This window comes from Sorex araneus, chromosome 2, assembly GCF_027595985.1.
Source record: "Sorex araneus isolate mSorAra2 chromosome 2, mSorAra2.pri, whole genome shotgun sequence".
NCBI lineage: Eukaryota > Metazoa > Chordata > Mammalia > Eulipotyphla > Soricidae > Sorex > Sorex araneus.
This window is the reverse complement of record NC_073303.1, coordinates 265,696,201-265,764,929: the sequence shown is the minus strand read 5'-3', so window position 1 is coordinate 265,764,929 and position 68,729 is coordinate 265,696,201. Positions and strand designations below refer to the sequence as shown.

The 68,729-nt window shown below is 60.8% G+C and overlaps 2 protein-coding genes across 2 annotated transcripts; one reads left to right on the top strand and one right to left on the bottom strand.

Annotated features, from left to right (window-relative positions):
• The first annotated feature begins 16,549 nt into the window (after positions 1 to 16,549).
• CCNL1 (cyclin L1) lies at positions 16,550 to 26,840 on the top strand. The gene is made up of 11 exons (XM_055128430.1): positions 16,550 to 16,846; positions 16,914 to 16,988; positions 17,055 to 17,164; positions 22,293 to 22,413; positions 23,284 to 23,348; positions 24,997 to 25,096; positions 25,177 to 25,281; positions 25,377 to 25,518; positions 25,600 to 25,711; positions 25,790 to 25,882; positions 26,121 to 26,840. Exons 1-11 carry the CDS (start codon positions 16,595 to 16,597, stop codon positions 26,455 to 26,457), a joined length of 1,512 nt encoding a protein of 503 aa, XP_054984405.1. The 5' UTR covers positions 16,550 to 16,594; the 3' UTR covers positions 26,458 to 26,840.
• A 4,313-nt stretch (positions 26,841 to 31,153) lies between these two features.
• On the bottom strand, positions 31,154 to 66,426 carry LEKR1 (leucine, glutamate and lysine rich 1). The gene is made up of 13 exons (XM_055124780.1): positions 66,385 to 66,426; positions 65,102 to 65,169; positions 59,824 to 60,038; positions 50,917 to 51,036; positions 50,083 to 50,258; positions 49,841 to 49,966; positions 44,778 to 44,859; positions 42,117 to 42,194; positions 41,750 to 41,953; positions 41,035 to 41,128; positions 32,486 to 32,650; positions 31,920 to 32,219; positions 31,154 to 31,513 (listed from the first exon to the last, which is right to left on the bottom strand). The coding sequence occupies exons 2-13, from the start codon at positions 65,147 to 65,149 to the stop codon at positions 31,154 to 31,156; spliced, it is 1,968 nt and encodes a 655-aa protein (XP_054980755.1). The 5' UTR covers positions 65,150 to 65,169; positions 66,385 to 66,426.
• Positions 66,427 to 68,729: the final 2,303 nt, after the last annotated feature.

Genomic DNA, 68,729 nt, shown 5'->3' with positions numbered 1-68,729 from the left:
AGGCCCACCCGCCTGCGGCTTCCCCCGTGACTCCTCTGCCCGCGAGGCCCCTCACCTTAAACTCGTCCTGTTCTGGTGTCAACGCCAAGCCCTGTGGCCCGAAGGGCCCACGGGAGCCGAGTGCGAGTGTTCCTCTGGGATGGCATTCACGTGGTGCCAGGGAGTTGGGGGCCGGGCGAGCCTCACTGCGGCACGTGTGAGTGTGTGTGGTGTGTGTGTGTGTGTGTGTGTGTGTGTGTGTGTGTGGTGTGTGTGTGTGTGTGTGTGTGTGTGTGTGTGTGTGTGTGTGTATGGCGCCGGGGAGTTGGGGGCCTCCCCTGCAGCCCGGGCTGGGCGAGCCTCACTGCGGCACGTGTGTGTGTGTGTGTGTGTGTGTGTGTGTGTGTGTGTGGTGTGTGTGTGTGTGTGTGTGTGTGTGTGTGTGTGTGTGTGTGTGTATGGCGCCGGGGAGTTGGGGGCCTCCCCTGCAGCCCGGGCTGGGCGAGCCTCACTGCGGCACGTGTGTGTGTGTGTGTGTGTGTGTGTGTGTGTGTGTGTGTGTGTGTGTGTGTGTGTGTGTGTGTGTGTGTGTGTGTGAGCACCCAGAAGGGACACCGGGCGTGCGCATACAGGACCCGTCACAGCACCAGCAGGAGGCCCGGCGACCACTTGCTGCAGCTGCTAATTAAAGGGAGGCCCGGACCCAGCAGGTGGCAAACGCCTCGGCCAGATCGCGGGCTGGAGGTGTCGATTGGCAGGCGAGAGGCCCCCTCGGCTGGCTGGTCCCTGCAGGGGCTCCTCCCGCGGGGCGCCCGGGGGCCGGCCTGGCAGAGCTGTCCAGACACGCCTGGGCCGTGGGAGCAGGAGCTTGTCCTGGCCAGCTAGACCCCCTCCCCCCAGACCTGCACCTCCCGCTCGCCTCCCTTCATCCCCCCGCCCCCGGGAGCCGGCCAGTGCTCGTGTCCAGGGCCCGGCTCCAGCTGCGCTCAGCCATGCTCTGGCCGCGGGCCTGCCCCGCAGCATCCCCCGGGGCACCGCAGAGGAGGAAAGAAACTAAGATGACCGTCAAGTGACCGTGGGTGACCGTCCAGAGACCGGGCGAAGCCGGCGTGGGCAGGCCGTGAGTGTGGGCCGTGCCCTGCGACACGCAGCTCGGGGTCCCTCTGCCCGTCTTGAGGCAGACACGGGGCACTCGGCCTGGGCAGCTCGGGGTCCCTCTGCCCGTCTCGAGGCAGACAGGGCAGGGGCACAGCCAGCCAGGCCAGGATGCTGCCAGCAGCAGGTCTGGGCAGGGAGACGCCCGGGCGCCCGGCTGCCCGGGTGGGGTCAGGGTCCTCAGCAGGACAGTCTCCCCAGAGCAGTAGCGCCGCCCTCCCTGTGCCCCTTACGCGCCCTGTAGAGGCGGCGCCTCACGTGGACGCTCCTCCCTGGGTGGGCCCTGCATGACCAAGTGTCCTCCCCCGAGCACTGCTCTGGTCACACGTGCCGGCCCGACTTCAGCTCCCTCACTGCGGGCAGACGGGCCACCACAGCCAGCCCCCTCCCTGTGCAGCCAGACCCCGTGCTCCTTCCACAGTGCTCCCCCAGGAGGGGAGAGTCCAGGAGGAGCAGGTCAGGTGAAGTTTATCGAGAGATGGAAAACCCGCTGCTTGGCGCTGGCCGGGAACCAACCCCTGCTCCAGAGAGGGAAGAGCATGAGTCCCGCTGCCCCTCGTCACCCCCGCGCCCCTGCAGCCCCCCGGGAGTCTGTAGGGGAGCTTGACGTGCTATCACTGACGGATCCCACAGGCTCCCTGGGGTCTGGACGCAGACGCTGCTCCTTCTGGGCCCAGGGGCGCTGGCCCGGCCACTGGCTGACCCCCGCTCACAGTCGGTTACCCAGGGCCAGGCCATGAGGAGAGGGTGGGAGGGAGGGAGGGAGGCAGGGGCGGACAGACGGACGGACGGACAGAGGCTGCGCGGCTGAGATTCCTAAGGAGAGCCCCTCCTCCGCCCCGTCCCCCACAGGAAGGGAGCCCCTCTTTGATAATGGCGCCCAGGTGCCCTGGGGACTCTCCGCCAGGGGCTCAGGGAGGGGCAGAGGGCTGCCCCCGCCTAGTCCTGGGTCTCTCCCATGCCCACGGCTGTCCCAGCTGGGGGAGGACCACTTGGTGCTGAGGGTCACGCACAGGCCGGACGCCTGCTTGGACACGCCCTAACCGCTCTCTGCCCTGGCCCTGCCTGGCCAGTCTGAAGTGGACCGAGGCTAAGAGCCCCTGTGTGCCACCACCAGTGTCACAGGACTGCCTAGAGGCAGGACGGCAGGGAGGGGCTGACCTTGCACACCCGGGCCTGGGTTCAATCCCCGGCACCTCATGGGGGCCCTCAGTCCCACGAGAAGTGATGCCCGAGCACCACCAGGAGTGGCCCCAAAATGTCGATAAGTGAAACCATGGGAGTGAAGTGCCGTCTGCTTGGCAGATGCACAGGGACATGTCACGTCTGTGATGGTTAAATCCGATTTGTTCATCTTTCCCAGTGATAAGAACAATTTTTTTTTGGCTTTTTGGGTCACACCCAGCGATGCTCAGGGGCTACTCCTGGCTCTGCACTGAGGAATTACTCCTGGCAGTACTCGGGAGACCATATGGGATGCTGGGGATTGAACCCGGGCCTCTGCAAGGAAACTGCCCTACCCGCTGTGCTATCGCTCCAGCCCCAATAGGAACATTTTGTCTGCAGTAAAACTGTGCAGAGCACTGGAGCACTGTCGTCCCGCTGCCCATCGACTTGCTTGCGCGGGCACCAGTAACGTCTCCGTTACCTTAATTCCTTGTCGTTATCTCCAACACTTGTATTTTAAAAATCAAGTTGCGCGTGAGAGTGCAGAGGTAAGTTGTCACCGTACTGAAGCGACGGCGTGCGGAGGCGGGGACACACAGCTCCTCGGGGACACATAGCTCCGCGGGGAGGGACTGTGCTGCGGGCACGGCCCCGTGGGGGCTTGGGATCATCCCTTTGTCTGATGCTCTTGAGTCCCCCCGTTGGCTGGGTCCCCACTCGAAGGGGGCGAAGGGAGCAGAGGGGTGTCGGGGGGAGGCGGCAGGTGCGCCGCCAGCAAGGCAACTCCAGAGGCGAGCGTGGGCCGGCCCTGGGGCCCGGCCAGGCCCTGGGTGACGGAGAGCCTGGGGCGGGCAGGCCGTACCCCCCAGAGTCCCCGGGGGGCCGCCAGGCCGACCTGCTCCCACGGGCCCTCTTAGCCCAGGACTGGCCCTTGCTCAGACGAGACACCAAGGAAAATGCCTTTTCCACGCCCCCACGTGCCCGTACCGCGCCCGGCTCATCCTGCGGGGTCAGGACGGTAGCACTGGGAATGTCAGCAGACCGAGGGTGGGGAGGCGGTCAGCCTGTGCTGTGGTCAGTCCGCGGGCACTAACAGTCAGACGGCCAGTTCTCTGACTGCCCCAGGCCTCGAGCCCTGGAGCCCTGCTCCGCCGGGACCCTCACGGACTCCCCCCTCCTCCCTCCTGCTTTGCAGAAAGACGATCCCAGGATGCCCCGACCAGGCCGAGCACAATCCAGAGTGCCCAGGTGGTGGCCAGGGGGCACAGGGGCCGCGGCCTGCCCCGCCTTCCAGCTCCTCACCGGCAGCAGGAGCTACGCCTTCAAGGCCAAGGACGAGCGGCCCCGGGCCGGTGGCTGCAGTGCCTCAGTGTGGCCGTGGCCTCGGCCCAGGCCTGCGAGCGGGAGGGCAGGGAGATCAGCACCCACCTGTAGCCCCCCTCGGCAGGCTGAGCCCTCCACAGAATCAGTTCCCATCCATGCACCACCTGATGGCAGTTGCATGAACTCAGAACACGTGTGTGATTTACCACGGGAACGGAGCTCCAGACGGAAAGGGTGGGCGGGATCCGGAAAGTTCTATATATTGCCATTGAATGATCCACCGTCCCGAGGGAGGACCTGGTGCCTCACTGAAGACTTGGCCCGTCCACGGGACTAAGGGGACTGTCACTTAGTGGCCACCATCCAATGGGCCAGCTAGCCGGCCCCACAGCACAGCGGGGGCGCGTGCCTGGGTTTGACCCCCAGCATCCCTCCCGGGCCCCTAAGTCCACCAGGAGTGGCCCCTGAACAGACCCCTTCTTGACCCTCTAATTCACCTCCCCAGTGGCCCGGGGGTCCTGGAGCTCAGACGCAGCGAGCCCCCTCCCACCAGCCGCCTGTCCACCTGGGCGCTGAGGGTTGGGGGGGGGGGGACGAGGCACCCGCAGGCATGGCCATCACCACACTGGCCCCGCGGGAATGGCCAGGGCCAGAGGGGCCAGCGGATGGCCGGCCCTGCCAGCTCACGGTCACCCCTCGCACGCCCAGAGAAGTGGGCCCTTCAGTGTCCGGGGAGATGCCCCGCCCTGGAAAGAGCCGGGCGGGAGGCCCGGGCCAGCCCAAGGCTGTGGCACTGCCAGCTCCAAAGGCCAGCAGTGGCCCCCAGGCCCCTGGGACGGCGGAGGACACTCCTGAGAAGGCAGAACACGGCCCCATGCACACGGCTCGCCCGAGCCTCTGCTGAGAGAAGCCTGTCCCTCTCCCACAGGCACTTCCCCCGCCTCCATCTCCCCCCGAGCTTTCTAAAGAAGCTCCAATAAAAGCTGCTTCGCTACACTATTTAAGAAAAAAAACTCAAGAAAATATTCAAGGTGAGTTTTGCCCCTAAGAGCTGAGGGCGAGTCGGCCCCTGCTGGCGAGGGGAAGCCGCCCGCGCCCGGGACGGATTCCAGCCTTCCCCGCGCCCCGGCTCCCACAGGTTCTTAGCGTAGATCTATTTTCCTGCGATTTAGGTCCCAAGCGAAACGCTGTACTTGATACCTTGGAACACCTTCGACCTTGTCCAGAATATCTCAGGGTGGCCCAAGAAAACCTTCACAACGGCAGCGACTGCCTGGGCCTGCGCTGATGCCCTCTCCGCCCCATCGGGGTCCCAGACACTGTTTCCTGGGCAAGATCGGCCCCCTGAGGAGCCCATTCAACCCATTTTAAAAACACCATTTTCAGGTCTTGAAGTGGACCGGCTAAACCTGGCCTGGAACCGAAGGGCAAACAAATGTGTAAGCCTGCAGCCCGACTTTTCTCCACGGGGGGGAAAAGGATTTCTTTAAAATAGTTTCCCCAAGAAAATCACAATTTTACTGTTTCCTTGTCCTGTCTCTTAATTGTGTGGAATTCTCCCATTTCCTCCCGGGCCGTTCAGTCTGCCCCATGCCCCGACGGCCCGCATGGGGGTGAGGGAGTGGGGGGTCGTGGGGTGCTCCTGTGGTCACACCCATTAGGTGCAGGCTACACCCACAGGCGTTTCCGGGTCTGCGTAAACGCGGGAAGCATTTTTTAAAATTTGTTTATTTTTAAGTAGTGAATCACCGTGAGGGTACAGTTACAGATTTACTCATTTTTGTGCTCATGTTTCCCTCATACAAAGTTCGAGAACCCATCCCTTCACCAGTGCCCATTCTCCACCACCAGTAAACCCGACATCCCTCCTACCCTGTCCAATCCCATCTCCCCCCACCCCACCCTGCCACTATGGCAGTGTATTCCCTTTTGTTCTCTCTCTCTAATTAGGGGTTGTGGTTTGCAATAAAGGTGTTGAGTGGCCATTGTGTTCAGTCTCTAGTCTACATTCAGACGCATCACCCTTCCCCCTGCGTGGCCTCCAACCACATTATACTTGGTGATATGGGAAGCATTTTGGCCAGACTCCTCAGCATCTGCCCTGGACACAGACTGTCCTGGCCATGGCGGCCGGGAGCCGGGTCAGGGGGTGCTGGCGGGGCCTGTGAGTGATGGTCCTGCGAGGGACTGGACAGGGCTGAGAGGGAAGGCATCGGAGAGCGCGGCCGTCACGGGGTGAAGGCACCGGGGGTGCTGACTGGCCAGAGTCCCGAGTGCAGCCCGGGTGCCTGAGGGGAGCTTCCTGAGGCTCCCGGAGCACCGAGGGCCCTGCTCCTGCCAGGGCTGCAGAGACAGACTCGGGCGCCCTGGGGCGGGGCCTCGGTGGCGCCAGTTCCGCTGCCGGCCGGTCCCCGGGGGGTGCTGGGTCTCCACGTCTCCAGCAAGGCTCAGTGTCCCCTTCATCCCCTTGGTGACACCCGCCCGAGTCAGACACCCTGGACAGGGCCGGGGAGGGCGAGAGGCACCTCCTTCCTGCCGGGCCTGCCTCCGCGGAAAAGCCTAGAAAATGATGCTAGAGTGGCCACGTGGCCATGCCTGCCGGGCAGCACGCACGGTGGCCAGGGCGGGGTGGTCGCAGGCAGCCGTTGGGGAGAGCAGCTGCGGCAGCGTGTCCGTGAGGCCTGGAGGACAGACAGACGCCGCTGGACCCTGAGAAGGAAGGCGCGACCTGAGGAAGGGGCGCAGATGTGGCCATGCCCCCCCCCCCGCTCCTGCTCCTCTCCCAGGGGGGTGGGGACTGTCCGGCTCTGTTCTGGGGGCCACCCCCGTGTGCCCCGGGACTACGTGGCCCAGGGAGTGAGCTGGTGTCCCTGGGTGACGTCTCCAGCCCCCCCAAGCCTGTGCAGCCCCCTTGGCAGGCAGAAATGGTGCCCGCAGCCCCAGGGGTGGGGCGGGACCCCAGAGACCCCCCACCTCAGGGTCATCCCCACACCAGAGAGCAGCGGGGGAGGGGCAGGCAGGGCCACCCTTGCCCCAGCGACCCGTCCTCAGTGTTCCGACCCACGGCTCCCCGTCCGCTGAGTGGAGCTGACACCCTGGCAGGCTGGGCTGGGGCCCCTGGAGGGGCCGGGGACCCCCCTTGTGGCCAGCACTGTGCTGCAGCTTGGCACACACCCGCCTGCCCCACGGCTACCCAGGCCAGACAGGCGGGGACAGGCCCAGTGGCCGGGCACAGTGGCCCCCGCAGGGTCACCCAAGCTGAACCCTGGCCTCACCGTCACACTGGCGCGTGTGCCAGGCACATTTGCAGCCGCCTCCCTGGCCTGGTCTTGGTCTCCCCCAAGCACCTCGTCATCGACCTGCCCCACCCCCCCCCAGCACCCCCGCAGAAACAGCCCTTGCCAAGGGCTCAGATGCGCTTTGTGACCTTAGACTCGCGTCATCTGAGCCAGCTTTGGCTCCATGACCCGTTCAATATGCTGCCCGGTGTCTCCGTGCGCATGACTAGGGGGTCACCGGGAAGAGGAATCGCGCGTGGACTCGTGGCTGCTCAGGCCCAGAGGACAGCTAGGTGCTGCCTCTCCTGGGGAAGCGTGGCAGGACGACGGTCGCTGAGAGGAGAGGACCAGGACTGTCACCTCATGGGCAGCGGGGGGAGCTCTTAGAGGCCCACAGTGGACTTAGAAATAAAACCAGGAGGCCAGAGAGATAGTCGGGGGTGCTGACCCTGCACAGGTCCCCTGGCCAGCGGAGGGGCACCTCGGCGAGGCCCCAGAGGCACAGAGAAATAGACGCACCTGCTCTGTGAAGGTGGGAGCCAGGCCATGCGGAGGGACGGGAGCGGGCAGAGGTGCCCAGCGGGGGACGGGCTGGCTCGGCGGAGGGAGGTGCTGGGCCCTGGGGCCACTGCTCTCCGCGCCAGAAGATGGGGGCTGCTTCCCATGTGCCTGTGAGAACAGACGCCCCCCCCCAGTCCACCCCAGGACAGAGACCCCCCGGCCCCGTTCTCCTGCCCAAGTGGCCCAGCAGGGCTGTGGTGGCTGAGCCCCCCCTCAGTCTTCCCGGAGCCCGAGCTGAGCACTGCTCCGTGATTCTCTGGAGTCCTTCCTGCCCAGCAGCTCAGAGACCCCCTGCAGGCACACCCTGGCCCAGCCTGGAGCCGTGAGGGCAGCTGTGCCACTGGAGGGACGTCGCAACAGTGCCCAGGCCCTCGGGGTGAGAATGGAAGGTGCCAGACCCACTGCCCCCGCCATGAGGGCACGCCCCAAGTCCAGAGGCACCCCAGGGCCTGACGTCGGCCTTCCAGCCCCGAGAGCGACTCCCTCCCTGCTTCTGCTCCCACTCCTGCCCCACTCACTTGGCGACCTGCATATATATATTTCTCCCCCCTTTGTTGGAGGTGGGGAATGCTCAGGGCTTACTCCTGCCTCTGGTGCTCAGGGATCACTCCTGGTGGAACCCTCAGCAGTGCCAGGGAGCCAGGGACTGAGCCGGGGTCAGCGGCGTGCAGGCCAGTGGACTGTACAACTGCCTCTGTCTGTCCAGCCCCGGCCGTTGTTGTCTTTCAACTACGAGACAGTAAGTCATTAGCACTCGGTGCTCTGGACCGAGAGCCGCCGGACCAGCCTCTCTGCAGCCGCCTGGGCTGGCGCTAAGGACCAGACCCAGGTTAAGCACACATCAGCGCTTAGAACATTGTCTTTCCCTCAAGGGGAGATATTTCGATTTTATTTCTCCCAGAGAGAAAAAGCAGCTCTTAGGAAAGGAGAAATACACAGAGGCCCCCAACCCTTTAGAGGGAGCCCCCGAAACAGCCTCAGGCCCTAAGGAGCACTTAATTAGGAGCCGGGTCTGCCTGCACCACCCTTTGAATGGAGAGCTGCTTCTGCTCACTTGGGAACCTTAGGGAGAGCCGCGTCCTTCCCGCCGCATGGCCGCTTCCCTGGCCAGCTGCCCAGTGGATGTGAGGGTCAGCGCGGGCTCCAGAGCCCCTGCCCTGGACAGCTTGGCCAGGAGCACCTGGCAGGAGGGGAGTTGTCACGTTTCTGGTGTCCAGTGAGGAAGGGAAGAGGAAGCCGTGTGCGTTGCAACATGAAGACTCTGCAGGTAGCCAGAGAGACGGGACATACATAGCCTAGCTCCCGAACACTCAAACACACCCGGACACAGGAGGTTCCCGCCACAGGACCCGGGCCGGACCCCGCTGCCACACGAAGGGCGGCCACTAGGGGGCGCGGCACACGGGCGGGAGAGTCAGCGATGGGGGAGGGGCCCTCGAGGGGGAAACCGAGGTCACCAGGGGACGCTTTGATCACGAGGTATCCGTTGCCTAAGACAATGCCGAATTCGGCCTCCCGTCTCCTCTCTCTCCCACGTGTCCCTGCAAGGCCACAGAGGGGCTGAGAGACAGTCCAGTGTGGCGGGGCCCTCGGCTGACCGGGCCCAGCAGCGCCCGTGTCGGGAGCAAGCCCTGAGCACCGCTGGGTGTGGCCCCAAACCACGGGAGCCCGAGCGGAACCTGAGAAGCAGAACAAAGAAACGGGAACTGAGCCGAGAACCGGCCGAGCTGTCCGCTGGGGCTGAGTGAGGTGGCCGGAGCCCCAGTCCACTGCAGACAGAGGACAGGCCCTCCTGCCCTGCCCACACACAGCTGGCCCGGGTCCCCTGAGCACCGCAGACCCCACACAAGATCCTCCTCAGCCCGCCTGGCTCGCAGATCTGAGCCAGTCCCTGGCCGGCGGCCCGCTGAGGCCTGGGACTGTCCCGGAGCGAGCAGGAGGGAAGCCCTAGACGGGCGGGGGCCCGGGATGAGCCCCCAGACCCACTGCCAGCCCGCAGGAGGCCTCGGAGCGTCCACTGCCCTTTTGTTTGCCCTGTGAGGTGGGGGGGAGAGATGGTCACCCAGCCCGCCTCTGCCAGCTGGGACCAGCAGGAAGGCTAGAGCTGACAAAGTCTGCGATGGGCCTTTGCACGGCATGGACCTGAGCCCCCAGCCCCACGTGGCCACCAAGCCACACCGGACATCCGCTTGGCCTTGTGGGCGTGGGAGTGGATCCCCACCTCGCCATCTCCCGGGAGCCGGGCTCAGGCTAGAATGAGGAATTGCTCTTTGCAGGATAAGAAAGTTGGTCCCGGGGCCCTTGTCTTTCTCACAGAAAGGAACTTCAGGAGACCAGCAGTGAAGTAAAACATTTTATTTGGAGATTTTATGGGGAAGGAGAGAGAGACAGAGACAGAGACACAGAGAGAGACACAGAGAGAGAGCCTGGTACACACCTCAAGAGAGGAGATGTGGGCAACACATGTGCTCGACCACGTGGCACAACATGCCTTCCTGTGTGCAAGGTGGCTTTGAGAGGGTTCTGCCCAAGCCACCCCCTCCCCCCCACCACCAAGATAAGAGTTAGTTGCTAGGGTGGTTGCTAAGTGGGTAGAGTTAAAAGTGCTCTTCTTTGAAGCTTTTTTTTTTTTTTGGCTTTTTGGGTCACACCCGGTGATGCTCAGGGGTTACTTCTCGCTCTGCACTCCTGGCAGTGCTCAGGGGACCATATGGGATGCCAGGGATCGAACCCAGGTCGGCCGCGTGCAAGGGAAGCGCCCTACCCTTTGTGCTGTGGCTCCGCCCTGAAACTCCTTTTCTTGGCCTTGGTTCCTGCTGATTCTCCCCGGGGAGGGTCCAGGCTTCTCCAGCCCATGCTGGCTCCAGGCAAAGGTCTTGGTTGCTGGGGCCAGAGCGATAGCACAGCGTGGAGGTCATTTGCCTTGCACGCGGCCGACCCGGGTTCTATCCCCAGCATCCCATATGGTCCCCCAAGCACTGCCAGGAGCAATTCCTGAGTGCAAAGCCAGGAGTAACCCTGAGCATCGCTGGGTGTGACCCAAAAAGAAAAAAAAAAAAAAAGGTCTTGGTTGCTGTAGCCACAGTTGGGTCCTACAGCCTTAGGCCGTGTGGCGTCACTGCTCCCAGAATGCCATTGCATGGCCCTTCCCTAATGCCCTGGCCCCTGGCTGGGGTCCTCGCCAGCAGCTCTGCCTGTGCTCGGGACCACTCCAAGCCCTGCCCGGGGTGTGGGCGTGGAGGCTGGGGAGATTCTGCTCCAGCCATTCAGCTGCCCCCAAGCCGACCTCCGTCTTGGTGGAGGCTGGGGGGAGCTCCGTCTATACCCGCAACTACTCAGAGCTACTCCTGGCCCTGTGCTCAGCGGTGATCCCGGTCATTCTCTGGGGAACCCTCAGCTGTGCCGAACCCAGACCTGGGCTGAGGCTATGTGCAAGCAGGGCTCTGCACTTGCTCTCCCAGCTCTGCACTGAGGGATCACACCTGGCACTGTGATACTCAGGGACATGTGAGATGCTGGGGACGAACCTGGGTCCACCCGTGCGAGGCAAGCACCCTCCCCGCTCTCTCTCCAGCCCCTGCCCTCACAAGTGGAAGGGTAAACTGTGTCCGCTGTGCTATATACCATGCTGTATAGCACAGCGGGGAGGGCCTTTGCCTTGCACGCGGCCAACACGGGTTCGATTCCTCCATCCCTCTCAGAGAGCCCGGCAAGCTACCAAGAATATCCCGCCCGCACGCACGGCAGAGCCTGGCAAGCTCCCCATGGCGTATTCAATATGCCAGAAACAGTTAACTACAAGTCTCACAATGGAGACGTTACTGCTGCCTGCTCGAGCAAATCAATGAACAAAGGGATGATCGTATAGTGCAAATTGTGTCCACCCAGCACCCACTGCCAGACACATGCTGCCCTTCAGACATGTCACTCCTAAAATTCCACCCTCGTGTGATTTTCAGGTGTCTTGGGAAAGGAGGGAGGAGTTAGGGGCTGGGATTTGGGGTCCTGGGCTCCCTGCAGCGTGGAGGGCAGTGAGGGGAGGTTGAAGGTGTCTGTCCACTTGGACATCAAGCTGCCTGCAGAGTCTCCACCCAGAATGATGCCGGTGGGCCCCACGGGTGACTTACGTGAAGTGGGGAGGAGAAAGACGGTCACTTTCTCCCCAACCGCCTCTACCACCCGGGACCCAGAGTTAGTGGGTTCTTATCTCGCTCACGGAAAAGAATTTCAGGAGTAGACAAGCAGTGAAGTAAACAGATTTTATTTAGAGGTTTCTGAGGGAAAGAGGAAGGGATAAGTGGGAGAGAGGAGTAAGAATAATGTGCTCAAGAGAGAACTCGGCTTCTCCAAGGGTGGAGGAAGCCCCTACACATAACCAAGCTTTAGACACAAAAGTATGAAAGCATGAAAGTACACATTTTAAGAGGGGAGATGCGGGTGACACATGTGCTCGGCCAGGTGGGCACAAGCAGCACATGCGTGCGCTTCCTTTGTTCAAGGTGTCTTTTGTAGGGTTTCTTCAACCTGCCTCCACGTGAGGCTTCTTTCCAGGTAAAAGTCCGTTGCTAAGGAGGTTACCAGGGAGGTTGGGAGTGATGATGGTCTTCTTTAGGCAGATTAAGGGAGAGGTTGAGGGAATTCTGAGGGAATTCAAGGAACTTCATGGGGAGGGGTCCAACCTCCTCAGGGTCGGCTGAAGGTCTTATCAGGTCTGTTTTCTGTATCCACAGGGTGGGTTACTCTCAGGATTCTCCTTCCCCGAGACTTTGATAATCTAAGTTTCATCGCCAAGGGCCTCTCCCTATCTACCTGCCTACATCAAGAGGACTGCCCAGGGCTCAGACCTACTGTAATTCTTTTTCAGGTTTATTTTGGTCATCTGGGGCCACACCCAGCAGTGCTCAGGGCTTACTCCTGGCTCTGCGTTCAGGGATCACTTCTGGCAGGGCTTGGGGGACAATACAGGGTGCTGGGGATTGAACCCAGGTCGAGGGCAAGTGCCCTCCCTGCTGTACTATCGCTCCGGCCCCTGCTGTGTGGTTCTTGGTTAATTCTGTGAGAAGCAGGTGAGACACTGATGCAGGCAGGTAGACAGGGGAAGGCCCTCGGCAATGAAACTCAGGACCAAAACTTCTGCGAGGAAAATTCTAAGGCTGATCCACTCTGTAGATACAGGAAACAGACCTGATACGACCCTCAGCAGCCGACCCTGAGGAGATTGCACCCCTCCCCATGAAGGTCCTCAAACTCTCAGACCTCTCCCTCAACCCGATTAACTTCAGTGATTCAGGCAAGAGACTCCGGAACATCCCGGATCAAGACTACCGAGAAGAGCCTATACATGCCCCCTTGAGAAAAGGAAGGGTGCGCATATGCTGCCTGAGCCCCAGGCTGCTTGCACCCTCGTGGCCAAGCACATGCCGTCTGCATCTCCCCTCGAGATGGGGACTTTTATGCTCTCTTGTCTAATGCTGGGGTGTGTCTAGGGGCTCTCTGCCCTCGGAGAAGCCCGTGTTCTCTTGAGCGCGTTACTCTCTCCCCCTCAAACACCCTCCAAATAAAATCTATCTACTTCACTGCCTGTCCACTCCTGAAATTCCTTTCTGCGAGGCGAGACCCCAGCAACCCTGGGTCCCAAATGGCAGAGACGGATCGGGAGAAAGTGACTGTCTTTCTCCTCCCCGCTTCACAAAAGTCACCCGTGGGGCCCACCGACACCAAAAGACAGGAGCTAAGGAGTGCAGCTGGCCCAGGACCCCTCGAAAGTACCACACAGGGCTCCGGAGCCCGCCAACAGTCAGCCCTGAGAAAAGTCTGAGCAGAGAGCCGGGAGCGGCCGCGAGCAGAGCCATGAGTCAGTCCTGAGCACTGACCCAGGAGTGGAGTGACCCTGAGCACAGAGCCAGGAGTGATCCCCGAGCACTGACCCAGGAGTGGAGTGACCCTGACCACAGAGCCAGGAGTGATCCCCCAGCACAGAGCCAGGCGTCAGCCCTGAGCACTGAGCCAGGAGTCAGGCCCGAGCACCGGGAGAGCTGCACATTGATCGCACCGGGCAGACGGGGCAAGGCCCCGAGCGCCGCCAGGCCGTGCACCCACGCGGCGGAACCGGTCGGGGCGCGGCGCGCCTGTGACGTCACAGCGGCGCCGGAGCGAGGGTCGGGGCCGCGTCACGGCGCGGGGGTCGGCGTCGGGGCGGCCGCGGAGTTAGATCCGGCCGCGGAGGGAGCCGCTTCCGGCGGACAGGGCGGCTCCCGACGGCCCCCGCGGCCGGCGCGCGGCGCTTCCTGGAACTGACGCGAGACTCCGCCCGCGCTCTCGCGAGGCCGCGCCCGCGGCAGGCAGGGCGGGGCGGGGCTGCCCGGGCCCGCGTGCTTGGGGCCGGGGCGCGGGGTCAGCCGCTGGCGCGCGGAGGGCGGAGCAGGCCCCCGCGGTGACCGCGACCCCGGGTCCGGGCCGTCCCCCTGCCCGCAGACGCGCACCCCCAGCAGCGGAGGGGGTCTGCGGGCACGGCCGGACGCCCCCCGCAGGCGCCACGGTGTGGCACAGACCCACCCCTTTGAGCCTTCCCGGGTTGCCCCAGGGGCCTTTGAGCTTGGCACGCCAGTTCAGCCAAAGGACAGCCGCGTTCCCCTGGGTGTGGAGTTGGGGCGCCTCATGGGGGCGCGCCCCTGGGGCCGGAATTCGCTAGAATCTAGCCGGGGCACGACTGGACAGATGCAAGTTCATGCAAAGGTCTCTGGAAGCAGTTGACTAAGGGCCAGGGAGAGTAGTGGGCAGGGTGCTTGCCTTGCGCACAGCCGAGCTAGCTGGCCCCTGAGCACAGCCGGATGTGGCCCCCGAGCAGAGTCAAGACGAAGAGCACAGGGCACTGTTCCAAGTTCAAGACAAGGACGGGAAAGCGGGGAGCATGGTCCCTTCCCGCTGTGGCTGACGTGTCCCAGAATTCTGTGAGGGCTTTCGGGGGACATTCTCCGGGGCTGGACAGAGCAAGGCCCAGGGGCAGCCCTCAGCACTGTGGTTCCCAGGGCACCCCTCACCCCCCAAAAAAAAGTTTGTTTTAACTGCCAGGCCTGACGGATCCCAATCCAGTGCAGGGAGACATCAGGCTTGCGGGGTCAGGCAGTCCAATGAGGGGCCAGCCCGAAGGCCAGGCCCCACCCAGAGCACAAGGGATTGGCAGGGCAGGAGCAGAACTCGGCCACTTGGCGCCAGGCCTCCCTGATGGCACGAGAGCGTCACCCTGGCTGTGCTCTCTGCCCCATGATCCCGTCCCTGGCACAGACCTGTACCCAGAGACGCACTCTCCGCTTCAGCATCACAGTCTAGCCTCCGTGGCCCCGAGTCTACCCCTGACTAATGACCACTGCCGGGAAGGGGGTGGAACAGCACGGGACAGTTAGCCCCGTCCAAGCGGCCATGGGAGCAGAGCGGCGAGCTGGCCCCTAGGACTGCCCTGTGCCTGGCTCCCCACCTGCAACGGGTGGCACTGAGCCTGCCTGGGCAGAGGGCCAGCCCTCCCGCCTTCCCTGCCCCGCGCCCAATGAGCTCATCTCGGGAGCCTGCCATGCAGCTGACCCTCGGCGGCCTCCCAGCTGCAGGGGTCAGTCTGCAGTTTCCCGGGCTGGGAGCAGGAAAGTGGAAGAGCAACTGTCTTCAGACTAACTCAGAAACCGGGCCTTTTCCAAGCCCGCGGCCAGAGCTGCTGACCCCGAGCTGTCCATTCTGGAGGAGCTGGGGATTAAAAAAGAAATGAGAATAGCATCACGATTTGATGAGCTAATACAAAGAAAATGTTGCTCCCTGCCCCGCTGCCTTTACGGGGACATTCTGGCCCGGTGACTGAAGGGCACGCAGAAAGGAACAGCGGGTTCCAGGGCTGGGGAGGGAGGGGACCCCTCACCGCGGGGCGCCAGCCCCGGTGAACAGGCCTGTGAGAGCTAAGAAAAAGCCCCGGGTTAGGGGCCAACAGCCTGGCGGACTGACCGTCCCCACTGTCCTCAGCTCAAGATTGACGAGAACCAGGAAAGAGAACCAGTCTCTAGTTGGGCTAGACCTTTGCATCTGAGGGCCGGCCAAAGAGAAACGGGGTCAGTCCAGCATACACGTGGGTCCGGCTGGCGACTTTGGGCGTCTGCCCTGGGCAGCTCCCCCTCGGGCCCCCACGATCACAGCTTCCCCTCGTGGCGGGCCGGGCAGACCCCCGAGGAGCACGCACCCCGGCTGGACCCGTCGGCCGCTAGGCTGGTGCTCGGGGCCGCAGCCGCTGTGCGAGTCCGTTAGCACTTGGCTCGGCCTGGTTCCCGGGTTTAAGCCCCTTAAAGGGGATGTTGCTGGGGTCGCTCTTGACCCGGGCAGGGCCCGGCGTATGCAGTGCTGGGGACCGCGTGCGCTCTGGACCGCCCGAACCGCGACGGCCGGCACCGGGTCAGGCCGCTCGTCAGCCCGTCTCCGGGGGGAGCAGCACCGGGAACCCGGTTCCCAACCCCTCCGTCCATCCGCACCATCTGCTGTGCCCACTGCCCCCACGGTGCCCAGGCGGCGCCCGCTGGACACGTGCCGGGGGGCCCGGACGGGGCGCGAGGCCACTCCTGCCAGGGCCGGGCGAGCTCGGTGCCGGTAAAGTCCAGGACGGCCCCGGCCTCTGAGTCACGGCCCCGGCCTCTGAGTCACGGCCCCGGCCGGAAAAAGGCCCGCCGGGTGCATTGGGGACCTCGCGGGCCAGGCCGGGCCAGGCGCGGGGGCGCGGCCTCGGCGGGCGCCGGTGCGCGTGCGCGGGGCTGGGGCGGAGCCTCGGCGGGCGTCGGTGCGCGTGCGCGTGGGACAGAGGCGGGGCGCGGCGCAGGGGGCGGGGCCGCGGCGGGCCTGCGGGGCGCGTGCGTGGGAGCAGGGGCGCGGGGCGGGGCGGGGGGCGGGGCCGCGGCGGGCGCCGGCGCGCCTGCGCGGGGGCGGGGCGGGGCCGCAGCGGGCGCCCGTGCGCGTGCGCGGGGCGGGGCCGAGGGACTCGTTGTCGCGCGCGCTGACGTCACGCGGAGGCGCACGCGGCGCGGCCCGGAAGCGCGGCGCGGCTGAGGGTCGGCCGGCGGGTCAGCGGCGGGCGGCGTCGGGCGTGCGTGCGGCGGCCGGGCACCATGGCGTCCGCGCCGCACCCCAGCGCCGCCGCCCCGGGCCCGGCCTGCGCCGCGGCGGCGGGCGGGATCCTCATCGGCGACCGGCTCTACTCGGAGGTGTCGCTGACCATCGACCACTCGCTGATCCCCGAGGAGCGCCTGTCGCCCACGCCGTCCATGCAGGACGGGCTGGACCTGCCCCGCGAGACGGACCTGCGCATCCTGGGCTGCGAGCTGGTGCAGGCGGCGGGCATCCTGCTGCGGCTGCCGCAGGTGCGCCGGGGCCCGGGCGGGGGGGTGGGCGCCCAAGATGGCGCCGCTGACCGCGCTCCGTCCGCAGGTGGCCATGGCCACGGGCCAGGTGCTCTTCCACCGCTTCTTCTACTCCAAGTCCTTCGTCAAGCACAGCTTCGAGGTGAGCGGGGGCGCGGCCCGGGGGGGGCCCGCGCGCCCGCCCCGGCTGACCGCTGCCCCCTCGCAGATCGTGGCCATGGCCTGCATCAACCTGGCGTCCAAGATCGAGGAGGCACCGCGCCGCGTCCGCGACGTGATCAACGTCTTCCACCACCTGCGCCAGCTGCGGGCCAAGAGGTGAGCCCGCGCCCTCCGCGGCGCCCCTAGCGAGGGGCGCGTGGACCGCCCTGGCGGGGCAGAGGAGCAGGCCCGGCCCTAGGATTAAGCAAGAAAGGGAATTCCTTTGGCTGAGGAGTGTCTGTAAGTTACCCCCGCCCGGCCGCCGCCGGCGGGCGCCCCGCGCCCAGGGAGGCCCGGCCAGGGGCCACGGCCACGTAGTGCGGGACCTGGAGGAGCCCCGGGGTGGTGCCGGGGGAGCCGCAGGTCAGGGGCAGGCTCAGGGCGCGGGTCGGAAAAGCCAGAGCCCCAGAGGTGAGGACCAGGAGGAGTCAGGGGCCCCTCCGGGCAGGTGGCCGGGGGCAGCACGCTACAGAGTGGGGTGTCCGGGCTCGAGCGGAAGCAGACTAGGAAAACAGTTTCAGCCTGCCCTGGCGGCCAGGGGAAGTTGGGTCCGGGTCAGTGCCGAGTCAGCAGCGGCACTGAGTGTAGGTTGGGGCTGCAGGCGGGAGCGGGTAGCGCAGGACAGTAGCAGCAGGCCAGGCTACTTCGAGTCTGCAGCCGGGCTGCCCGGCTCGCTTTCACAGCATTTCCTCAGTTTTCTTACATACCCTCCTTCCCTCTCCGTGTTTGCCTCGTTTACTCTGAACCATACTCAGGGTTAGATGAATTTGTTTCACTGTGAAGTGTCTTTAGCTCTTGAAGAACCCCTTGGAAAGGAAAGATTTCAAAGTTTGTAATTTAGTCTAAGCCAAAAATAGTTCTCAGGTTGTTCAAATCAAAGTGATGCTAAGGCTCTTTATCTTGAGCGAAATGGTTCTGTGCTGCATAAAAGAAGCCTTTTTTTTTTTTTCCAATTTTGGTAGTATACTTTCTACTACAGAGCCAGCTATTAAGCACTCACTTAAAAGGATTAGCTACTTTGAAATCTTTCACATGAGCCAAGAGTATTTTCTTCTTTGGTGTATAGTAGATCTTACTCAAAAAAAAAACCTTTGAAATTTAAAATCTCACCTGCCGTGTCTGGTGTAAAACTGTGTTTCTTGGGTATTTCAGAGGAAGAGCTTGCCCATCCTGATTATAGCATGATTTTTAAAGGAGTTGTTAATTGCATGGACACTTTTTTTTTAAGCAGATGTAAAAGTGTTTCTATGCATATTACAAGTTTACTCAGACGTGTAACTTGTATATGTTATTAACTTCAACTCTTTTTTCCCTTGCAACCGACTATACAGCGACCAGCTACATTTACCAAAGCCTGGGTGATGTGGAGTGGTACATAGCGATGAAGCTGTCGTCATGGCAACAGTGAGTGAAGTATCGAAATCCCCAAGGAGAAGCCAGTGCTCTGAGAATAGGTCACTGGAATCGGGGACTAACAGGTCGGCCACATGGTGAACCATTTAGAAAAAACTCCTGTTTCTTGTTAAAAGCTTTTGTCTTTGCTGTCCAAGTTATTACAACTGTGGTTTAAGGTTTCTATTGTACGTTAATGTTACAGATACAGCTTGCTTGTGTTAACCGCCAGGGCAGTTTTATCTGTGTATGTTGATGCTGGGTGAGACCAGTTGAGGCTGGCGTTCAGGTTTGTTGTTGCCTTGAGGGTGTCTCTTGAGACTCCCCAGAGGCTCTTTAGCAGGTCAGCATGGGCTCCTGCCTCTCTCCCGTGGGTTTCCGTGTCAGCCGGCCCGGGCCTGGGTCCTCCTGTGTTCCCAGCTTGTGTCTGAGATGCCGGTGGCGCATCCTTGGCAGAGAAGGGTTTTGTTCGAAGGAGCCCCCAGGCCTGTAAGGTGAACGCAGCAGGGTTAGGCCTTCCCCCGTGACCGTGGGGGCAGCACAGTCCAGTCCCCGGGACTCTTCAGCCACACCTAAGTGCGGCCTGCAGACCCCCAGGCTGTTTTATCTGGTGCTCATTCTTGGTTTGGGAGCCACACCCCGCGGTGCCCAGGGGCCCATAGGGAGTAGGCCAGGTGGAGGCACACACTCACCCCCTGTGCTCTGACCGCACCTTTTCATACAGTGTGGGCGTGGGAAAAGCGGGGGCTGCGTGAGTGAGGCCGGTGGGGTTGGGCCTCCATGTCAGGAGGCCCCTCGCCCCCGATTAGGTGCTTTTGTATTGATTGGGGGTGGGGGCACACCACAGTGCTCAGGGCCAGGATTTACCCTGGGCTCAGGGATCAGGTAATCAGGATCGGCTGAAGGCGAGACAAGAACACTTGATGGGCTCTGAAAGCATTTTTTGGAGATGTGCGTTTGAAGTTGGTCGTCCCGGCCCAAGAGACTAGGTAGTGAGTCTCAGTCCCCGTGTTCCGGGTGCCTGGTGAAGACTGAAGTAGGTTTTTGTTTGAGGGCCCTGCCCAGGGGTGCCAGAACAGAACCAGGGTGGGCCCTTTGCTGTGCTGTAGCCAGGCCCTGAAATTAGCACTTTTGAAATGTTAAGTTGATGAGCTTAAAAATATAGGAGGGTAGAGTTTGGTCTTGTGTTAATGGAGGTTTTTTGTTTTTTTTTCCGATAAACAGTTGGGTTTGGGTGGGGGGTGCTGCGCACCCCATGGTGTGGAGGGTTGGTTCCTGGCTCTGCCCTCAGGGCTTGGGGCCCAGGGCAGTCCTGGGAGGCCCCTGGGTAGCCTCTTGTAAGACAAAGCCCTTGCCTGCAGACTGTATCCAGACCGTTGTTTGGCCTCGCTGAGGCTGGAAGGATATTGTAGCAACTCTCGGTCTATGAAAGTTACTAAGTGATACTTTGTGACTGGCAAGTCCAGAAAGTATTTAGTGCCTTATGGAAATAGCTCTAATGATACAAAGTAATCTCTGACTATGGCAACAAAGTATTTAGTGTCTTACCAAATAGCTTAATGATATAAAGTAATCTCTATGACTGGGTGTCCATTTGTTTGTGAACTAAACCAATTCTAAACAAAGTGAAAGTTTCTGGTTTTCCACCTGCAAAATTACTTTTTTGCTTTTTGGGTCACACCCGGGGATGCTCAGGGCTGACTCCTGGCTCTGCACTCAGGATTACTCCTGGCGGTGCTGGGGAACATATGGGATGCTGGGAATCGAACCCGGGTCGGCCGTGTGCAAGGCAAACGCCCTACCCACTGTACTATTGCTCCAGCCCCTGCAAAGTTACTTTTCACTTTCCTTTGGAAACTGGAGTTCCTAGCCCTAGGAAAGTTGAGTGCCCTCGGATTCCCTAACTGCGGTTTCCTTCATCTGGATGTTTCTGGACTCCAAAGTTGAAGTAAAGCTTGTGGCAGAATGAACGAGCAGTTAAGCCTGATTTGGCTGCCAGGCCGTGGCCAGAGTTAAAGCTCTCTGGCAGCGTGACTTGTGCTTGGAGGTTGCTTAAGCTGTGTGCATGGCTTTGCCAAGGGAAGTGGAGGGAAATGGGACAGAGCTGCCTTCCCTCCCAAGGGGTCACCCACCTGCCTGAGGCTTGCCCTCTCCCCTCGGCCCTGTGCCCTGTCACTTGGGTGTCTTGAAGACTTGGCACTGGTTTTTCAGATTTCCCGTTAACAGTGGTAAAGGCTGAAAACCATCCCTGGAGTCTGTTCTTGTGCATTCATTCATTGCACGCATTTGACGAGCTTAATTAACATTCTGTGTTAAAGAGCAGTTGACTGTCATGTGTCGTGATGCACACCGTAATGTCATGGTCAGTTGATGCCCTCGCTTGTCAGTGACCTCTGTCCTCACACCTGTCTCCCAGAGGAGGTGACAGGCAGCTTTGCCAAGTGAGGGGGGGGGGGGACGGTGTTGGTAAAAGCCATCTGCGTTGAGAGAGTTTGAAAGATGTTTCATTTTCTGTCACAGTTTTATTGAAAGACATCTCAGAGAGATGTGAGGGGAGAGAATGATAACATTCGTAGAGATCACAGGGCAGGGAAGGGAGCACTGGAGACTGAGCACAGCGGGGAGGGCATTTGCCTTGCATGCGGCCAGCCCAGTTTCCAGCCCCAGCATCCCATAGCATCCCCGGCTGTGGCCCAAAACCCAGCAAGAGAGAGAGCACTGGGCAGGAGCCATACGTCGTACAGCAGCGGGGGTTGCCTTGCACTCGGCCCCCCGGTTTTAATCCCTGACACCCCGTATGTTCCCCACGGCAACACCAGGAGTGATTCCTGAGCGTCACCAGGCATGACCCAAAATGCCAAAACAGTGAGAGAACGCTGGTTCCTCCAGAGGCCATGAGCCTTTCTCTGTTTCTAAGCGGGGAAGAGGAGTCGGGTGTCCTGTGTCTCCCGGGATAGCTCGCGCACAGGTGGGGTCACTGCTACGCTTTCTCGGTGTTCCCCGATGGCCTTCTGGGTGCCTGGTTCCCCGATAGTGGGTCTGCTGGCAGGGAACAGTCGCGTGTGGGAGTCCCGACCTCTGCCCAGAGTCAGAACTGGGAATCGGGTTCTTAGTAAAATGGCATTTTTGCTGGTTGGATGTAAAGATGCATCGATGTAGGGTGTTGATCGGCTTTAACGCCAAAGCCCAGTCCCGGCTCCAAACACCCTGCAGGTCTGTCTCAGAGCGCCTGTCCTGGCGGGAGCTCCCGCTGGCGAGGCACGGCCTGGCATGAGGCGGCCTGTGGTGCTCACCCCTGGGGCGCTGCGGTGGCACGAGGCAGGCGTCCTTCCTGCCCTTGGGTCTGATTTTGGAAACGTCTGTCATTGAGTTGAATCTTTAGTTTTCAGGTTATTTTTTAACCAGATGCTGATGGTCACTGTTGATTAAACAAACAGTCCCGGCACTCTGCGTCTGGCACCCCTTCCCCCTCCCCCCTTTGTTGCCGATTGAGTCAGGAGCCGTAGACTCAAGATCGCTGGGAGCTTGAGAGGTTCTGTCGCCGGCCTTTTCGAGAGTACGTTTTGTCGTGGGAAGTGCTTATGAAGATCTGCCACGCTGTGGTCGGTCCCTCGGATGTGTGTGTTTCAGCAGCAGGATCTACGGCTGAGTCGGTCTCCCCAGGGCCGGGTGTAGGAGCGCGTGTTGTGGAGCATAACTTGGACAGCACAAGATGAATGCTTTGACTTGTTTGCAGGAGTTTACAAAGCTGGTTTCTGTTGCCAATAGTTGGTTGGAAGGGAAAACGGAGCTGCCAGAAATACCAATTTTTGGATGTGCAAACAGTCTTGATTTTATTTCCTACAAACTATAGGACTCCAAGCCCCCTGATCCTTGATCAAAACTACATTAACACCAAAAATCAAGTTATCAAGGCAGAGAGGAGGGTGCTCAAGGAGCTGGGGTTCTGTGTCCATGTCAAGCACCCCCACAAGGTGAGTGGCAGAGGACGGAAGTGACCGTTGTAAGTATTGGGGCCTTCGGGCTCACAGGGTCTCAGGGATGTCCGAGACAGCTTTGGTTTAGAAGCAGCCGCGTCGGTGGGACTTTGGCTGACTTGGGTTTGGCCTTCACGCTCTGTCGTGTGGGCAGAGGTGCGCGTCCCCGGCCTTGGCCAGTGACCCGGTCCCAGCCCAGGAGGTGGGGCTGCGTTTCCCGGAGCAAATGCCATACTTGTGGGCGCTGCCTGCTCTGGCTGTGCGCTGTTCCCTTGGGAGGCGCCTGTGTGTCCCACTCGGGATGCCCCGAGCTGCCCGAGTGATGACAGATGGCGTGGGTGGGATTATCTGAGCTGGGCAAGCCCTCAGCTGCCTGACCTTGGCACTTAGGCTGCCCAGTCCCTCTGAGCGGAGAATGGATAGTGGTTCTGGTGTGGGTCCGGAAAGATGGGGCCTGGTGGGAGCGGAGGCCGTTCAGAGCACCCTCTCTGGCGTCACCAGCGTCACAGGAGGCGTCGGGGCCTGGACTGCTGGAGCCGTGTACAGGGGGCACCTGTGGAGGGTGGGAGGTTAAGGCAATGGTGCCTGTTAATAGTAAAGGGTGTGTGGGGAACTAGGGGTTATAAAATTTGAAATTCCTCCCTAGTTTTTCCTATATACTTTTTGAAAATACTCGTAAATGCTTCATGATTTTTAAGAAATCTAATCATACAAGCCACATTGGCTTGTGGGTACGTTTTGGGTTGACTTGTGTTACCCAGTTTATGGGTCAATTTAAATTTGCACATAACATTTTTAATGACTTAGATTCGTGCTCTCACTGCAAAGAATCGGCAACCTGCTAAACGGCCTTTCTTCTCCCTCCAGATCATTGTCATGTATTTACAAGTCTTAGAGTGTGAACGTAATCAAACCCTGGTTCAGACTGCCTGGTAAGTTGCTTTTTTTACATATTTTCTAGCCAGGAAAACAGAAGCAGAAATAAAGTAAGTTTTATTTTTCCCTTTCCAAAAGAATGAGATGGGTTTGTTTTGGTGCTTTTGTTTTTTTGTTTTTTAACCAAAAGGTCAACAACGCTTATTTCTGCTTCCTGTTTTCTTGGCTTGACTGATTATTTTCCCTGGAGAACTCAATTTAACTTTGTTCTTTTTTCTACTCTTTGATTAAAGGGTAGTCCTGATGGTAAGTCATAGAACTCTGCCCTCCGCACTTCAGCCCATGACCTCAGGATGGCCTGATTGGCTGCCCTGCTCTCCAGCCAATCCAGTGCAAGCTCTCATCCGAGATTCACTGAAGTGGTCCATACCCATCTGGCAGCGTCTCCTAGTTCTGTCGGGTGTCGAAGGATTTGTATATTTGCTTCTAGAAGTGACTACTCAACATGCCTGTGTATCTCATGTGTACCTGTAACTATCCAGACCGAGAGTTCATTTCGGTAGATGTGTTGTCCGGCCGTGATGCGCTGAGTGGTTTACGCTAGTCTGTGTGACGTGAATTCTCTAAGGGACCTCAGCGTGCAGCCTCGTGGGGGCCTGGTCCCGCCCCCGGGTAGGCCGGGCTGCTGCACATAAAGTGCTCCTGCTCAAAGAAATGTGATGAGCACTGGGGCCCGGCCCGAGGCGCCGGCGTGGGGTGCGGAGGGAGCCGCCCGATTGCGGAGAACCGCAGGCTCACTCCGGCGCCGGCACTCGGACCCGGCCATCAGTGTCGGTGTTCTGAGCTGTGCTCCTCAGACTCAGAGAAGTATTAAAAGTCGTGTAAGTCTCATGGCTTTCATGAAATGCATGGTATTTTCGATACATGTTCTATAAAATATTTTATTACATGGGTAAGAAATTTAAAGACATCTTACACTGGTTAACTTTTAAACCAATTTGTAAAATTTCTTTTTTTTTTTGATGCCTCAGGAATATTGTGGGGGAGGGGTTCACTGATTTAAAACTCCAGCAACTGGTTCGTAGAAACAACCTGAATCTCAGTTACTTAAACTGTCTCAAAATGATATGTTGCGTGTTTATTGTTCTTCACTTACCCACCTCAACTTTCAGAAGCAATTTTGTTTTTTTAATACGAGTATAAAAGTATATATATATAATATATATAATTTGATCGTGATTGCTGAAATGCCTTTACCTGTCACGGTGTCCGCATTCTGAAATAACTCGATTGACTCTGCTCTATATTGTGGGTGAAGGAGAGAAACGGTCAGTAGCCGATGGCTCGAAGTACTATTGGAGTGGTTTGTCATTGCTAATGCTAGTGCTGTCACAGCTTACTCACAGCATTGCCTTTTGTTCAACTATGTTGGGAAAAACTTTAAAAACGTAAGTTCTATTGGAATAATAATATGGCATTATTTTAAAATTTGGTCATATGTCCGAAAGCTAAAGCATGGTTCTATTGTGAAATTCTAAATCTTGCCGATAATGAGTTAAGAATTGTTATGTGTTAGACTCTGAAGTTGTGAATATTATAAGTATGAGAAGAAAAAAGAATAAAGTAGATTGAGTCTCCACTTACTGTAGACGTCAGAGGCGCTGTTGGGTCATGCACGGAGCTTAAGGCTGGGATGTTTTTCAGGAACTATATGAATGACAGTCTCCGAACCAGTGTCTTCGTTCGCTTCCAGCCAGAGACAATCGCCTGTGCGTGCATCTACCTGGCGGCCCGGGCTCTGCAGGTAGGACCGGGCCAGCTCCAGGCCGCGTCCTGCCCGCTGCCCAGCCGCTGGCTGACCGGCCCCTTGTCTTTGCGGTCTAGATCCCCCTGCCCACCCGTCCCCACTGGTTCCTCCTGTTCGGTACGACGGAGGAGGAGGTCCAGGAGATTTGCGTGGAGACCCTGAGGCTCTACACCAGGAAAAAGGTACTGGCGGGGCTCGGGCCGTGGCCGGCGGGGGCTCGGGCCGTGGCCGGGCCAAGGCCCCAGAAAGGGAACCCTCTCTCACCCCTTCCCCACAGCCCAACTACGAGTTGCTGGAAAAGGAAGTAGAGAAAAGGAAAGTGGCCTTGCAGGAAGCCAAATTAAAAGCCAAGGGCTTGAATCCCGATGGGACACCGGCCCTGTCGACCCTGGGGGGCTTTTCTCCCGCCTCGAAACCATGTAAGACCCGAAGGGCTGGGGATGGGAGCCGCACCGGGTTCCTTCCGGTCAGCCGGTAACTGGGCAGCGTGGGCCTTGCAGCATCCCCGAGGGAGGTGAAGGCTGAGGAGAAGTCTCCGGCGGCTGCCAGCGCCAAGACGGTGAAGAAGGAGCCGGAGGACAGGCAGCAGCTTCCCAAGAGCCCGTACAACGGGTGAGGCGCGCGGCGGGCGGGCAGCGGGGGGTGGTGGGGGTCCCGGCCGGGCTCTCAGTGATGGCTGTGTCCCCGCAGCGTGAGGAAGGACAGCAAGCACAGCAGGAACAGCCGGAGCGCCAGCCGCTCCCGCTCCAGGACGCGCTCACGCTCCCACAGCCCCCGGAGACAGTGAGTGCGGGGGCAGGCGCGAGGGGGTCTCCCACAGCCCCCGGGACAGTGCGGGGTGGGGGGGCTGGCGCAAGGGGGTCTCCCACAGCCCCCGGAGACAGTGAGTGCGGGGCGGGGGGCAGGGGGGCGGGCGCGAGGGGGTCTCCCACAGCCCCTGAGACAGTGCGGAGGGGCGGGGGTGGGGCCGGGGTGTGATGGGGGGCTCCGGCCCGCTCTGAGGCGCCCTCCCCGCCCCCAGTTACAACAACCGGCGGAGCCGCTCGGGCACCTACAGCTCCCGCTCGCGGAGCCGGTCGCGCAGCCCCAGCGAGAGCCCCCGGCGGCACCACGGCTCGCCCGCGCTCAAGGCCAAGGCGGCCCGCGGGGACCTGAAGGGCGCCCGGCACGGCCACAAGCGGAAGAAGTCGCGCTCGCGCTCGCCCAGCAAGTCCCGGGACCACGCGGACGCGGCCAAGAAGCACCGGCACGAGCGCGCCCACCACCGGGACCGGCGCTCGCGCTCGCGCTCGCTGGACAGGGCCCACAAGGGCAAGCACCACGGCGGCCGCTCCGGCCACGGCAGGCACCGGCGCTGAGGGCGCCGCGGCTCCTCCCGGCCCGGCTCCGGCTCGCTTCCTTCCGGGAAGAACCATGTTGATTTCCCCCCCTTTTTTTTTCTTTTTTTCTTTTTCCTTTTTTTTTTTTCTTTTGCACATTACGAGGCCCTTAGCAGTATCCAACTGATAACCATGGTCGGGTTTAATTGTACTATTAGAGTTGTGTATTGTTTATTGCTATGAGAACTGGAGCGTGAATTCTGTACAAATTGTATCTTATTTTTATACAGATAAAACTGCAGACACTGTTCTATTTAAGTGGTTATTTGTTTAAATGATGGTGAATACTTTCATAACACTGGTTTGTCTGCATGTGTAAAGATTTTTACATGGAAATAAAATACAAATCTTGTTTTTCTAAACTGCTTCAAAATACCTTATTTAAATAAAAGGCAAAATTTTCATAGTAAAAGTGTCTGCACTGATTTTCTGAGCGATCCTCCGCCTGTCACTGGATTCCTTTTGTTTTGGGGGTGGCTCCAGCCCCACCGGGAGGCCAGAGGCCGCTCCCCGGGTGGCAGAGGGTGTCCGTGGACAGGATGGGCATGGGTGGTCATTCCTCCATCGGGTGGGAGCAGGCAGGGCGTGTGGCCGCGCTGGGGCTCCCCGGAGGGGGCCTTGGCCGGGTGTCCCTGCACGCCCTCCCCGAAGGCTCCGTCCTGGGCTCTTCAGAACTTAGCCTTCCTGCTTGTCCCCTGGACCACACCCGGTGCTGAACTCTCCCGGGATCACTGCTGGCTCGGGGGCCATATGGGGCGCTGGGGTGCAGGGAGGCCCCAGCTCTGTCCCAGCAGGCCGGGCCCTGGCGAGGCCCCTGGTCTCTGGTCACTCTGGAGTGGCCGTGCCCTCTGAGCCCGCGCATGGTCCCATTTGCGAGGCTCTTTCCGGTGAGGTCTATATCCCAGGGACCTTCCAGTGACAACAGAGAAGCAGGCTCTTGTGGGCAGGTGGGGTCTGACCCTGCCGTCCATAAGCACCCCCGCCCCCAGCCAGGAGTAACCCCTAAGCCCTGCCAGGTGTGGCCCAAAACAGGAAGTTCTGGGTTCGAATGTTGATAGGTCCATCTTTAAAAGTGGCAAAGACGGCCTCTCCGCAAATCCCGCTGTCTATCGGCACCCCACAAACATCTCTGCCCTCCCGCCTGCCCTCCCTGCCCCTCTGTCCTGACCTCCGGCATGATCCCCAGAGACCTCCAAAGCCAGGACGGATGCAGGAGCGGGCAGAGTTCCCGGGAATGAAGACTCGCACACACAGGCTGCCGGGAGCCAGCAGGGAGAAGCCCCTGGCCGGGAGACCTGTGCACGTGCGAGCCCCCCCGCCCACCGCCCCCCGTGGCCTCCAGGGAAGCCGGGTCCGTGTCACTTAGCCAAGCTGAGGGCGTGCCATGTACCCATCCGGGGCATGTGGGCCTTGCCGTGCAGCTTGAGACCCTTGGAGCACAGCCTGCCTGGGTTTCTGTGAGCCCACGGGCTGGGGCCAACTCCTGGCTCAGGACCCTCGACAGCCCCACGGCATGCTCGCTGTTGCCGGGAATTGCCAATTTTCCTGCTGGTTTCTCTCCTCCTTCCCTCCCTTTCCCTTCCCTCCTTTCTTCCTTCCTTTCTTTCCTCTTCCTTCCCTCTCCCTCTTTCCCTCCTCCTTCCCTCCTTTATCTTTGCGCCACACCCAGCAGTGCTCAGGGCTGACTCCTGGCTCCGCTCAGGGATCCGGACATTGGTGCTTCCGTGTGGACTGGGAAGGCCAGTTTTCCTGTGACTGCAGTTTGGCAGGCCTGGACAGTCCCCGGGACAGGGACCTTCACACCAGGCCGCTCTGTCACAAGGCACCGTTTTCCTTTGGTTCTTTTTCTGAGCCACTCCCCCACACCACCCCTAAGTGATTCCTTAGGGGTGGGTAGGGACGCAGGCATTTGAGTGCGTGGTCACAACTGTTGCCTGGCCCCTCCCACCCCTGGGAAGTTCCTGCTGACAGTCTTCCTCCCCCAGAGCTCCTGGCATGCGTGACCCTGCCTCCTGCTGCGCCCCCCTGACCCGGCCTCTCTCCCCCACCCGCCTTCACTGTGTAGCAGGGGCGAGACGTCCAGGAGGGCTTCCCCTCCCGCGTGAAGAATTGAAGAATTGCTTGAGTTCCGGTGGGCTCATGGGTACTTTTCATTCATCTGAGATCCGCCGTGCAGGGCCGCCGTGGCGGGCTCCTGGCACCAACAGGACTGGGGGGGTCTGGAACCATGGGCAGATGCGCAGCAGGTAGCAGCACAGATCAAAGGTGGCACAGCAGCGGGAGCTGACCCCAGCTGGGGGCAGGCTGGCTCTGGGGGGAGACCAAAGCTGGAACCAGGACAAACCGCAAATGGAGGAAAGGGGGTGTCGGGCTGAGGACTGGCCAGCAGAGGGCGCTGCCGGGCCGCAAATGGCCACGGCTCCAGCCCGGCCTTGCAAGCGCCCAGCTGTGTCCTTTCGGGACTGGACTCCAGGCTCTAAGAAAGAGCCCAGTGTGGGGCACACACCCGCCTTTGGTGAGTTTTCAAACCCCAGGCGGGATCTTGGAGAACTGGATCCAGACGCGGTGCTCCATCACGCACGCTTCCCTTCCCAGCCCCGCGTGGGCAAAGCTTGGACTCAGGTCTGCAGAGGCCCCTCCTCCCCCAGCACCTGTGGCCCGCCCTGCCCTCCCCATACCCTCCTCATGCGCCTCCCGGCCCTCCACCCCTGCTGCGTGCTGCTTGGGCCTGACCCGGGTCCGGGGCCCAGCGGGGCGACCCATCCCAGACCTGGTTCAGGGGCCCAGGCCCATCTCCTGCCTGCAGCCTCCATTTCTGAGGTGCACTGTGGCCCCTCTAGCGGCAGGAAGATTCTAGAAGCCGGGCAGCCTCTCAAGGGGCACCATGTGGGAAGCACTGCCAGGCCTGGTCAAGTGCTCAGGGGTCCCCGGCCCGGGGCGGGGAGGTGATGCTCCAGGCGCCTCCAAAACCCCCAAGTCCCTGCAGTGGGGGCCGCTGCCTGCAGACCCCAGGAGCGAGGGCACTATTGCTCTTTCCTCCTGCCCCACCCGGGGCCACACCGCTCCTTGCCCCGAAGGGGGTCTCTGCAGGTGTGAGACCCCCAACCTCTTCTCGGCAGGAAGGGCGAGACCCCCAGAAATGCAGCAGGGGAGGGGCTGGTGAGGCCCGTGATGGACTGACTGCCGGGTCCCCCTGCCCAGCCCCCCATGGCGGGCTGCCCGGGAAGGGCCAGCGGGGCCAGAGCCAAGATAATGTGGGCACCTGGCTGCTGGCGAGTCCATGGCTCCTGGCGGGCATCCCCGCCCCCAGCAGGCTCTGCACAGAGGGTCCTGACTGTAGAGCCCCTCACCCGCCTCTTCCAAGGCCTCACGCCTTTGGGTGACCCAGAGGCCTGGCCCGACTAGGCCGCAACCCAGAGAAGGGGCGTAGGGGCTGAGTGTGTGTGCACACGTGTGCATGTGCATATGTGTGCGTGTATGTGTGTGCATGTGCACAAGCACGCGTGTGCGCTTCCTGCACCTGGCACATGTATGCATGTTCCGTGAGCGCAGCTGCACGTACACAGACAGTGCGTGTACGTGTGGTAGCCCCGTCCTTCACTCGCCCCCTGACAAACACCCTCTCGGAGGAGCGCCTGGCTCGGCCCCGTCCCTCTGCTCGGACACGGGGCAGTGTCGGACAGTGGCTCCTGCTCCGTGAGTGGACACAGGCCCCTGGGGTCCCGCAGCTCAGGCGGTCAGGCCCACTTCCGGACTCGCAGCAGCCGAGCAAGGCGCTCACTCCCTCCCTGGCTGGTTCTCACTGGGCTCCAGGTTCCTGTGGTTCTGCTCATGGACGGGCCTTACTGACCCAGGGGCAGCCTCACAGAGCCCCCATGGCCCTGTGTCCCCGGGAAGGAGGACATGACCGACGGAGTGTGGGGCAAGGGCTGTGTTTGGAGATGAGGGTGGAACAGGAGCTTGAAGCTAACATTTGGACCACTTGAGACAGTGCTTAGGGCTGACTCCTGGCTCTGTGCTCAGGGCTGACTCCTGGCTCTGTGCTCAGGGTCACTCCTGGCTCTGTGCTTGGGACTCACTCCTAACCCTGTGCTTGGGGCTGATGCCTGGCTCTGTGCTCAGGGTCCCTCCTGGCTCTGTGCTCGGTACTCACTCCTGGCTCTGTGCTCGAGGCTGACTCCTGGCTCTGTGCTCAGGGTCACTCCTGGCTCTGTGCTCGGGACTCACTCCTGACCCTGTGCTCGGGGCTGACTCCTGGCTCTGTGCTTGGGACTCACTCCTGACCCTGAGCTCGGGGTTGACTCCTGGCTCTGTGCTCAGGGCTGACTCCTCCCTGGCCCTCCATGACCCGTCACCTCGTGCCTGGAACTAGAGTCCCTTGCCATCTGGGGGCCCTGCTGAGGGTCCCTCAGGGGAGCGGGTGAGGGGTGGGTGCGGCGCTTTGGGGTCGGAATGAAGGCGAGCACCCTTCCTAGGAACGCAACTGCATTTGTCAGCTGGCACAACAAGCCGTGGGCGCTGCTGGGGGCAGGGCGGGGTCGGGGCTCCGCTCCGCTGCAGTCCCAGGGGCCTCTCGGGCGTGTGGCACCTCCTGTGCCAGTGTCTGTAGCAGGGCCGAGGCCTGCTGGGGGGCCTGCTGGAGGGGGCGCGGCCTTGGTGCCCTGGCCCGCGGGGCTCAGCGCTGGCCGAGCCGGGCCCCCCGCAGCAGCGCGGCCAGCCTCTGCCGTGTCTCCGTCACCGAGGCTGTGCGGCCCCGGGCGGGGGGCGGGCGGGGAAGAGGCTGAGAGTGGGGGCCCCTCTGGGGCCGGAGCAGGCCGGGGACCGGGGGCAGCCTGGCTGGGCCCCGCTCCCACTGGCTACTGGGTGGGACGGGGGACAAGGCGTCCCCCGGGGCGGGGGCTTGGGGTGCCGGGGGCGGGCCCCCCGCTCCCAGCCGCTGCAGCTCCAGCAGCCGCTCCTTGGCTTGGCCCAGCGCCTCGGTCAGCTCAAAGCGCTCCTCGCACTCCCGCCGGACGGTCTCCTGCAGCACGGCGTTCTGGGGGAGGGCGGGGTCAGAGCGCTCCTCCCACACCGGGGCGGGGTCAGGGGCGCTCCTCCCACACCGGGGCGGGGTCAGATGCGCTCCGCCCACACCGGGGCGGGGTCAGGGGCGCTCCGCCCACACCGGGGGCGGGGTCCGGGGCGCTCCCATCCGCACCCGCCCAGGCACACAGGGACCCTCACCCACCTGGTGTGTCTGTGTGTTAAGTGTCTGTGTGGTATGTGTCTATATGTGTGTCTGTGGTTTTGTGTGTCAGTGTGTGAGTGCATCTTGTGGGTACACACCTCCCAGCCTCAGCAGTGTTGACCCCCACAAGCTTCCCTAACTCTACCCCCACCCGGAGCCCCAGAGCGGGGGAGGACCAGGTGCAGCGTGCCCGGGCGGGCGCCCCACAGCCCACCTCCTCCCGGGCCCGGCTAAGCTGCTGCAGGATCTGGTTCTGTGCCAGCGTCAGCTGCTCCAGCGCCTGGGTCTTGTGTGCCAGCTCCTCGCGCAGGGCCTGGGCCGTCGCGTCCTTACTGTCCGTCTCCTCCTTCAGGCGACACTGACCCTCGGCCACCAGGCGCCTGAGACTCTCGACCTCCTGCTCCTTGGACTGGGCTGTCTCGGCCTGGCGTGCCTGGGACTCGAGCAGCCGCCCCTCAAGGGCGCTCACCTGCAGCCGCAGCTCACGCGTGGCACCTGCCACCAGCTCAGAGATCTGCAAGGCCACGGGAGTGAGGCCACGGGAGTGAGGCCACGGGGATGGGGCCATGGAGATGGGGCCACGGGAGTGAGGCCAGGGAGGTGAGGCCACAGGGGTGAGGCCAGGGAGGTGAGCCACAGGGCTGAGGGCACAGGGCTGAGGTCACGGGGGTGTGGGCATGGAGGTGAGGCGGGGGGGTGAGGCCACAGGGTGAGACCGCGGGGGTTAGTCTGGGGGTTCTGCGGCCCCCAGGCCGGCCTGCTGGGGGTGTGGGGGCTGACCGTGGCTCGCAGCTCCTCCTGCTCCTGCTCATACTTCCGGATGATCTCCTGGTGTTTCTCTTTTTCGATATCCAGTTCCAGCTTTGCTTCCTCCTTAAAGAGCAGAGACTGTTCTTCGAAGTCCGCAGCGTGCCGCGCTCTCTCCTTGGCGAGTTCCGCCTCGATCTAGAGCATGGATTGAACACGGAGGCACCGTCTGAACGGGCACCCTGCTGAGTCAGTGCCAGTCGTGCTCGTTTCTGAACGCCTAAGTTCTAACGAGACTTACAGTCTGGCCCAGAACGCAAGACTGTGGCCAAATATTTGGGGCCACGGAAGCTGGGCCTGCAGGAGGGGGAGGACGTTCTAGGGGCTGGGCAGCCGGCTCTGGCACGTGGGGCTGGCAGAGCCCCTGTGGACTGCGCCCCTGGCCCACGGGCTCCCCGGCTGCTGCCCCAGGCCCCAGGAGCGAAGTGCGGCAGGCTGAGGGGCAGCGGTGGGCACGGGCACTGCAGGCTCCCAGGGGGAGGGGGCCGCTGCCTGGCGGGGCCGCAGGGTCCTGCGGGAGGGGGGTCAGGCGTCTGTGGCACTGGGTTCAGCTCAGGCTTGAGCACCCTCCACGCTGGACGGGCCCTTCCTCCTTCGAGCCGGCACTGGGTTCCGCTCTCCCCTCTCTTGCAGCGTCGCCAGAAGGTCGGCTGAGACCTTCTCACCGCCAGGGACCGGCCTTGGCCCGGCCCCGGCTGCAGCACCTCACTCTGCGCGCTTTCTCCTTCCCTTCCCGGGAGCCCACCTTCCCCTTCTCCTCGCTGAGGCTAGCTAACATCGACCTTTATAATAGTTTCGGGGATACAACAGAACTGCTTGATCGCTACGTTACAAAGTAGCCACGAAAGTCAAGTTGTAACCATTACCTTATACTGTCACAGGAAAGGTTTTTTTTTTTTTTTCTTGTAATGAGGAAATGAGAACTTTTTTCTTTTTTCTTTTTTGCTTTATGGATTGAATCCTGTGATGCTCAGGGGTTACTCCTGGCTCTGCACTCAGGAATCACTCCTGGCGGTGCTCAGGGGACCATATGGGATGCTGGGGATTGAACCCAGGTCGGCCGCGTGCAAGGCAAATGCCCTCCCCGCTGTACCATCCCTCTGGCCCCGTAATGAGGATTTTTAATCTCTCTCTTAGCAACTGCCAAATACCGGGCCAGGCAACATTCCTGGGTAGGAGACACTGGATTCTGCCGTGCAGGTTGCTGGGCATTCTATACTCCTACGAACACTCTTGAACTATTTCTTGGGATGTATTTCAAATTCTGTGGTATATTTAACTTGACTTAAAAATAAGTATTTGGCTTGGTGCATTAGTTTGGGTTGCTCTTATGTCTTCCTTTTAAATTTTGTTAGGTAGAACCAGATCAGCATTCAGTTTAGAGTTAATTAATTTTGAGTTTATTCTAGACCAAAATGTTTATGTATTTATTTATTTATTTATTTTGCTTTTTGGGTCACACCCGGCAATGCACAGGGGTTACTCCTGGCTCTGCACTCAGGAATCACCCCTGGCGGTGCTCAGGGGACCATATGGGATGCTGGGAATCGAACCCGGGTCGACCGCGTGCAAGGCAAACACCCTACCCGCTGTGCTATCACTCCAGCCCCTGTTTATGATTTTATTAACTCGGTTTTGAAAATTACATGTCATAATTGAAATCGAAGCACATCCACAATACTCTATTTACCGACTCTATTTAATATGCATAAATGAACGGGCGTCTGTAAACAGGAACTTCTCTCTCGCAGTTTGTGCCACACGTCCTTCTTGCCCACCGCGCTAATAGTGCACTAACTTTCCACAGGAATTAATCAGCCACTGGCGCTTCTGTTTTGAGGAATTTGAAATTTTAACCGATGTTTCTTCCCTCAAGGCTGGAACTGAGTGTCTCCTGAGGCAGGTCCCCATCACGTGACATATCCAGCTGGCAGTCAAAAGGTAACGTTTGCAGCGTCGCAGCCACAGACCTAAATGCCGAGTCCTGTCTCAAGTCACGCTCCACCGCCAACTCTACTACGTTCCTCAGTGCGTATCTTGGTACTAACCTCAGCAAATATTTGGCTGTAATTTGCTGTGGCCCTGGAAAGTGCTAAGTGAGTGGCTGTCACTTACTGTATGAGTCTAGCTGAGGAGGACTTTTAGTTAGAACGTTTCAGCAGAGTATTGACACTGTGGTGCGTTTGGAACCAATCTAAAATGTTTCCCGTGCACATTAGTTAGCTTCTCTTTTTTTTTTCCCCTTCCACATCCAAGCAGCACTTGAAACAAACAAACAAACAAAAAAATCCTTGACAATTAGTGAAAATGCAGTTATTTTCCAGAGCGGCCGGTTGCATAGCAACTCTCAGTTCCATTATGTGCTTTTTATATCCGCGAAAATAATTAAGCCCAGGCACAAATCGCTATCTTTCCTTTGAATGCTGAAAGCATTAAGCTGCAAAGTTTATTCTCCGATGTGAGCTATGTGTTTGCGAAGGGAACATTTTATTCCTACACAAAGGCACGGTGACCCAAGGGAGCCGCCCGATGTCATACTGCTGGTTTTCTTCCCCGGTGCGGGGACAGTAAGGGAACTTTGTATTCACAGCCTCGCGGCTCCCCTAATTACCACCCCTGCCTCTCCTGCTGCTGCTGATTCAGAGGGAGGCTGCAGGGTGACGTGCGCTAACCGGGAGCCGCGTCCTGTCAGCAGAACACAGTGTTCGCTCCTCTCCCCGGGACGCAGACACGCCTGCAGACACCCGTGGCAGGATTTATGGGATGCCAGTGCGGGCTTGCCGGGGACGCAGCTCCGGCTCAATGGACAGCCCGCCTGGCCCGGCCCTCCCAGCTCTCCAGGCCCTTGTTCCGGAGGGGCTTCGTGGCCCAGCAGAGGGACAGAAGCCCCTGCTTCCACCCCGTTTGGACGGGCAGTCTGGGGACCCGCTGGGCGGTCACCTGCTTGTGTGACCGGGAAGTGGGTGCTGGGATGTGGGAGCGGTGGGAACGAAGGCCAGAAACGCGGGCCTGACGGTCAGAGGGAAAGGCTTGCGGCCCGGCCAGCCTACACCCCCTTGGTCCACACAGGGCCACCAGGACCCTTTGTCACCATCGGGGACTGGCCGAAAGGGGCTGGGGCAGACCTGAGGGACACATGGGGAGCCTGGCTTGAGCCCAAAGTCACTCAGAGCTCTGAGCTATGTGTGCGTGTGTGCGTGTGAGTGTGCACGAGTGTATGAGTGACTGAGCCTGCACGTGTGTGTGCATGTGAGAGTGTGAGAGTGAGTGACTGAATCTGCATGTGTGAGTGTGTGTGAATGTGCATGGGTGTATGACTGAGTCTGCATGTGTGTGAGAGTATCTGAGAGTGAGTGACTGAGTCTGCGTGTGTGTGTGTATGCGCATGTGTGAATGCGTAGGAGTGACTGCGTCTGTGTGTGTATTAGTGAATGAGTCTGCATGTTAGCCCATGTGTGTGAGTGAGTGTGTATGAGTGACTGAGTCTGCGTGTGTGTGTATGCGCATGTGTGAATGCGTAGGAGTGACTGCGTCTGTGTGTGTATTAGTGAATGAGTCTGCATGTTAGCCCATGTGTGTGTGAGTGAGTGTGTATGAGTGACTGAGTCTGTGTATGGGAGTGTGTGAGTTTATGCATGAATGTGTGAGTCTGTGTGTGCATGAGTGTGTGTGAGTGTGTGTGAGTGTATGAGTGTGACAATGTATGAGAGTGTATGTGACTGTGGGAGTATGTGTGTTTGAGTTCGAGTGTGTGAGAGTGTCTGAGTGTATGATGTGAGGGTGTGGGTATAAGTGAGTAAGTCTGTGTGTATGTGTGTATGAGTGTGAGTGTATGCGAGTCTGAGAATGCATGTGAAAATATGTGCGAGTTATGAGTGTGTATGAGTGTGTGAATGTGTGTATGTACTGCTTGCGTGTGAGAGCCTGTGTATGAATGAGCATGTGTGTGTGTGTGTGCATATGAGTGTGTGTGTGAATGTGTGTATGTGCTGCTTGCGTGTGAGAGCCTGTGTATGAATGAGCATGTGTGTATGTGCACGTGTGCGCGTGCGTGTGTGTGTGTGTGTGTGTGTGTGTGTGTTGCAAGGAGCTGCTGGCCCCCAGGAGGGTGTCCAGTGTGGATGGGAGCTGTACATGTGGGTTGGTCCCACCACTCGTTTCTGGGCTCTGGCAGAGACTCACAGGCTCAGGCTGCAGAGGCCGTGGGGGCAGGGACAGGTGCCAAGTGGGGAGCTGGGAGGTTTTGGTCCCAGACTGGGACCAGTCACGGAGCAGAGGCCGACGCTGGGGGTGAAGCCAGCTGTGGAGACGGAGGCATCTGGAACCTCCCACGCTCCCTGGAGAGCGGAGAAGGCACACACACTGTCATGAGACTGGCGCGCAAAGCTCTGGAAGGAAGGCAATGTGTGTCACTCCTGAGTGTCATCTGCAACTGACGGAGCTAAGCGTGACACAGCCCACAAAGGCCAGCACGCAACCACACACCGCTCCCGTGGCCCCTGGATGGGGGCAGCCTCCAGTATGCCCTTAGGGGTGCCCACAGTCCACACCTCCCACGGCGTCCCAGGGCGGTCAGCGCAGAGCCACCAAAGCCAGTGAGTGGAAATGAAAACACAGGCTCAAGAGCACCCAGCAGCTCCTCGACCCTCTGAGGAGCTCCGAGCCGCCCCCGAGAGGGTCTCACGAGACCTGAGGACCCCGGCCCAGGCCGGCAGCAGAGCTGGCAGCGGGAGGGACGAGTGCGGAAACGAGAAAGTGGCAGGCGGGAGTGGAGAACAGGGCGGGGGATTCAAACCCGCTGGAGAAGCTTCTGAAGAGCCGACAGCCCTGAGCACAAGCCCAAGGGGCCCCGGCTGAGGTGGAGGAGCCTGCTAGGAAACAGCAGGAGGCGAAAACTGTCTGGAAAGAAATGAAAACCTGCCCGAGCACTCTGGGAGGAGCCCAGGAGGAGCACTGTGAGAGTCAGCGGAGGCCCCGGAGAGCAGGACGGCAAATGCGACGAGGAAACAGTAGTTGAAGAATCTCCTTGAGTTGAGGAATGTTAGGACCAAGACCCGAGAGGCCAGAGGGTCCAGTGCAAACCCCGAGAAACACTGCACAGGATGACAAACGCCAGAGACAGGCGGAAGCCGGCAGCGAGCCCGGGCGGGAAGGGGCACAGGGGAGGGCCCGTCCACAGAGGGCAGCTCTCGGACCCGGGCAGACGGGGAGTAGCAGAAACCACGGCCCGCCCGGAACCCTCCATGGAGCCAGCCTGTCACCACCCGGGACAGGCAGCGGCTTGGGGAATCTGCAGCCTCAAAGCCAGTTTTGCCAAAAGCAAACAAGGCGCATGTTAGAAAGGCGGGGGGGTGGGGGGGGCGAGGGGGACTGCACGGCTGCCTTGCCCGGCTCAGGAGGGGGTCCCCCCCCAGCTCACCCAGGGGCTTCGTGCATCTTATCATGAATTAATAGTTCCTTTAGACTGAATGTTCTATGTCCTGTCAGTTTGTTTTCCATACAAAGAATTTTTTTTTGCAGACAGCTAAGCAGTATCTATGATACAATATTTTCTTTTCTTTTTTTGCTTTTTGGGTCACACCCAGCGATGCTCAGGGGTTACTCTTGGCTTTACACTCAGGAATTACTCCTGGCCGTGCTTGGGGGACCATATGGGATGCCGGGGATCGAACCCGGGTCGGCCGCGTGCAAGGCAAACGCCCTACCCGCTGTGCTATCACTCCAGCCCCTATGATACAATATTTTCTAACATAAAACCAATATCCCCTTTCTTAGGATAAAAGACTTTGTGCTCTTATATAGATTTTTTCTTTTTAAACTGTCTTAATTCCTTTAGTCTTACTACATTTTATTTTTTTCCAAAGCAAATTAAGGAATAGCTTATTAAACAAGAGAAATTATTATACCATACCCAAATGCATTGGAAAATAGCTAAAGGATTTCATGAGGCATTCCTACTGCTCTTACTAAATTTTTTTTTTTTTTTTTTTAAAGAAATATTTTATTGAACCACCGTGAAAACAAAAAAAAATAGAAAGCTTTCAGGTTTAAGTCACAGTCAAATACTGATTAAACCACCATCCCTTCACCAGTGCACCCGTTCCACCACCAAGAACCCCAATAACCCCCCCTCCCACCCCACCCCCCATCCAAGTAGCTGATGATATTCCCATTATTCTCTCTATATATTGAGTACATTTCATATTTCCATACAGAACTCACTACTGTTGATTGGAAATTTTCCCCAACATCAGGCCTGCTGAATAAGCATCATCTAATAAATTCTCTTCCTTGGTAAAGGTGAAGACTTTGAGTCCGCGCGGCCGCAATAGCGGCCGCGCGGTTTTGGGTTTCTAATATTTTAGCTCAGTTCGCAGTCAAAATGGATGGCTGCAAGAATCTGCTCTGGTGCCAAAATGGGTTAGGAGACCTCAGGATCACAGTCAGTAGGCGGGAGGCTCTGCTTCTCGTGCCGCGGCTCTTGGTTCATCTCTGGGCGGAAGGCGCGCCGGGAACACCTCCCCTCCCAGGATCACCTACAGGCTACGTCACTAAAGAAAGTCCTACCTCCTGGTGGAGGGGTCTTAGAGGGTGGCTCTCACCACGTGGCTGCTGCCGCTGCCGCCATTTTCGCTCAGAAAAATGGGGTGGAGAGGGAAAAAAATCCCTCCCCGGGCTGCACGAGGTTGTAGTTCAGTTCGCAGTCAAAGTGCATGGCTGCAAGAATCTGCTCTGGTGCCAAAATGGGTTAGGAGACCTCAGGATCACAGTCAGTAGGCGGGAGGCTCTGCTTCTCGTGCCGCGGCTCTTGGTTCATCTCTGGGCGGAAGGCGCGCCGGGAACACCTCCCCTCCCAGGATCACCTACAGGCTACGTCACTAAAGAAAGTCCTACCTCCTGGTGGAGGGGTCTTAGAGGGTGGCTCTCACCACGTGGCTGCTGCCGCTGCCGCCATTTTCGCTCAGAAAAATGGGGTGGAGAGGGAAAAAAATCCCTCCCCGGGCTGCACGAGGTTGTAGTTCAGTTCGCAGTCAAAGTGCATGGCTGCAAGAATCTGCTCTGGTGCCAAAATGGGTTAGGAGACCTCAGGATCACAGTCAGTAGGCGGGAGGCTCTCTCTTACTAAATTTTATTATTTATTTATTTATTTATTTGCTCTTTGGGTCACACCCGGTGATGCACAGGAGTTACACCTGGCTCTGCACTCAGGAATTATCCCTGGCGGTGCTCAGGGGACCATGTAGGATACTGGGAATCAAATCCCGGTCGGCCGCATGCAAGGCAAATGCCCTACCTGCTGTGCTATTGCTCCAGCCTCTTACTAAAATTTAAATCTGTAGACTTTGCCTATTTATTTCATGTAAACTTGAAAATTTCAAAAATGTTTTATTAATGTCAGAGAAGACATGATTATAACCACAGTGAGATTCAAATGCAAAACAAAAGTTAATGCAATATATTTTAGGTGCTAGAGTTGAAAACTTAGCATCTCAGAGTAGGGGCATTATCTCATATTGATTTTAATGTATTTACATAGGTTAAAATCACATCGCAATTGATAATTACAAACCGAATTTTGCTGACTTATTTTCTGCTAATTCCATTTGCCATTCCTTTACGTTTCTTGGAACAAGCAATAAGAAGTATCTTGCTCCCTGCCTGCGAGGGGCCGGGCGGGGCTAGGTGGGAGGGGAGCTGGGGATGAGCAGGGGAGGCGCATGGCGGTGGGACATCGCGTGCATGAAACAGCTTTGTAAATCACATAGTTTTAAATTTAAAAATAAAAAGGAAAAGATGGAAGAAAATGAATGTGGCCTGGTGCAGCCCCTTCATCTACTGAGGGAATGTCCAAGATTTATTTGCTTATTCATTTTTTGCTTTTTAGGGCCACCCCGGTGGTAATCAGGGGTTACTCCTGGCTCTGCACTCAGGATTTACTTCTGGGGGTGCTCGGGGACCCCAGGGCATGCTGGGGATGGACCAGGTCAGCTCCCTGTGAGGCAGGCGGCTTCCGCGCTGGGCAGGGATCAATATTACAAATAAAACAGAAGCTTTTGTCTGAGAACCAAGTGCCCTCTTCACTGTTGCCAGCTGGCAAACTCTGGTCTCACCTTTTCAAAGTCCAGCCCTGGAGGGGGCGGGGGACACATTGTGTGCGCGAGTGTCATTAGGATGAACGGTCAGAGCTCGGACACGGGAGGACGGGAAGGGCCCCGGGCTGTCTCCCGAGCAGAGACTGACAGGGCTGGTCTGAAGAGACTGGCAGGGGCTGACAGGGTGCTGCTGAGGCGCGGCCTCTTACCTTCTCCTGGCAGGGGCTGCAGGGCGCTGGTGAGGAGCTGGTGAGGCGCGGCCTCCCTTACCTTCTCCTGGCAGGGGCTGACAGGGCGCTGGGGAGGCGCGGCCTCTTACCTTCTCCTGGCAGGGGCTGCAGGGCGCTGGGGAGGTGCTGGTGAGGCGCGGCCTCCCTTACCTTCTCCTGGCAGGGGCTGACAGGGCGCTGCTGAGGTGCAGCCTCTTACCTTCTCCCGCCAGCTCTCGTCGCTCAGCACCTTCTGCCGCAGAGTCTCCTGCAGCTGCTCGATGCTTCTCTGGTGGGAAACCAGCATCAACTCCCTGAAATTGGGAACCAGAAGAATGAGTCCCGGCCACTCACAGGCCCCGCACCCCTGCCCACGGGCTCTCGAGAGCTCTGCACCCGTCACGGGGACGAGGATCCTGTCCTGGGGGTGGATGTACCGTCATGGGGACATGTGTCCTGTTATTAAGAGGTGTGCAGTCAGAAACTGGGTCCTGTCACGGGGATGAGTGTCCTGTCATGGGGGCGTGTGTCCTGTCATGAAGCGTGTGTCCTGTCATGGGGGTGGGTGTTCTGTCATGGGGCGTGTGTCCTGTCACGGGGACGGTATCCTGTCATGGGAGCATGTGTCCTGTCATGGGGACGAGTGTCCTATCATGGGGCGAGGGTCCTGTCATGGGAGCATGTGTCCTGTCATGGGGACGAGTGTCCTGTCATGAGGGCGGGTGTCCTGTCATGGGAGCATGTGTCCTGTCATGGGGACGAGTGTCCTGTCATGGAGCATGTGTCCTGTCACGGGGACGGTGTCCTGTCATGGGGACGGTGTCCTGTCACAGGACTGGGTGTCCTGTCACAGGACTGGGTGACCTGTCAGGGGGGAGGGAGCCAGGACCCCATCAGGGCGGGTGTCCAGGGAGCTGAGGCAGCGGCCTCGGTACCTTTCCCTGGTCAGGGCGGCCACCTCGTCCTCGCTCTGCTGCAGCCGCGTCTGTGTGAGCCGCAGCGCGTTCTCCGCGAGCCGGGCGCTCGCCTCGCTGTGCTCCTGCTGCTTCTCCTTGGCGGCCAGTTCTTCCTGCAAAGTTTTATATATTTGTTGGCAAGTGAGTAGGGAGTCCTCCTTCTCTCTGAGCGACCGAGAGTGCCTACAGCGGGGAGAGGGAGAGAGCCCAGCCGGCCACCTCAGACAGGCGCGGGCACCCCTGGGGACAGGCCTGACGGCTCCCGCCCGCCCACGCCACCCCAGGCCCGACCACGTCCCGGGGGAGCACCCTCCCCCAAGTCCCCGCTCAGAACGGGGTCACCTACCGGGAGTCGGCGAGGATGGACTCGAACTTCAGCTCCTGCAGCTGCCTCTGGCGTTCCTCAGCCTCCTGCGACTTGGCTCTAGGAAGTGCAGACAAGGTCGGGGGCGCTCAAAGGCCACGCGCCGCTTCTCCCCCTGCACGTCCCGGCTTTCCTGTTCTCGCTCTGGCTGTGCGTGCAGGTTTCAAGGGCTCTAGCCACAGGAAACGTCAAAGCAAAGGCCCTGTGGTCTTCTCACCACATTTGTGTCCCGGATCGTGATTTTATTCACCCGCAGAAGAAACGTCTTTGTGACTCTGCACCGCTATTGCCTTAAAACACAGACCCCCAGTCTGCTGAGAGGCCCCCCGCCCGCTCTGGGGACAGCCTGAGGCCCAGGGCTGCCCCCTCAGGCCTGAGTGCTAAAGGGACGGGAGTGTCCGGGTGCGGGCCCAGCCTGACCTGCTGACGGGGAGGGCCGGCCAGGGGCTGAGGGGCGAGGCGCTGGCCGGGGCCCTGGTCAGACCTGGACAGAGGCTGCCCCTCATCGACAGAAGGTCCCGCTGGGCAGAGAACTGGGCAGGCGCCTGCCGTGGACTGGCCTGTCTTCCCGAGCTCCTGGGGGCCGTGCCCGGGGCCGGGGCTCCCAGCAGGGCGGGCATGGGGGCACCTGCACGGGGCCTCTCAGGGCAGCTCCCGGGAAGAACAGCCCATCTGAGGTAACGGGGAGGGGCTGACTGGCCCTTCCCTCCCCCACCCCACCCCTACACCTGGCCTCTCCCCAAGCCCTGAGCTCTGTCCCGTGTTGGCAGCTGCCTCGTTGGAAGCCACACAGACACACATGGCACATGCACAGGCACACACATACAGATACACACAGACACACATGGCACACGCACAGGCACACACATACAGATACACACAGACACACATGGCACACGCACACACACAGATACACACAGACACACATGGAACACGCATAGACACACACACACAGATACACAGACACACATAGCACACGCACAGGTGCACACACACAGACAAACATGGAACACGCACAGACACACACACAGATACACAGACACACATGGCACACGCACAGGTGCACACACACAGACAAACATGGAACACACACAGACACACACACAGATACACAGACACACATGGCACACGCACAGGCGCACACATACAGATACACACAGACACACATGGCACATGCACAGGCGCACACATACAGATACACACAGATACACATGGCACACGCACAGGTGCACACACACAGACACACATGGCACACGCATAGACACACACACAGATACACATGGCACATGCACAGACACACAGATACACAGACACACACGGGCACACACACAGATACACACAGACACACATGGCACATGCACAGGTACACACACACAGACACACATGGAACACGCACAGACCACATACAGATACACACAGACACACATGGCACACGCACAGGAGTGCACACACACAGATACACACAGACACACACACAGATACACACAGGCACACACAGGTGCACACACATGCACAGCCACACACAGCCACACACAGGCACACACAGAGACACACACACGCACACAGATATACACATGCACACACAGGTACACAGAGAGACACACACATGCACACTCAGATATACATGCACACACAGGTACACACATGCACACACAGGCAGATACAGGCACACACAGACACATTCACACATGCACACATACAGACACACACATGTGCGTGTGATGCTGGCGGGGGCACTTCCTGCCGCGGGACCTGGGTCCCTCACAATTTGCTGCACATGATCCAGTGTATGTCGGGCTACGGAACCCTTCCTTCCTGTGTTGTTGTGAGTGTTGTTGCACTGTCTCTAAGATGGTCGTGGTGAACAGAACATCTGGTTGCTAGGCGTGCTAAATATTTATATTTCCCACACCGTCCGTGCTCCAGAATACAGGAACTAGGACCCGCACCCGAGGGAGTGCACCGAGTAAGCACTCGGGTGCTGAGAGTGGCGGCAGGCCCTCCCTGCCCACCCGGGCTTTGGGGGAAAGTGAGTTTTACGAGCCATGCTGGAGGCATTCGGGGATTACTCCTGGCCTGTGCTCAGAAGCCCCGCCCGAGGGCGCGGGTCCCCATGTGGTGTGAGGCGGTGCTGGGGCGGCTGCTGCAGGGAGAAGGCCTCTGTGCCTCCCTCCGCCCCCCTTCATTCCCCTCCCCACCCCCCTCCTCCCCACCTCCAACCTCCCCCCTCCCCCTCTCCTCCCCCCCCCAGTAGGCGGCTACTCTCTGGTTTTTCACCAGTTTCCTTCCCCCTGGGACAAAGCGTAAACAGGGACAGAAGCGTTTAAAAACCCTCCAACCATGAGCTGAGTGACAGACAGCGGGGAGGGCCTTGCACACGCCCACCCGGGTTCCATCCCTGTACCCCATAAGGTGCCCCGAGCACTGCCAGGAGTGAGCAGAGTCAGGAGTGTGTCCTGAGCACTGCCGGGTGGGACCCCAAAACCAACAACAAAACCTTCCCATCTTTGAGTTGCCCGTTCGAGGGGGTCTGTTTCCGTGCATGGTGCGAGGGGATCCGAGGGGACAAGAGGGGACGGGAGGTGAGGAGGGCGCGGCCCAGCGGGCCGCAGGGCAGAGCAGTGGGGCCGGGGGGCTCCTTACGTGAGCAGGTCCCGGACCTCATCCCTCTCTCTCAGCGCCTGCTGCAGCTGCTCACGGAGAGACTCCACTTGGCCCCGGAGACCTGAAACGACAGTGCTATGGCCACGGCCGGACCCCCAGGCCAGAGCCAGCACAGCCGGACCACCCCTCCCCTGCCCAGAGCCAGCACGGCCGGACTAACCCTACCCACTGCCAGCACGGCCAAACTCACCCCTGCCCACTGCCAGCACCGCCTGGCTCACCCTGCTCAGGGCCCAGCTCACCCCTGCTAGGGCCAGCACGGCCTACTCACTCCTGCTCAGGAAGCCCCTGGGCTCACGGCTCCCAGGACAGTGGCTGACCGTCCCCACACACCCCGCAGCCTCGGGCCCACCCCGCCTACGTCAGCTGGCTGCAAGTTTCATTTCACTCAGATTTACACGAGGCAGCGCCTGACACCCACCTCAGTGGCCGCCCACTTCTAGAACAATCAGCTGTGGCCGGGCAACCTGCAGGCCACGGGGGGGCTCAGAGGGAAGGTCAGCAGCTGTGCCAGCTATGAGTGGGCACCGGCACCTTCACACCAGGAAAGCACAGGCAGGAGACTGGCCCCCGGGACAGAGCCCAGTGCTGCGGGGCACGGGAGTGGGTGGGCTGCCCGGGGAGAGGGGGCGGGGCACAGGTGTGGGGGGGCTGCCCAGGTGGAGGTGCGGGGCCAACATCAAACTTGAACCCAGACCGGAGAGCTGAGAGCTGAGGCCTGAACCCGTTCCCCCCCCCCCCCCACTCCACCTGGAGCGGGACCCTCTGCTGAACGCGACCCTGAGCCCGGCCCTAAGGCAGGACCTGACCCACAGGCCCAGCCTAGTCCCAGGGTCCCTGGCGGTCCCTGTGTCCAATCACAGCCAGGGCCCTGGGGTCCACGTCTAGCCGGGACGGAAGGGCCGGATGCGGCGAGGTGAAAGGCAGGGCCCGAGCAGGGGTGCGGGGAACGGCGGCAGGGACAGGCGTCTCTGGCGGGCGCCTGGCGCGTCCCTCTGCCAGAATCCTCCCAGCAGCGGCTCTGGGCAGGTCGGGCAGCGCCCAGCCAGGCCGGGGCCCAAGTGCCGACAGGATACAGCCCCTTGTCCTCCGAGGAGTCAGAGTCAAAGGCAGGGCCCCGCTGCCTCCGTGGCGATGACGCATGCTGCAGACACCAGTGACCGCTCAGCGTGGACCTGCGCGCGCGTCCTCCCGCCTGAAGTGACTTGGCTCGCTAGTCCCCGGGGGCCGCAGGGCTCTGATCAGCTGTACTTGGCGTGAATGAGCATAATCACCGGCCGCATTCACGGCGTGCTGAGACGGATGTGTCACGGCACTCGGGCTCCGTGAGTTTAGCTCTTTGCCTAACGCACAGATCATCAACACTTTTCTCCAAACGTGCACGAACAAAGGAAACCTTTGCAGATGTAAGGACATAAATCAATAATAGAAGAAAGTTCCTTAATGAGTATTCAACGCCATCAATCGCAAATTAGCATATTTTAACTCCAGCCGACGTTTCCGAGCCTCAGATGTGGGGACAGCCGCTCGGGAGTTTCATCCGGGTTTTGTTCCAGAGGTGGCATTCACAGCTATTCTGCAACAAGTGTACTTGAGGTAAACGAGCGTTTTCCGCATTCTTCCCGGAGGAGAGAGTGACGCTGGGCTTGCTGGGCGTGTGTCAGGCCTGCAGCAGGTGCGAGGGACCATTCAGCTCCGGCTGCTCACGGGGCCAAAAGCATGTTAGCTGGGGGGCGGGGGGGGAGGAGTGAGGAGATAACCAGATATTTCTGAATTACAGGTGGTTTATAGTCTCATATTAAAGTCTTAATATTAAGGGTATATTCTAATGTGAAAAATACTAAAAACCAGACTTCTTCAACATTGCTAATGCAAAATATGCTTCTAAGCCTCTTCTCTCTCTGTTACCTAGATATATATGTCCCAAACATCCGACCAAGAGGAACCAGCACGAGGGCAGCTGAGAGGCCAGCAGAGTCGCATGAACTGCGGGTGGGCAGCAGGGCCCACACGACTCGCCGAAATGTTCCCGGGACAAAGAAGCAAAAGTGATGGCTCGCGGGAAACGAGAGACCAGGCGGGAGCGGGAGAAGCTTCCACATAGACAGCTGACGGTCTTCTCCGGAGCGCCCGGGATCTGTCACTGCACTCTCCGAGTGACCCCGGGGGCTCTGCAGAGCCGCGCGGGCAGGGGCCTCCTCGCCAGAGCCTAAGGCTTGCGGGCACACGCCAGGCGGCTGGCACCCTGTCGCAGCCTTTCTCAGCAGAGGTCCCAAGAGTCCAGCCAGGAGGTGAGGGCAGGCGGTGCGAGAGGCGCTTAGCAGACGGCTCTGGGCACAGCCTCCGGGGAGTCCGAGTTCGAGCCTTGGAACCAATAGAGGTGGCGAGACAGACTCCAGTGATGGCCTGGAGTCGTTTCCTGGCACGGTTCTCAGGGGAAGGACGTTCAAGAAGCCTTGGGCCATGAAGCAGCCGCTCATCCAGGAGGGGGGAGCAGTGGGGAGAGTAGCAGGATGGGACAAGGAGCAAAGCACCCGCCTGCCGGGGACCCGAGCCCTGCAGGGGAGTGAGGCCCAGTCTGCTCTAGTTACTGCATCATGAGAGTGGGGGCTAGTCTGCTCTAGTCACTGCATCATGGGAGTGAGACCTAGTTTGTTCCAGTAACTGCATCTCGGGCCCTGTAGGGGAGTGGGGGCTAGTCTGCTCTAGTTACTGCATCATGGGAGTGAGGCCTAGTCTGCTCTCATCACTGCATCATGGGAGTGAGGCCTAGTCTGCTCTAGTCACTGCATCATGGGAGTGGGGGCTAGTCTGCTCTAGTCACTGCATCATGGGAGTGAGACCTTGTTTGTTCCAGTAACTGCATCTCGGGCCCTGTAGGGGAGTGGGGGCTAGTCTGCTCTAGTTACTGCATCATGGGAGTGAGGCCTAGTCTGCTCTAGTTACTGCATCATGGGAGTGAGGCCTAGTCTGCTCTAGTCACTGCATCATGGGAGTGGGGGCTAGTCTGCTCTAGTTACTGCATCATGGGAGTGAGGCCTAGTCTGCTCTCATCACTGCATCATGGGAGTGAGGGCTAGTCTGCTCTAGTCACTGCATCTCGGGCCCTGCAGGGGAGTGAGCCTAGTCTGCTCTAGTTACTGCATTGCTGGAGATTCAGTTCTGACACAGACTGCCTCGCCAGCGATCATTCTTGGGTACTGAGTAACTCTGGGTTTTCAATACCTACCCAAAGGCTCTATTTCAAAGTAAAGGGCAAAAGTTGAATCATTTATTTGCTGTTTCTTTTGTTTGGGGTCCACTTCCGGCCACACTCAGGGCCGACCCCTGGGTCTGTGCTCAGGAATTACTCCCGGTGGCGTGCGGGCGGGCGGGGGACCAGATGGGTCTGGCGCTCTGATCTGGATCAGCTGCATGAAGACACCACCTTCCCCTCTGTACCACCTCTTGGGCCCCAAAGTTGAAAAGTTTTATGTTACAGAGACGAGATACCGAAATCAAATTGAAGCTTATCTTTTGTGATTTAAATGAAAAAGACCCCCAGGAAGCCCCGGCAGCCACGCCCACGCCCCATATCCACTCACCCACCCACCTGCTCTCCAGATTCACCAGCTGGATCTCTGAGGAGATGCGAGCCAACCAGCTGGACTCACGGACACAACAGTCACCGGGTGGAAACTCTGGGGCACCCTTGGGAGAGGAGCGGGAAGGCCCCCCTGATGATTCCCCTGCAGCCCACCCCCACGGTGGCACCAAGACCCTCTGCAACTCACCCCAGCCCTCTGGACCCCGAGACCTTGGGATGGTGCAACACCTCCTATTCCTAGTCCTGAGTCCCAGCAGGCGCTCGCCAAGGTAAGTGGGAGAGTAACAGAGAAACCGACTAACCTCAGCGAACAGAAGCAATGACACAGAAGATCGGCCAGCGACCAGCAGCTTAGTAAACCCTCAGAGACTTAACCCCGTGGTGAGGTGTAACAATTTTCACAAGTTTTCTTTCGCTGGAGAGTTTTTGATAATTCCTTTAGCATTTGGTCGTAACAAGCAATATGAATAAATTGTCATGTGCTGAGGAGGGAGGTGGGAAAAGGGGACAGTGGTGGAGGGACACAGCTGGTGGGACTCGTGGTGGACACTGAAAGCCTGTAACAACTCATGAACAACTTCGTAAACCACGATGTTAAAATAAAGTAAAAAAAAAAACATACTTGGAAGAAATAAGGTATCCTGACACTTTTGAAAAACAATAAAGGAAAAAGAAAAACAGCATCAAAGCATAAGAACAGGAGCCTTGGAGACGGGCAGGGAGCACCGGGATCAGTACTGGGATCATAGTTTGCCAACTTCCCTCTTTTGGGTCCCTCTCTCCGGCCCAAACACGGTTCCCTCGAGCTCCAGAGGCCTCGAGGCTCACCTGAGGGCACACCCGCGGCACTGGACACACGCCGCGTTACAGGGTGGACACACAGCCCTACTTTGGGGTCGGGCACAGCGGACGGGGGGGGGCGGAGAGGGGGGGGGGTGGCACCAGGAGGTTCAGCAGCATCAGGGTCATTCTAGAGCCTGTTCCCGTGCGGGCGCCAGCCAGCGGGTACAGGACGGTCCCGGGAGCCGGGGCCGGTGCCAGGGCTGACCCCAGGCGGGCGGCAGGACGCGGCGGCTCTCACTTCTGGGCGGAGGCTGAGGGCAGCTGGGTGCCCCCACTCCGGCTTGGCGCTTGGGGGTCCCTCCTGGGGAGCTCGGGGCCCATTCGGGTGGGTGCAGGGATAGACCTGGGCCCCGCACACTGTCGGGCCGGCCCGAGCAAAGCCGCTTTCCGGGCTGGGCTGGGCCTCTCTCCGCGTCTCGCTGCTGGGCCGTGCCACCCTCTGTGCCGCCCTTGGGCGCTGGTCTCCGTGCCGCGCCCTCCTCACCCGATTCCACCGTGGCCCCGCCCGCTGCCCACTAGAGCCGAGGCCCGGGGTAGCCTGGCCGCCCCACTTTGCCTCGCCCGAGTCCCACCCCGTGTGGGGCAAGTCCCCGGGGCCCCCTGCCCGCCTTACCCAGCGCCTCCTGCTGGAGCTCCCGGCACTGGCCCTCCAGGTATCCCCGCTGCCCCTGCAGCTGCTCCTCCAGGGCTGCCGTGGTGGTCCGCGCCACCACCAGGCCCGACCGCAGCCGCTGCAGCTCTGCCGGAGACAGCGGTGCCGGATGAACCAGCCTCGGGAGACAGGCGAGCCCCCAGCCGGCCCTGCCCCGTTGGCCCGCCCCCGACACGCCTGGGCAGGCTGAGTCCCCTGCCCACCTGTGGAGGCCGCGTCGCTCCCGGACCTGACGAGCAGCAGCACCTGGGCGGACAGCACGGCCGAGTCCCGCAGCCCGGTGCCCACGAGGGTCCTGACGGCGCTCAGCTCCCTTCTGGCCGCGGCGAGCAGGGCGCGGGTCTGGGAGCAGAGGCGGCCGTGCGCCTCCAGCCTCCGGCTGCGGGCAGGGTGGGGGGAGAAGGCGGGCGGCGCCGTTGGGGGCATCCAACACGGGCGGGGGGGGGGGCTGAGAGCCGCGCGCACCCCCCGTGAGCGGAGGGCGTCTCGTCCAGGGAGGCCTCCAGGGTTCAGGATTCCGCTTGCTCCGTGAGTGCTCACTCCGAGTTATGAAGCGACTCACGGATGAGCCCGGGAGCTCGGGGCAGGAGGCCTCGGAGGGGCAGGCGGCTCACGGGCAAGGTGGACAGCTCAGGGAGGGGACAGTCCACGGCACAGCGGGCAGTGCATGGGCGCAGTGGACAGTGCATAAAAGGCGTCCACCTGGGGACGCGGCTTCTGAACAGAGCAACTTAGTGGCAGACTGACACAGTTCAAAGTTCCAACAGCTGAAATAGTGTCCAGGGGCTGCAGCAGACGCTCCTGGGCCGCAGGCCCCCCGCGCTGGCAGGGAGCCCCCCCCGCCCCGAGCCTGGCCCCTGCTGGAGGGGACCTCCCATGGCCTCGGGTCCCCTGCGGCGAGGGCAGCTGCCACGTGCGCCTCCTAAGGTCCCGGGGAGCCAGAACCAACAGCCCCGGGGGGGGGGGGGCGAGCTGCGACCCTCAGACCCTGCGAGACACCCCCCCAGGCCGCAGGTGACCCGACTCCCAGGCCCCACCTGCAGCCCTGGGACGAGGCGCGCTCCGCTTCCAGCTCCTGCCTCAGGTGCCGCAGCTCCTCCTGGGTGCCCTGGAATGCGTCGCACTGGCTTTGCAACTGCATGTTCGCATCTCGGACCCTAAAATGCAGCAAAAGCCACCCAGTGGGTACCTGCCATGGCCCTTTCACTGTCTTTTAGTAACAGCAAATACAGAAGAAAGTGCCACATCATTGCATGGCACACAAGAGAGAATGTGCAGGAGGGATTCTCCCTCCCTCCTCCCTCTCTCCTCCCTCCCTGCCTTCCTCCCTCCTTCCCTCCTCCCTCCCTTCCTCCTCCCTCCCTCCCTCCCTCCTCCCTCCCTCCCTCCCTCCTCCTGCGTGAGTATACCTGAGGGTCTGTGAGTATCCTGAGGGTGAGTATGCCTGTATGTGAATATGCCTGAGGGTGAGTATGTCTGAGTGTGAGTATACCTGAAGGTGAGTATACCTGAGTGTGAGTATACCTGAAGGTGAGTATGCCTGTGAGTACGTGTGAATATGCCTGAGGTGTGTGAGTATTCCTGAGTGTGAGTATGCTTGAGTGTGAGTATACCTGAGGGTGAGTATGCTTGAGTGTGAGTATACCTGAGGGTGAGTATGCCTGAGGGTGTGTGAGTATGCCTGAGGGTATGTGTGAGTATGCCTGTATGTGAGTATGCCTAGGGGTGACTATGCTGAGTGTGAGTATGCCTGAGGGTATGTGAGTATACCTGAGGGTGAGTATGCCTGAGGGTGTGTGAGTATGCCTGAGGGTGTGTGAGTATGCATAAGGGTGTGTGAGTATGCCTGAGGGTGTGTGAGTTTGCCTGAGGGGGTGTGTGAGTATGCCTGTATGTGAGTATGCCTAAGGGTGACTATGCTGAGTGTGAGTATGCCTGAGGGTATGTGTGAGTATGCCCGAGTGTTCTTGCGTGTGTACCCCAGTGTGTGAGGGTGTGTGTCTGAGTGTGTGGGTGTGTGCAAGTGTGTGCGTGCTGAGTGAGTGTCTGCAGGAAGTGGGGGCTCAGGTTCCCCCGGTGTCTCAGCACTGTCTCTTCCATCTCCCTTCCCTCAGAGACTCCCCGGCCAGAGGCCCAGAAACAGGCGAGGAAAGGCACTGGGGCTGCGGTAGAAGGATGTTCCGGAACCATCCAGGGCCTGGAGTTTCCCTAATCTCCCGCTCGTCCCCTTCCTGATGCGTGTGGTGGCGAGACCAGAGGGCATGCAGCAAGCACCACCCAGCAGACTCGGATGAGTGGGAAGGTGTGTGTGTGCACACGTCCACGTGTGTGCATGTGTGTGCATGTGTGCATGTGTGTCTGGGGGGTGGTCTGTGAGCCTCCAGGAGCCTGATGCAATCTTTAGCGAATCCTCCTCCCTTCTGCCCCACTTGGCCCCCTGAGCATCTCTCAGACACATGAAGTCAGCCACACGCCGCCCTCTGAAATTGCGTTTCCGAGTTGGCCTGAGGCTTGCTAGACGCACACCCAGAGCCCGGGAGCCGAGGGGCACCAGTGCCCATGGTGGGTGCTCTCGGGGCCAGAGCTCACCGCCCAGGAGAACGATGGTCTCCGATTCCTGGTGCAAAACCAAGCTCCAAAATGTACAGAGAATTATGAGCTGAGGACAGTGAGAACAAATTAATAACCCTAATTGGGAAATATTAACACATCTCTCATGGAAATGAAAGGTCACCTTGACACGAAACATGGGCAAAGATACCGAGGCTTTCAAGAGCGTAATTAAAATGTGTGATGTGCAGATATATTTGGAATCTTCTCTAATAACATTTCTTCCCAAACACACAGTGTAATCATAAGCACTGACCCGAGAATCAGCACAACTGAAACTTTAACATTCATTAAAAGAAATCGTGCATCCTCATTTGGATTCTATAATGAATTCCTTTGAAAGCCAACAGCCAGAAGCTAGTCGGGATTCTACAGAGGAGTAGGAACAAAGCTAGGGCCACGGAACTGGAGGCTGTGAACTACCTAAATGGCAACGGACCCACCCCGAATCAAAAGGACGCGAGGAACGTCTGTGGCCTTCGCTGTGTTTGTGAAGGACCCCGGACGGGCAGCTGGAAAGCCACAGAGAGGTGGAGTGACAAAAGCCACAGTGCTCAGAGCAGGCCACCCCCAGAGCGAGCTGCCCATGTCCAGACCTCAGTGTCCACCCTTCTCCTGTGCCTCGGGGCATCTCCCAGAGCTGGCCGACCCCAGAGTCAGGGCAGGGGGAATATCAGAGCAGCCCAGAACACTCTGGCTCGGAAGTGAGAATGTGCTCAGAGGAAGGAGGCTGTGTGCCCCCGCTCCTGAGAGCTGGACAACGAAACTGTTCAGTGCCGCGCCGGGGTACTGGTCATCTGCAGAGCGTGAGGGCAGCTTTCCCCAGAGCCCTCCATAAGGGACACCCCTCAGTATAGCGAACCCCGCCACTGTAGGACATGCCAAACCTTGGGAGGGGCCCGGCCCTCGGAAAGAACCCCAGCTTTGGGAGGGACCCCATCATTGGGAGACCCCGCCTCCAGGGGGACCCCGCGTGAGCAGCACCCTCCCCGGCCTATCTGCAGCGCGCCGAGAAGCAGCTGCTCGGAGAGAAACGTGCCGGCATTTTCTCCCGGTCTCCCGGCAGGACGCTGAGAAGCGGGAAGGCGGGTCGGTGCAGAAGGGCCTCGGGCAGTGGGGCGAGGGCCGGGCCAGCACCTCCAGCAGCCCTGGCTCTGGAACCACGGGGCACTGGCAGAGAATTCCGAGAACACACCAGGACCCTGCAGAGGGGGAGGCTGTGAGGAACTGACCCAGGATGGGCACAGAGGGCAGCAGGGGCTGGCCCCGGCCTGGGCACCGCCAGGAGAGAGGAGCACACGGCAGTGGACAGGCCAGTCAGAGCAGCCAGGGGCCAGCAGCCAGGACCCCGGAAAGTGGCAGGACGCCCCTGGCCCACGCCCGCAGCCTCCGGGCCAGCCACGGACTGATGACAGTTCTGAGGCAGACCCACCCCGTGGGGACCGGCCCGAGCACCATGGCTGCCCGTGAGAGGGAGGGGCCCTGGTGGTCAGTGTGAGACCAGCGCGAAGCGTCCTCCGCCAGTCTAAAGGCCTAAAGACACAAGGGCCAACGCCAGACCCCACAGCTCAGGGCTCCCCCCGAGGGCTCGGGGACCCGAGGGGTGCTGGGGGTGGAACCCCGGCTGACCGGGGCAAGGCCAGCGCCCTCCCCGCTGTGCTGTGGCTCCGGGCCCGGACAGTCCCTGTGTGTGGTTTCCCCTCACCCCAGCATGGGGCCATGCCCAGGGGTCCCACAGCCCACACTGCAGTGCCGAGGGGTTAGTCCAGGCCCTGTGCTGGGCCCTCAGGTGCTCGGGGACCTTCAGCCGTGCCGACCCTCTCCCAGCCCGCAAAGTCAGGCCAGCTCCCCGGGCGCACAGGCAGGAGTGAGGGGTCAGACGCCGGGTTAAGGGGGCAGCGCATTAATGTCCCCTGGCCAAAGCCCTCCCCGACCACAGCGGCCCCAAGACTGTGTCCGTGTAACCTCGGGCCCTGCACATCAGGAAGGCTTTCCACGGCCACACACAGTCCCTCGGATGGCGGCATGTGGCAGGGACCCAGGAGGGCCCCGGCCCCCTGCAGCTCCTTGCGACCCACCAAGAAGAGTGACTGGAAGGAGGAGCGGGGCCCACAGGCCAGCTTGGGGGCAGGGACGCAGCCCGGCCACCGCTGCACGGGGCCTCCTCGCCAGAGGGACTCCTGGCACCGGTCAGCAGGACTCGTGGCCAGCTCTGGCAGAGCCTACTGGCACCGGGCGCCGAGGCCTGGCTCCGGCCTCCGCTGGCTTGGTTCACGGGGCGACAAGGCACCTTTGGGGGCTGCGGGACGGCGGCAACCAGCCTCCACCTCCCCGTCGCCCTCCGCTTCTCGGGGAGCATCTGCGTCTCTCAGCGGGGAAACATCCCGAGGGCAAAGGTGGAAAGGGCCGAGCCCGCTCTCCCCGCGAGACGGGGCGCGAGGGCGGCTGCGCACGGCCGCGTCTCCACACTCCCACCTGCAACACGCGCTGTTTTCTGGTCCAGCTCCAGGTTCTGGGCTTTCGTTTATTTTTAAGCTTTGCCTCCAGCGAGTTTGGCAGCAACCGGGACGACAGGCGGGCAAGCGCGGGGGGACGGAGGATGAGGGGCCTGAGGCGCAGGGTGGCGACGGCCGGTCCCAGAGACGGCGAGGCCAGCGCAGAGGGAGGTCACGCGGGACACCAGGGAGCATCACCACTGGGTTCCGGCCGGGACAGACCTGGCACCCGGGGTCCCGGACAGGCGCGGGGAACCTGGGTGGTGCCAAGGCGGGGCCGGCCAGGCGAGCCCCTCAGCCGCACCGTCTCACCCTGCCGGCGGGGCCGGGCCGGGTCTCTGTCTGAGGGTTTCCTGCCAGCAGCAGGAGAACAGAGCACAGCACGCCGAGCACAGCACGCGGAGCACAGCACGCAAAGCACAGCACTCGGAGCACAGCACACCCTGACTCAGGACCCCATCCCCAGGCACCCCTGGGGGCAGCAAAGGTGTCGGCACAGCGAGCACTGCCAGGACTCAAGACCCCACCCCCGCCCTTCCACCCAGCCCTGCCCTGCCGGAGCCCCGGGGCCCTTGCACTGCACGGTTCTCTGATTGTCCCTCTGGCCTCGTCAGTCTGTGACGTGTGTGCGGGCAGATAGCCCCCCACCGGGGTGCCCCTGCTGAGGGGAGGAGCCAAGGCACAGGGGGGCGTGCAGGGTCCCTGCTCTGCCCTGAGGTCCAAGGGGACGGACAGCTGGAGAGAGACTCAGTGCACGGTGCTCTGAAGGCCCCACACAGGCAAAGCAGTGTCGACACAAAATGCGGACTTAACCCTTGCTGCCTCATTTGAAAGTGCTCCCTACAGAGAGCACCCTTCCTCCCTCGCGTCCTCCCCTAGGCCTGCTTGTGAAACACACCCGCTCCGGGTCTCAGGGATGGGAGAGCGGAGTCAGACGAGCAAATAGTGACGTGGGGCGGGGATGGGAGGGGACCTCGTCAGGGCAGCTGGGAGCAGAGCCGTCAGCTGAAGGTGACTCGGAGATGAGACACTTCCACCTGATCCTGGTTTCAGGAAAACGGACAGTGGCCTCCTGAGCACAGAGCCAGGAGCAAGCCCCAAGCACTGCCAAGGGTGCTCCCTGAGCACAGAGCCAGGAGCAAGCCCCAAGCACTGCCAAGAGTGCTCCCTGAGCACAGAGCCAGGAGCAAGCCCTGAGCACTGCAAGAGTGCTCCCTGAGCACAGAGCCAGGAGCAAGCCCTGAGCACTGCCAGGTTTGGTCCCCAAACCAAAACCAACACACAAATCAAGGCACTGGGCTTGGCTGGGTGTAGGTAGGACACTTGCTTTGAGGCACTTGGGGTCATGGCCGTCAGGGGTCAAACTGCACGACCCAAACCCTGAAAGGCCGTGACCAGCCCTGGCGAGGGTTCAGGCGTTTCTCCGAGGAGCTTCCTGGCGGGGTTTGGGGGGGCGGATGTGGTGTGAGGAAGGGATGCTGGTCAGCCGTGGGCAGGCAGCACCTTCGCCCCTGGACTCGGCTCTCCAGCCCCCCAGGACAATGGGCGTTCCCTGCAGAGGCGAGATTTAAGTCCGAATTTCAGGAGGAGGAGGAGCGGGAGGAGGAGGAGCAGGAAGGCATTTGCCCCAGGGGCCCTCCTGGATGCGCGGGACATAGGCCCTCAGTTACCTGGGAGTGGGCCCAGGACCCCATGAGGCAGGACCCACACAGGTTGGCACCCAGACAGACCCCCACCTCCCAGGCGAGTGACAGTTCTCGGGAACCTGGTGAGTATCTGCTCACTAGAACCTGAGCACAGAGCTTGGAGTCAGCCGTGAGCACAGAGCCAGGAGTGACCCTGAGCACAGAGCTTGGAGTCAGCCGCGAGCACAGAGCCAGGAGAGACCCTAAGCACAGAGCCTGAGTGACCCCGAGCACAGAGCCAGGAGTCAGCCCTGAGCACAGAGCTGGGAGTCAGCCCTGAACACAGAGCCAGGAGTGACCCCGAGCACTGATATAGGAGTCACCCTGAGCACTGATACGGGAGTAACCCTGAGCACTGATCCAGGAGTCATCCCTGATCACTGATCCAGGAGTCATTCCTGAGCACACGGCCCAGTGGGTGCTGGGGGCACTGAGGGACAACACTGACGGGAAGCGGGCGGAGTAAGAAGTGGGGCGGGCCCAGATGAGACCCCGAGCAGCCGCACACGAATGGCTCCTCCGCTCCTCAAAGACCCTCACCCCGGAGGCCCACCCACTGCTTTTGGCCCCGAGGCTCCTTACAGAAATGCCACTAGGCTGTGAGCTAAGCTACGGCCCCGTGCCGCCCCGGGAGGGGGAAGGGTTTCTCTCTCGGCCTTTCCTCTCGGCGGTGGCGTGGTGCCGCCGACTCATGGAGCCCCCTAGCCGGAGGCACGAGCTCGCAGTGATGCGAATTCTGGCAGAAATTTCTCTGGACTTAATTACTAAATTACCAGAAATCCCAAACCTCATGTGCTCTTCGTTCTCAGCAATGGAAAACAAATTATCAAATGATGCCTTTTCGGCAGGTCTGATTTTTTGGGGGAAAATTCCAAACAATAATAGTGAGTTTTCTGTTGAAATATTGAATGCAATCAAAGTAAAGAGAGAGTAAAGTGAAAACCATCAGCCACACAGGCGGGGGGCGGGGGGTGGGAGGGAGTATACTGGGGTTCTTGGTGGTGGAACATGTGCACTGGTGGAGGGATGGGTGTTGGATCATTGTATGACTGAGACTTAAACCTGAAAGCTTTGTAACTATTCTCATGGTGATTCAATAAAAATAAATAAATTAATTAAAAAAAATAAAATTATGATCCAACAGGAAGCAATATACAGATTAAATGGTCCTCAGTATCTTAAATGCTATAGACATATGTTATGAAAATAATCCACAACTTCCCTAGAAATGCTGAGGGAAAATGTGTTTTTATCTTCAACTGTAAATTATTCTAATAAGCTATAGCACTGTTAAAAAAAAAAAGTGGGGACGGAATGGGATCAAGCAACGAATTCGATCCCAAACTGTGCCTAAGAACAAGGAGCACGAAGGGCCCGGGGCTCGGACAACAGCGGGAAAGTCGTTTCCAGAGTGTCCCTCTGTCAGCCCGGCCCGGTCGGTCCCTCCCAAGCATCGGGGTCTACACGCACGGATCAGGGGCCAAGCACAGGGGTGCGGCCAGCGGGAGCAGGGGCAGGCGCCCTCACTCAGAGCCCCAGAGGCCCCGAGACGCCCTCAGCAACCCACAGAAGCTGTCGGAGCGGGTGGATCTGAGCCGCACCAGACTCGGCCCCTGGCACTGCTCGGGGCTGCCGGAGCCAGGGGGAGCCACTGTGTGGTCACCCCAGGGCAGGCCGCGGGCAGGAACAGCCACCCTGGGCTCAGCCCACCTGACGTCGCTCCAGCCAGGCAACCGCCACCCCCGGCTGTCTGTGACAGGGGACGAGAAGGAGCCACGGAGATGCCAGACAAGGAGCAGGAAACGGCTCCTTGTCGGGGCGAGGGTAGCGGGTTAACAGGCTGACTTTCAGCTTAGAGTTCGGTACAGCACACCCGAGAGGGACCTTCAGAAAACCTGGCAAACACTCCCGGGCACTGACCTGCCCCCGTGCAGACCCCCAGAGACCCCCAGAGACCCCCAGAGACCCCACTTGCCCACACAGGCCGCCCAGGCTGCGGGGAGAGGCAGCGCTGCCACCCTCACCCTCTCGGTGGCACGGGGACAGCGCTGGCCGGCCGGCCTGGTTCCCACGGGAACAGGCGGCGAACTTTAAAGCACGGAGGGTGAAAGGGGCCGAGACAAATCAACCAGCCTCTCCTCGAGAGGGCAGGGGACTCGGAGCCATATTTTCCAGGGTAAGAAGGAAATACAAACACGAGTGTAAATTAATGAAAAATAAACAAAACTAATTTGATTCATTAAACTCAAAGCTGGTTCTTAAAAAGGTCAATAAAATAGACAAGTTTGTTTATTTTCCTAGGGGAAAAAGTTCTCTTTCCCACCCTCTTCTCTTTCTCTCTCTCTCCTCTCACACACACACACACACACACACACACACACACCAGCTAGAGTGACAACAGATGCAAAGGGGAAAGTTTAATCGAGAGGGCACTACACATTGCTAACACGTGAATTATCAGTGAAAACACTTAATTTTCTAAGGGAAAACTCGCTTTCCCAAATAGATCCCAGAGGAGGTGAGGCTTAGGAAGAAAGCACTCATTATTGAAGAAACACAACAGGTCACCCAAGCTCCACTCCCGACCCACCAGATAGAGAATAATTTGTGAGTTAAGTCACAATCAAGCTGTACTTTTCTTCACACTCAAGAAAAAAAGAGTGAAAACTTTAAGAAAATGTAACAGTCCCAATGAACGTGCTGTAAGAAAATAGCAATTTTATAATCCAGTGCTGAATCCCGACGAAGGCCTTCTTCCCCCGAGACAGGCTGTGGTGAAAGGGGGCAGCCCCCCGGCCCCCCGACCCCTGTGTTTACCCCCCTCAAGACTCGTCACAGGGGGTCAGAGCGATAGCAGAGCGGGGAGGGTGTTTGCCTTGAATGCAGCCAACCCAGGTTCGATTCCCAGCATCCCGGAGGGTCCCCCGAGCACTGCCGGGGTAATTCCTGAGTGAGAGCCAGGAGTCACCCCTGAGCATCGCCGGGTGTGACCCAAAAAGAAAGAAAGGAAAAAAGACTGGCCACAGGCGAGCAAAGGCAGCCGGGCTCAGACTCAGGTCGAGGTGGGCCCAGAAAATCCAGGAACAGACTCGCCTCTGCCGCTCTCCCACCCGCGGACAGTCGGGCGGACGGACAGGGACGAGGAGGCACCCACCTGCGGGCCTGGGCCTCGCTGGCGGCCCGGGCCTGCTCCAGGTCCCGGCTCAGCGCGCATAGCTGCTCCTGCAGACAGTGCTCGCGCTCGCTGCTGCCCCGGCACCGGGCCAGCTCTTCCTTCAGGGCCCGCAGCTGCTCCTCCAGGGCCTTGAACTCGTGCAGAATCAGGTAGCTCACCCCGCAGTACTTGCACACCTTCTCCTCGGGGGCCATCTGGAAGACAGAGCAGGCCTCGGGCACGGGGACGCGGGGGCAGGGCGGGCTCCCAGTGGGCCCAAGGGACAGCCAAGCCCGAGCCCTGAGCTGTCCTCGAGGGGGTCGGCCCCGCGGGACACGGGCTAGACCCTGAGCCGTCCTGGAGGGGGACAGTCCTGCAGGACACGGGCTGGACCCTGAGCCATCCTGGAGAGGGACAGTCCCGCAGGACACGGGCTGGACCCTGAGCCATCCTGGAGAGGGACAGTCCCGCAGGACACGGGCTGGACCCTGAGCCATCCTGGAGAGGGACAGTCCCGCAGGACACGGGCTGGACCCTGAGCCATCCTGGAGGGGGACAGTCCCGCAGGACACGGGCTGGACCCTGAGCCGTCCTGCTGGAGGGGGACAGTCCTGCAGGACACGGGCTGGACCCTGAGCCGTCCTGGAGGGGGACAGTCCTGTAGGACATGGGCTGGACCCTGAGCTGTCCTGGAGGAGGTCGGCCCCGCAGGACACAGGCTGGACCCTGCGCCACCCCACAGCTGTCCTGGAGGCAGGGACGGCCCCGTGAGCCCCAGCTTTGGGCCGGGGGGGGGGCTCTGTGCCCACTCCCAGGCTTCCTGCAGGGGCAGCTCCTCCCCATCCCCGTCTGGGCCCCTGCGCTGGCCACCTCGGGGGCAGAGGCGGCCAGCAGGGCTGCCCGGGCCACTCCCCAGCCTGAAGGGAGCAGGGGGATGCCCGTGCCCAGCTGGCATCGCGCTTGCTGAGTCTGACCATGCCCTCGGCCCTGACAGCTTCCCAGGAGGGTTCTGTCGGGGACGGTCACTGCCTGGGCGGGCCAGTGTCTGCTGTAGCGGCTCCTGCTAGTGCCCACTGCCCCCGCAGACCTTCCCCTCGTGCAGGGACACGGCAGCACTGAGGGCAGCTGGGCTCCACCCCAGGCACGGCCCAGGGCCGAGGGCAGCTGCCCTGCAGGCCCGAGCTGGGCCCCGGGCACCCGTCTGTGTGCCCCCGAGCCTGGTGCCGGGATTCGGGGGGCCACGGCCCCATGTGGGCCCCATCAGACGCTGCTGCCACAGCGGGGCCAAGAAATGAGAAATACACCCGAGATATTTAACCAAAGGAAATGAAGGAGCAAAACTGGATTTAAAGGAACGGGACGGGGGCGGCTCCGGGGCCCGGGCGGGCGGGAGGCAGCGTCATCCCGGCGCCGAGAGCAGGGCGGGGCCGGGCAGACAGCACCGGGGTCGCGCTCAGCGGCAGGGCGGGGGCTGCCATGGCGGGTGACACACAGGCAACATGGGTCAGGGGAGACCAGCAGAGCGGGCAGGGGGCACGGGGTCAGGGGGCAGCAGGTGAGCTGGGGGAGGGCACGAGCCCGGCCCCTCGCTCCTCCGGAGACTGGACCCTCGCTGCTGCCTCAGAGACGCGGTCGCTGGCAAGGCGCAGACGGGGGGCCGGAAGGGCGGCCTCGGCCACGGGAAGCGGGGAAGACCCGCCGTGACCGCCAGACACGCGACACGCCTGTACAGACATGAAGGTGGGAGGAGGAGGGGACTGAGGGGGAGGGTCAGGCCTGACCTGCAGGATGCGAGACCCTCGGAGACCCTCGGGACTAACACTGGGCGGGTCCCTGCTCGATGCCCCCCCCCAGGGGCAGGTGGGGGAAGTGGCCCCGAGGCCCCGCAGTCACAGGCCGAGGGAAGGGGCCGAGCGTCCACCAGTGTGGCGTGGACACAGACATCCCTGCCGTGGAGCTGGGCCCAGGGGGTAAGAATGTTCCAGGTCGGGCTGGTCACGGAGGCCAGCGCGGCGGGGAGTGGGCCGGCCGGGGCCCAGCTGCTCCCTCTGGAAAAGCCCTGGCCACGAGTAGGCCAAAAGCATGAGCCCTGAATCACTGGCCAGTGCTCCTCTGGACCTCACCGCCCTGACCCGGGACACACACATGCATACACACACACACGCATACACATATACACACACACGCATACACATATACACACTCACACACACATATACACACATACACACACTCACACACATGCATATACACACGCATACACATATACACACATATACACACGCATACACACATACACATATACACACTCACACACATATACATACGCATATACATACACACACATGCACACTCACACACACATATATACTCACACACTCACATACATGCACACACTCATGCACAATGCACGCACTCACATAAACATACTCACGCACACATATACACACATACACATGCACAGACGCATGCACACATTCACACTCACAAGCACACACTCGTGCACACACACGCACGCACACATACACACACTCACACACACACATGCACACACACTCACACACACACATGGGCTGATGGTGCTTCACACTCAGTGGCCCTGCAGGTACATGCATGTGCGCGCACACACACACAGACATACACATAAGCTGATGGTGCTTCACACACCATGGCCCTGCACACACATGCATACACACATACACACGCACACATACAAACACACATAGGCTGATGGCGCTTCACACGTGGCGGCCCAACCCAGGGCGCACACCTGGTCCCAGAGCGGTTGGCCTGGAGCACACCGAGGAGGCGTGATTGTGGCCGCAGCTAAAGCACATCCCTGAGCCCCCAGGAGGCCGCACGGACACAGGGGCCACGTGTTCTTCCTCTCAGGAAACCTGCCAGGGACAAAAGGGTCAGAGATGGCCGCGCTGCTGGGTGGGCGGCTGTGGGCGAGGGGTAGGCTGTGAAGGGGGGAGGCGCCAGGACCCCACAGGGAGAGCGGGGGGCGGGCGAGGGCTTGCGTGACAGTGCGGTCAGCTGGCCGTGAGGTCCAGGGGGAGTGGGCAGGGGCGCGGATGTCCCAGAGGGTCCCTCACAGGGGCCAGGGGACAGGCAATGCCCCGGGGCTGGAGGCGGCTGGCAAAGAGCTTTGCCACAGGGCACGGGGATCTCTCAGGGGGCCAGGCCTCGTGCCACAGGGCCTTGGGGGTCCCTCAGGGTGGGCCAGGCCTCGTGCCACAGGGTGTGGGGGTCTCTCAGGGCAGGCCAGGCCTCGTGCCACGGGGCCTCGGGGGTCTCTCAGGGCAGGCCAGGCCTCGTGCCACGGGGCCTTGGGGGTCCTTCAGGGCAGGCCAGGCCTCGTGCCACGGGGCGCGGGGGTCTCTCAGGGCAGGCCAGGCCTCGTGCCATAGGGCCTTGCAGGTCTCTCAGGGGGCCGGGCCTCGTGCCACGGGGCGTGGGGGTCTCTCAGGGCGGGCCAGGCCTCGTGCCACAAGCGCGGGGGTCTCTCAAGGCAGGCCAGGCCTCGTGCCACGGGGCCTTGGGGGTCCCTCAGGGCGGGCCAGGCCTCGTGCCACGGGGCGCGGGGGTCGCTCAGGGCGGGCCAGGCCTCATGCCACGGGGCGCGGGGGTCTCTCAGGGCGGGCCAGGCCTCGTGCTCGGGGACTTTCCTGCCGCAACACCTGGAGGCTGTGCTGGGACGGCGCCCCACACACCTGCTCCTTCCTCGGGCTGAAAGACTGCGTGTGGGTGGCCCCGGTTCCTCCTGAGGGCCAGGTGTGGCCCCGGCAAGAGGCCCCTCCCTGGCCTCCCTCCACCCTCCCGGGGCCAGCAGCAGCATTTCAGGCCATTTTCTCTCGCAAGTGTGTCTCTCTTTCCCCTTCGTCTCTCCTCCACTTTAACTCAACCCAAACCTGACCCTGGACACAGTGGCCCAGAATGACCTGGAAAAGCCCGTTTATTTTCCCTGGCAATGACGCTTCGTGCTTGGAAACATGACACGGTTGTTCTGGAAGCACTTCCAAGTTCCAGAGCGCCACGACTCTCGGAGCAGGACGGGCTGAGCCGAGGCTCGGCACGGGATTGTCCTGCGGGAACAGGGCGCTCCGGGCTGTGCTCCGGCCAAGTGCTCGGCGCAGCTCCCAAAGCCCCCTGGGGCTGACAGCTGTCACAGGGTGCCTTGGTGACACAAAGCCCACCAGTTCCACTTTCGCCAAGTCGCTGTTCTCCCTCCAGGCCCCTGACCCGGGCTGGGTCTCTGCCCGCGAGAAGCGGCCAGGGAGTGGCACCCAGCCCTCCCCCGAGCCAGGGCTGCCAGGGGCACCGGTCGGACAGAACCAGGCCTGGCGGGTCGGAACCCCTGGCTGCGGTTTGGCCGGGGGCAGCTGCTTGTGGCAGAGGGCGGCCCTGGCGCCCCGTGGGAAGATGGAAAGCTGAAGTCTGGTGGCGCGTCAGGGTCTGCGGAGGATAGTCCAGAGACCACCTTAGTCTCCGCGTCCAAGGACACGTGGGGGACAGCGCCTGGGGGACAGAGCAGCCATTCTCAGGGCCAGGGAGCAGGGAACCGGGACCAGGAGCCTGGGGGGAGGGGCGCGGCAGGGTCCTGCAGCCCCCACTGCCCGGGGCTCCCGCAGGGGGCAGGTCTGGACGGTTAGGAAACGGTCTTGGCGTTTTTAAAACCATTTCCTCTGAAGGCCGCGTGTGAGCACAAACATTCTGCAACTCCCATAAAAGCCTCGTCAAAATAAACAGCTTCTGATGTGCTCCCGGCTTCCGCGGGGACACAGCCGGTCACTGCCACACCCCCGCCTCCCCCCTCAGGAGATGCTGCCTCTCGCCCGCGTCCCCGCGTGGGCACCCACACGGGCGTCCTGGAGGTGTCCGTTCCCCCCCAGCCCACCCCAGAAGTGCCGCCTCGGCCCCTGCACTCGGCCCCAAGCACGCACGGGCTGCCCAAGGTCCACCGGGGACTGGGGGGCCTCTGAGGGGGCAGAGGCGCGGCTGCAGGGGAGCCCCAGGTCCGGGTCTCCTGGGCCAGCACCCAGGCCGGCCGCGGAGCCAGGGAGTGGGCACAGAGCTCCCTGCCCTGTCTCGGGGTGCCAGTGTGACAGAGCGACGCGTCCGCCTGCAGAGCCGAGATCGGGTGGCAAGAGCAGCTGGGTGGGCGGGGGCAGAACCTGGAGGAAGCGAAGGGCGCGACCTCCTGTGCTGCAGGGGGTGTCCCTGGCGCCCACCCGGGGCCCCACGCAGGGCTGGGGGCAGGACCCCGAGAACGGACCTGCTGGATCTCCTCCGGCAGCGCGTGTCTGGGCAGGTGGCGCTCCATGGCAAGGGTCCGGGAGGGGCCTGCGGGGAGGAGGCGAGTCAGGCAGACACCGGCCCACCCGGAGACCTCCCACTGCCCCTGCACCGGAGTTACTTTGTTCCCGCAAAGCCCCGGACACTGAAGACTGTTTCCTCCCTAGACACAGGCAGGCCCGGCCCCAGCGCCTCTTCTGGAACCTTCCAGAGTGGGGGGTGGGATGGTGTGTGCGGGGAGGCTCCCAACAAAGGGGGGGGGCTGGGCAGAGGCCCTCCCTGGGATGCACACAGGCCGGCGGGGGCCGGGTGGGGGCAGGGGGCACCGGCCAGGGGGCTTCCTTCCTGCAAATCGGGGGGCTGAGGACTGGCAGCAGCCTGGCGAAGTCGAGGGGCGCCTGGGAGACCACCCAGGCCAGGCCAGGGCACCCCACAGAGGGCAGCCGGCTGCTCTGCAACCAGTGCAGGGGGCAGCCCCAGCACCGCGGTCAGGGCGCGCCCTGGCAAGGGCCGGGACAGGCCGGGCACAGATGCCCCGGGGCGCAGCGTGTGCTCTGCCTGAGGGCGGGGAGCAGCGTGGGAGGGAGTTGGGGAGCCTGGCCCGCTCTGGGGTCAGCCGCTGCCTCCCAGCCACGCCTGGGCCCTGGAGGACTAGCTCTAGGCAGGCAGGGGAAGGGTGCCCTCCGGGTGGGAGGCCCACGGCCCTCTGTGCGCTCCCTGTGACTGTCGCGGGCGGGTCAGAGGGCAGAGTCAGAGGGTGGGCAGAGGGCGGCCGGTGCGCGGCCTCAATCCCTGGGCGGCCTCTCTGCAGGCCAGCAGCCCTGGTCAGGCTTCTGCGACCTGCCCCTCGCTGACCCGGCTCCCTGGGAGTTCGGGCACGGCCGGGGCGAGCGGGCAGGGGTCGGGGGCACCCGGCATGTGTCAGGGGTGCAGTGGAGAGGGGCCACGCGGGAGGCGGGACGGGGGCGCAGGGGGCGTGGGGGGATGCAGGGGAGGCGGGGAGGGGGGCAGGGGTGCAGGGGGCGGGAACAGGGGCACAGGGCGCAGGGGGCAGGGGGCGGGAACAGGGGGACAAGGAAACAGGGGCACAGGGCGCAGGGGGCGGGGAAGGGGACAGGGCGCAGGGGGAGGGGGCACAGGCGCAGGGGCGGGCGCGGGGGCGTCGGGGACGGCTCACGGGCCGGAGGCGGGGGCGTCGGGCGAGGGCAGGCGGCTGCCCAGCCCCCGGCGCCCCGCTGCCCCGCCCGGAAGCGCTCCCCTCACCTGCACCCCACTCCTCGGGCACCGGCGTCCCGTCTCCCGGGCGACCGAGCGCGTCGCTCTGACGTCCGCGCGCACTGACGTCACGGCCCCGCCGACGCGGAAGCGGGGGAGCGGGGCGCGCCGGGGGGCTCGGCTGCGGGGGCGCCCCCCGGCCCGGGACCCGGGGCAGTGCGGCTCGGGGGAAGGCGCCCGCGGACGCCCGCGCCGCGCTTCGGCGCCGGTGTTGGGCCGGGGAGGGCGGGGAGGCCCGTGGGGGTCTCCCAAGGGGGGCCTCCCAAGGGGGGCCTGGGGCGGCGGCGCTCGCCTGCCGCTGCCCAGCTTAGACCCCCGGCCCGCGGGAGTGACCCCCGAGCACGGCTGGGCGCGGGCCCTGCACAAAGATAATCAGTAACATGGTGACAGGCCAGGCCCTCTGTGTGTCTGTGTGTCTGTGGGTGTGGGTCTCGGAGTGGGTGTGGAGTGAGTGTGCGTGTCTGTGTGTGTGTGAGGGTCTGAGCGTGGCCGTGTGTGGATGCGAGCTGGATGTCTGGGTCTGAGTGTGTGTGTGTCTCTGTGTGTGAGTGTGAGTTGTGGCTAGTTGGGGTGTGTGTGTGTGTGTGTGTGTGTGTGTGTGTGTGTGTGTGTGTGTGTTGAGCCTGTGCCTTCTCTGCCTTTCCTTTGGGCCTTGGGCCCTCCCGTCTCTGCCAGGTTTGTCTCCTTGGGTCTTGCCTGCATCTCCCGGATTAATTAAGCTCTTTTTAGCCTCTTCGGTGACCCTGTCCTTTTCTTTGCTCCCGGGGTCAGTGACCCTGAAAGAACAACAATCCGCTGGCCGGCCTGTGGGGGCAGAGCTTCCGTCCATGGCCTGCAGGGCCTCGGGCACCGGGCCGGGTCTTGCTCCCCGGAGACAGGGCCAGGCCCTCCCCTGGCGGTGGGTTCACCGGGCCAGGCCCAGCTGGGCCCTGTCACTCAGCCATTCAGCGGGGCAGGCGTTGCTGGCTGCTGGCTCTCGCCAAGTCGGGCAGAATGGCCGCTTTGTGTGTGGCCACCGGAACCTCAGGAAGCCCTGGGGGTGGGTGCTGCGGGCTCAGACCCTGCCCGGGTCACTGGTGACGGGGAGCCAGGCTGCCTCCCCTCTGGGCGGAGCCCGAGTGGAGTCGCTCTGGACCCGAGCACTTCCAAAGCTCGTCCGAGGCTCCTGTTTCGGGGAACCCGCCTCCAGTGCCCCAGTGACTGGGGACCTCCCAAAGCCCCCGGCAAAAAAGAAAACAATTACCACCACTACAACCCAAACACTCAAATGCCTCTTTTTAGGCTCTTGGTGTCTATCAGGCCTTAAGTCCTAAATAAGCATTAATGAATTCAAAGCCTGGAAATGGAGGACTGCCTGGTACGTTTAAGAGCCAACTTCTGTACGCGGTGTTTGCTCAAGCTGAGATCATCCCAGAGGATTCTGGAAAGATCTGGACAATGGAACTCACATGAGTTGGGGGAAGCGATTGGTGAGGTGGTTTTAGTCTGTCTCTCCTGAGGTGAGGCCTGTGTCCCCACGCCCCGGTCACAGGGCGCTCACAGCCTGCAAACAGCAATTTCCCTCCCGTTGTGTCATATCTTTATTAACAGAAAACGGGGCTGTCATTAGCTAAGTCATTTTAAAACTGGCTTACAATCGATTGATAAAAACGCACGCATTGTCCGATTCAAGGGGGTGAGGAGAACGGGAGTAAGCGGGGTTGGGCTTCAAGGGTGGGGGCGCCGGGCTTCCCACAACGCTCCCAGGACTCACACACACCATGACCACATCTATTATATTTAAACTCCTGAAAGTCCCCCGTGATGGTGGGGGGGCACAGGGTCCCCTTTCCTTGAGTCAAGTGCCCAGCCCGTCCCCCAGCCCCTCGCCCCAACTTTCAGCCCAGCCGCACGTCAGCATTTGCATCGCCCTGTGACCCAGTTGAGACCTGCAGGCTCCCAGGAAAGTTGGCTGGTGTCTTCCGAAAAGGTTCGTCTCGTCGGCACGTTTATTTGCATTCCTCGGCCTTACTTAGCATGTTTAGCAACCGGAAACGCCACAAGGTGAAATCAATCGATTAATCCAACACGATTGGGCAACCCTCAGAAATGTCGCTGGGATTCCTGGGTGCTGGGAACACGAGCCAAAGACGAGCCTGAAGGGTTTGCCACGGCCACGTGGAGGCCATATCCATTACCCTTGAAAGGTCCACCTTACCGAACCAAAGGGAGAGCCAGCTTCCAGGAGGCAGGACCCGGGGCTGCCTGGGCACTTCGGTCAGGATTCTGAGTTCTGGGGCCCCAGAAGCCAACGGGGCCTCCCTCTGCCTGGAATCTGCCCCTTTCTAGAAGCT

Excerpts from the sequence above, each read along its gene's own strand:
- LEKR1 (XM_055124780.1), bottom strand. The coding sequence starts at position 65,149 with ATGGAGCGCCACCTGCCCAGACACGCGCTGCCGGAGGAGATCCAGCAG. Across the intron at positions 44,860-49,840 it reads GCTCCAGCAGGAGGCGCTGG|GTCTCCGGGGCCAAGTGGAG; the intron begins GTAAGGCGGGCA and ends CTGTCGTTTCAG. Across the intron at positions 41,954-42,116 it reads TCCATCCTCGCCGACTCCCG|GCACTCTCGGTCGCTCAGAG; the intron begins GTAGGTGACCCC and ends TCCCCGCTGTAG.
- CCNL1 (XM_055128430.1), top strand. The coding sequence starts at position 16,595 with ATGGCGTCCGCGCCGCACCCCAGCGCCGCCGCCCCGGGCCCGGCCTGC. Across the intron at positions 16,847-16,913 it reads TCCTGCTGCGGCTGCCGCAG|GTGGCCATGGCCACGGGCCA; the intron begins GTGCGCCGGGGC and ends CTCCGTCCGCAG. Across the intron at positions 25,712-25,789 it reads CCCAAGAGCCCGTACAACGG|CGTGAGGAAGGACAGCAAGC; the intron begins GTGAGGCGCGCG and ends GTGTCCCCGCAG.